At 27.6% G+C, this 60948-nt stretch overlaps 1 protein-coding gene across 1 annotated transcript; it reads left to right on the plus strand.

The window, feature by feature from the left end:
- The first annotated feature begins 10729 nt into the window (after positions 1-10729).
- LOC129976604 (neuropeptide F-like) lies at positions 10730-60568 on the plus strand. The gene is made up of 3 exons (XM_056090252.1): positions 10730-11032; positions 56994-57036; positions 60362-60568. The coding sequence occupies exons 1-3, from the start codon at positions 10854-10856 to the stop codon at positions 60404-60406; spliced, it is 267 nt and encodes an 88-aa protein (XP_055946227.1). The 5' UTR covers positions 10730-10853; the 3' UTR covers positions 60407-60568.
- The last annotated feature ends 380 nt before the right edge of the window (positions 60569-60948 follow it).

Raw genomic sequence — 60948 nt, forward strand, 5'->3', positions numbered from 1 at the left:
AATCAGATACTTCAATACTGATTAATTTATTTTTAATTTGTCCTTGAGCTTTTGATAGGATTTAAAGTTAAATATAAATCTCATTAAAGCATTTATACGTTTTTCAAGTGATAAATATAAAGCAATCTATGAATCTATGACAATCTATGAATCTGTGACAATTTATGAATCTATGACAATCTGAAACTTATAATCAAAATTTATTTTTTTTATAATTTTAAACAACTTTGATTATTGCAAATTTAGTATTACTAATGTACAATCATGTAAAACATATATTTGCAATGTTTTTAAACAGAGTAATTGTATATTATGACACAGTATAGAAAACAATAATTAAATTTTGAAACTAAACCTTTATCGTATTAAGGAGAAAAATCATATCTTTATTGTATATCTCCAGTACTCTCATACATTTCTTATTTTATACAACTTATATGTATCATATTACATTTAATTTGTTTTAATTCTTTAGCTGTCGTCTAACGTGCTTAGTGCCTGTGGGTTTTAAGTACAGCATTATGATGACAAGTTTTATAACAGAATCCATTGCATCTTTAAAAGAAGGGAGAATAACTTTTTCACCATTGCTTTAATTATCATCAAACAATTTATTTTCTAGTAATTCATCGATTACGAGCAAGTGGAAGTCTTGCTATTAATATCACAGTTCACGTTCTTCTTCTATATTCATCTCTGATATTTTTTAAATCTATGATCACTGTTTCGCTATCTATTTCGTCAACAATGTTTTCATCATGAGTATCTAGGTATATGTTGTTTTGTAGAAAAAGTTTACATTTTAAAAGGAACTGAGAATTAATGATTGAGACAAAAAATTTGTGAATTTTAGAAAGGATAGAATATACAACTGAAGCTTTATCTCCTTTGTGTAGTATAAACTAAATATTTTATCCGAATATAAATTCCGAAGTTGAGTCCTTGCAACCTATTACCGCATTACTTGCGGAAGAATCGTCACTGGAAATCTGAAATCAAACATACATTTCCAAATAAATCTTTATATCTTCTTTTATTTAATTGTCATCACTTACAGAGCGAATTTTTCAATTTATAAATATTTTACGTAAAATTAAAAAGATAATTTAGCTGCCATTGCTTTATCTGTTTTCGGAATTTTTTCTATAAGTGTAGCCGAATGATTCGCGAATCTCCACTACTTTTCAAAACAGCTCAAATGCCACTGAAAAACTATGAATATCATTATGTAGGCAAAGACGGATTACATTTTAGCGATGAAATCATCGTTACAATCAAATTGAGTGCCGAATTCTTTGCTTCTATACGAACGAAACACTATGTGGACCAATTTCCTTTGAAAATCCTGTAAAAATACACAAATATTGGAGTTAAATACAACCTCTATTTCAATTGCTATTTAGGTGCTGTAATGCCGTTTTTTCTGTGTCATGAAATTTTGATTCATGGACTTGGTGGGAAACCAACAACCCAATTCACAAATGTAATTGATACATGCTTGTAAAAAAGAGTTCAAAAATTCAAATCGTATTTTTTTTTCTCCAACCACCAACAACGCTTTCTCTGCAATTGATATGATTAAAATTTTAAATATGCTTAAATTTTAAGTATGCTTATTTAAGGGGAACTCTGAAACGTATTTTGACTTACAGAAATGATAAATAAATTATAGCTAAAAATAAAATCTACTATACAAAATATAATTTTGATTACGGATCTAAAGAGCAAGACTTAAGATGAAGTGAAGGAACACACTGAAGTAAATTTCAGAAAAATCAGAGTTAGAATTTCATTTGCCTGTCAAAAATTTCTAAGCCTAATTGATACCTTCAAGTTGAGAGACTTCATTCAGAAAAGACAATTGCAACATTATACAGATTTCATGAAAATAGATGAAGTTATTGTATAATGAATTACAGCTAAACTAAGGCGAACTTTTCTGAAATATATACTTATAAACATAGTAAATTTCACAAATCATTACAGAAAAAATTCTGATGCAATAATTTCATTCATTTAAAATTAATTATTGCATAGTAGGCATCCATTGCTTAAAAATTCAATTGGCAATTTCAAAATAATTCATATTTTAAAAAGTGAAATAAAGCTGTTGTTTACCCCCCTTGGATTGAAAACCAATTCAAACCACATCTAAGAGATCAGGGAAAGAGGGGCGCAGTAGCTTCAGAGGGTAAGGAACCCTAAGCACCATAGGGCAGAAATCTGACTTTAGCTCATATGAAAATGACACTCACATACTCATTCGCACAGCCCCTCTTTACAATAGAGGCTCTTTCACACACCTCACAGATAGAACACAGAGTAGATAACGTTCATGCCGGAATCAGGATTCGAATCCGGGACGCCCAGAAAACGGGGAAGACGCGCTACCCATAGGCCAAGACGCCGTGGTGAGATGAATTGCTGAACTAAGAATTGAAGTTGAAGACAAGTCTTCGGGAGTTCCTCTGAAATACTTATTTCGAAAAGTAGCTGATTTCACAAAACATTGCACAAGAGATTCTAATGCCGCAATTTCAATTTTTTGGAATTAATTATTGATGGTGAGTTATTATTTATTAGATTTTCTGTAATGTAATAAATTGGAGTAAGTTCGATTTAGTATGAGAAGGTACACAGCTGATATAAAGTATTTAGGAAATTTTATTCAACTTTTCTTATTTCATGTGTGTAAAAATGGAATTTTGTAATGGAATTTTTTTTCCACTCACTTCCCGATATTTTAGTTTTTCTAATACTTTTATTTATGCCCGATGACAGTATTCTGCAATATTAATATTTTCAGAAAATAATTTAATTTAATTTTTATTTGAGTGATTACGCCTAATGATTGATGTATTTGTGAAAAATTAATCATAAAAACTGAATAAAGAAATTGATTATAGCACTTCATTCTAATGCTAACAATTGCAATCTCAAAGTATATATTTCAAATAAATAACTCAAAATATTAGAACAGATTTCGTATTTGTTCCATTCTTTGACAACGAATTACTTAAAAAAATTATTCAATCAACTTATAGCTCACAGTTGTTAATGAAATGGACATATAGCATGAACAATTATTATAGAAAAATTGCATTTCTCTGACGCAATTTAGATAATTTTTTATATATAATATATAATTTTTGTATGCAATTGTAATTTTAATATAAATTAAAATGCATTAAATTTAAAATTTTATTACTTTTTCTATCCCAATAATTCATTATTGAAAAGAAATTTATAGGCAAGTCAGTTATTGAAGAAAGTACAAAGAAATCTTTTTTAATTTTAGCTTGTTTGGTTTCAATTACAAATATCAAGTTTATACATTTTCATTTAGACTTCTTTCCACACTTTTTGGCAAAATAAAATCTTTTATGTACATATCAATGGTATATTAATTTATTTTGAGTTTCTGACATTTCCAAAAAAAAGTATGTTGAAAATAAATATAGGGTAAGGCTTTTCCCGATATTAATGTTACAAAAAAAATTATGTCAAATTTAAAAATAAAATAATGTGGGGGAAGAAAGGAGTTAATCAAGCATAAATAATGTGCAAAGCATCATCGCTATACATTTAATATGGCTCTTTGCTTACATAGATAGAATTGCAATACAGAGATGAGGTTAACCGTCATTTTCTGTTAATCGATTCCTGTCAGTGGGACTTCACTAATTACGACACAAAATAGAATGCCGAATAATCAATAACAGGCAGGTACTAAGCGCACTAATCTGGAAATTAGAAGCATGCTCTAATCTCTATAGTGCACATGATGCTGTCATCTTCCAGAAATAATATAAATATTATCCAGAAAGTTATTCGGGGTAAAAATGTGAATCAGAGCCAGGATAATGCTTACCCCTATGTTTGCTGGCATACTAACATAATATTGAAATTTTTCCCATTATTGATTGGATTCAAAATTGAAATAAATCTATAATAATGACGTTAAGATCACATACTAAACTTCCATACCAATACCAATAAGTTATTACGTTTTTGAATTATCGTGTTCACACAGATGCGAATATACAGACCAATAGACGATCAACTATTGGACTGATTTGGTCCAAAATCTGACAGAAGTATACAATTCTGATAATGGAACCATGATTTAAGTTCTATTCTTCATGCTCTTTTCATTTTTATTGTGTTCATATGATTATGAGCGGACGGACAGACAGGTTTCTCGTAGATGGATTTCGCCAAAAGATTTTGAGGCATTTTTGCGTCCATTTTTGAGCTCTTTCGAAACGGAAACCGTTTTGAACTCTGTTCAAATACCAACATAAAAATGATTTGTTGATTCTAAAAATGATTTGTTTGAATTTAGAGATGCCTAAATGTCTAGACCCTTCAAAATCTCGAGGTAGAAGCTTTTGGCGATTCCATTCGTATACGAGTAGGAAAAAAATCCAAACCGATTTTACAAAATACTGATTCAAGCGACAGGGAGAAATAAAATTAGTACGTGCATTCTTACTTGCATAAGCCTTTAGACTCCTTCCCTGCTGAAATGGGAGGGAGTGAATTTAGAAAAGGAAACATATAATATGAACGAATCATAACTATAAAAGCGAAAATATTTCATAAAACGCATTGAAACAAATACAAGAAAAAGGAAAAAAACTTCGCCAGCAGAGTTAAAAATAGTTCCTTGATAAAATGTGAATAACAGTAAGTGTTCTGTCTATTGTATCAGAATAAATAAAAAAAATACAGTGTTTCAAAGTGCTAGATTTATATAAAAACGCGATTCAGAAGAATTCTTCTTTTTTCAAATAAATAATTCAACAGTTGTCTACATGTTCACTTCAGTGCTAAATATCCTATCAGGATACTGCCTAAGAATTTTCGACTAAAGAAAGGCCACAGTAGATGTAATAAAGTAATATTATTATTTTAGATATCAAATAAATAAATCTATAAAAAAATTCTATGAATAAAAATATTACCGAAATAATAACACATTGCCAAATATACCTTAACTGTTCCTATCTGTTTAGTATTTTCATTACGTTCACTTGTAAACTTCACTTGTGAAACATTGAACTTACACAAAAATTCCATCTTTACTATCTAAAACTTAAATACAGACTACTTAAAAAAGCATCTACGAATAGCACTACTCCACCTGCCGTCGGAACTTGCCATTTGAACTCTGGTAAGTCAACCAACTGATTCTCCGACCCGCCACGAAGGCACACGGATTTAAACCATAAGGCTGAATGACCGGACCGCCACAACAGTGACACTGGCGGGAACTGTGTGAGTCCTAAGGGCCATCACTGGCCACGGTACAACCCTCCCCAAAGGAAGTACGTCCCTTCATCAATAGGAGGAGTCAGATCCCCCACCTATTTGTATACCCTCCAGGGTGACGAGATCCAACCACCATGCCGGAAGCATCTCATCCTCATTTCAAGATGCCCCCCCCCCACCGAGGGTCTTTGAACTCTGGTAAGAATGATCATCTCCTGAAATTTAGAATAGGGGAGCACATGAATAAGCTTAACTTATCAATTCCTGGATATTCTGTATATCTTTCACAATGTTTTGCTCATTACTAACGCCAAATTTCCTGAGTACTGGACCTGTAATATACATAATTGTCTTCCACAACACCTGACCCGCGTTGATCGCCTCTACCTTTTATTTTCTAATATAGGAAGTGCACAAAGATGAAATATTATAATCGTCGAAAAATTCGAACAACAGATTTTGACAAATTGCCACGTTTCAAACTACCCCGAGTCTGAGAAAAGTATTTTTGGAATTCTGCTTGTCTGTGAACACGACGCTTTGAATAAGATGGATAAAATTTGGTTCATGATCTTTTCGCCAAACTTGTATATTTTTATGAAATTTAGAATAAAATCCATCCGTAGGAAGTTTGTCTGTCTATCCTAGTACAATTGAACAAGATAACTACAAACCGTAAAGAGATATGTACATAAAATTTAATACACAGTTTAATCATCGGCTGTGTAGTAAATGTTGGAAAAAAGACTGTCAAAAGATTGACTGTCTTTAGCTTATAGTTTCGGAAGCATGTAAACGCCATAACTAAAGAAGGAAAAAAAACAAAAAAAACAACGACTTAAAAAATAATTGATCGTTATTTTTTTTCAACTAAAATTTTAGTTTTGCGTGAAATTTTGATTTGAATCGCCAGAAAAATACTGTCCAAAATGCACACTCGTTTTTTGTACTATATGCTACAGCATAGAAATCTCGTGTGCGGAATAGTGAGAATAAAAATCGAAGCACTTGAGGCTATCATGACCTTGTCCAAGATCCGCAACTTTTATGCAGGTGGAAAACGTCTTTACTAAGGAACATGTGAGAAATATTAGAGAGATTATTTTCGGAAGTTTAACCAAGAACCCAAGAATTTGCAAACAAAGACATCCAAAGCATGAAAGACGGGAGCAAGTTATCCTATTTCAATGGTACGTCTTCAAATGTTAACTTGAGTGTGTGTATTGAAAGAAGCAAATGTTAAACGGTTTCGTGAGGAAGAGTTTTCAGAAATTAAGAATATTGAATAAAAATAATCAGATTTTTTGGCAAAAAAAATAAAAAATCAACTTTTTGACGCAGTCGTATAATTTTGTAAATAAATTTCTTAAAAACATCTCAGTACTTGAGTACTTCATGGATAAAAAAGATCAGAAATGTGAGAGAGGAAGTGCTTTAATAACTTTTAACCATTACTCTTGTCTAAGAAAAAATCACCTGAATTTCCCCATGTTAACGAGTTGATCATGAATAATATTTTGTATCAAATGGGCTAGAGCAAAAGGTGTGTAATAATAACAAGTAAATATGAAGATAAATTACCTGCCACGTCAACAACAATATTTCCAATTAAAAAAAATGACAATAAAAAGTATTCGAAAATCAGATGTAAGAATTTCAGTGAAATTTACTTTATTACTAAAATATTACTTGATTTTTGTAAAGATTTAAGTTGAGTTTTCCCTCTATGATTTGACAACTAATAATCAAACAGCTAATAATCTAAGACTTAATATTATATTCGAAATAAAGAAGGAATGCTGCTTAGAATTATATTAAAACAAGCTTCATTTGCTTATGAAATAACTTTTGCTGAAATTCATCAAAATGATGTTAGGGAATATTTGGTATATTGCTAATTATTGTTTTATAAACAAAGATTTTCTAGACTTGACTTCAGCATTCTTAGATGCTTCTTTAAGAAATTGTATAATAATATATAGTTGCATATTGCGAAAACTTTTTAATAAATGCAAACTAATATAATGAATTTAAAACTATGATATAAGTATAGGATTGTTTTTCCTCCAAAAAATACAATCTTTGTAAAAGAGTAATATATGAATATATAGTAAGTGACAGAGGTGGAAATGTTTGTATTTTAAAGATAATGCTTGATATAATCAAGAAATCTTTTTTATTATGTTTAATAACAGAAATTCGTTTTACATTTTTATGAAAATATAAAATAAATAGTAAATATAATCAGCCTTATAAATATAAGGCAGATATGTAAATTTCAAATTTTAAGTGCTCACGCGAAACTGGTCTCATTTCGTTTTCCAAAATTAAACTTGGAATTTCTCGACAAATGGAAATGATATCTATATAGTTCGATTATACTTTAAATTAAATCCTACACATCTCCATTTTGTAACTTTCGAATTCTAATTATACTATGATGACGCTTCTGTAAGGGGATTAAAATTTAAATGCAATTTTCTAACTCTCAAAATAGTATTATTTATAGCAGAGCATCTCAAGCTGTTGCGTGGGCTTGGCCTAATTATTAAGCAGAATTCGATAAAAATATGAAAAAAATGCCACATTTTTAAAAATATGATAACAATTTAACATCTTTTTTTTTACCTAAAATGTCAATTAGAAATTAAGTGAGTAAAAGCAAAGTGATTGTTCATCATTGGAAGAACAATCTGAGGGACATCATTAGATTGATTCTAATTCCTTTTTCCGAACAGTTTAATCAGCAATTTCAGGATACATAATAATATTATATGCATCAAAATAAATTTTAATAGATATCTAAAAGTAAAAAAATTTTAAAAGCATGATGCTGAAATAATCAAATTAATTGAAATCTTAATTATGCTTTTATTATAGTTTAATTATGTTTATATTATAATTTTATCTTTAATGAAATGCTAAACACTTTTATGATTTTTTCGTGGCTTACCTTCCTTAGAAGGTTCCAAGGACCCTTATTTTGTCATTTATTTTGATTCCCAGAGTTTTGGAGGAAAAAAAAACGTTATTTCTCACATTTTAGTGCACTTATAAGTTTTGTTTCAAAATTTTGCTATTTCCTCTGTTTTCTACTTTTTAACGATATTACTTAATTCCGTGTTATAACGAAGGAGTAGTATCAATAACCAAAAATACGATTGGGAAGGTTTGAAGCACCCACCATACAACAAGAACTTAGCACCATCAGAATTTGCTCTATTTGAATCCATAAGACTTTTCGGCATTCAGAAATTTGACTCTCGCATATGTTATAAAATTGTTCAGTTCAGTAACATGCTTTACAAGACTTTCCAGTTTTATTCAAATGAGCAACAATAGTACTTCAAACATATTACATATTCAAAAGTATATTTTATGCCAAAATGTAAATTTGCAAAAAATATAATTTGCGATACTGCTTAAAAAGAAACTTTTCATGCGGTTATCGAGATTAGACACTATTCGATTTAGACACTATTTGATCAAGACTTTGATGAATATTTTAAATAGATTTAAAATATATATTTAATCTTTCTGAAATTCGCTTTATGAAAAAAAAAAATGTATCAACAAGATTGTCTACACAAAGGCAACGATCAAAAAGGTAGCGAGAAAAAAAGGGGGGAGGAGGGGAAGATTATGTCTATCATCCTGAAATGTAATTTTTTTTTCTTCTTCTTGTTGATTTGCATACCTATTCGATGATACGAAATTAAACTTTTTTCCAAGCTCATAATAAAATACATTCGAAATCGATGTGCAATGTATACCTGCAACTACTGCTAAGAATAAAAAAATATGTAAACATTAAATGGCATATTCAAGGAAAGTTATAGATGAAACTTTTTTGGGTTTCCATAATTAACCCTTTAAAGGGCCATTTTTTCTAGTCATATTATGTTAAAATATTTTTAGACTTGAAATTAGAATAAGAAAAGGGATTCATTTAGCTTATTAGATAAATTTAATGTGATTAATTAATTAATTTGGTTAATTAATAATTAAGTAAAAAATCAAAACACGTCATTTTTTCTGAGATAAAGAGCTGAAGCATTTCTGACTTACTAAAAAAATTCGTCAGAACTTATGCCAACCTACATAATTTCATACAAAGATTGATAAATTTGGTGGGAAGCATACTTCCAACGGCCCTAGAAAGGGTTAAATTAGATAACCATATGTTACGATACTAAAAATAATCTTATTCAATAAACATCCCAAGTTATTTATTTTGTTAAAGTAAATTATCAAGAAGTGAACAATCGATAATCAATTCTGAAACGGATCCGTATACCAAATGTCATTCATGATGGAAAAACTCATTTAGCTTAGTTCAAATGCATTGGTATTCCATTTTGCTACCGGCTTTTTCAAAAGGGTCAACCTCATCGTTTGACCCGTAATCAGATAGTGAAGACGATAGTATAATCGGCTCCTCTCTCTCCAAACTTTTACACAAAATTATTTAAAAGCTCTTTGAGCATTGGAATAAAATTTAATGTGTTCCACATTAACATACACCTCTCAAATTTCATGGAATAGGGTTTTGAATCCGTTGTATTCTGAATCTGAGGTCGGGACCTTTACTCCAATATACCTCGAAACCATAAAAAGCTTAGAGAAATTTTTCACGACCAAAATAGTTTCAATAATGAAAGGCAGAAAAAAATAATTAAATTAATGGCAGGAAAAATAACTTATATGAATATGGATTCAAACTTACTTAATTAACAAATTTATACAGCATTCAGATATAAAATCATATCAACAATTAAAAACATTATTTTTAGCTCTTAATATCATCACTAGTTTCTTTTTGCTATCCGAGTTTCTCATTAAATGCAATTTTAGCAACGCTTTATTAATTCTATAAAAAAGCCGAAATTTTATATATTCAGTGTACTTTGTTATAAAATCTTCATAGTCTAAAATCTTATCTTTTCCGACATCTTTACAGCTATATTCTTTAAAACATATTTTGAGCTTACAACATCTCTAAGCTTGTCAAACATAGATCTTTACACTAAGGAACGAGGTTATGAACATCTTTTTTCCCCTCCACGCCTGACGTTGCTGTTTTTCATTTATCGATCCCGTTTCACTAAGAAAGAAAATAAAAAGCCCCTATTTTATTTTATGAAAGAGCGTCCACACAATATCTCCCTCTTAGGCTCGAATAAAAGCTTAAATACCTGTTTATGTAAATAATCCTCCGTCATTTTCCGAAACCACCTTGCCAGCATTCCGTCCCGCCTATGCATTTCTATTGATCTCGTCACGTTCCCCTTACTTTCGACCAATAAGAGCTCCCCCTCACTTACGTAGGCCTGTAAAGTCGGCTTACCATTGGCCGAGAGAGGGGCGCTTGCAATTTGGGTATACATTCCTTTTGTTTTATAGCCGCATGGCACATAAATATCACAGTTTCCTCTCCAATAATTCACTCCTTTAATCGGCTCCCCGCTGTCACCGTTTTCATCACGAGCTCGGCTTCCCATATCTCTGCTTTCACAGTCTTGCTTTAGTGCATTGCTGAGTAGCTAGCTTTACAGTCATCTCTCTCTCTCTCTCTCCAGATGATGGGAAAATTCAGTATTATTCTTTTCACGATCACGGTGGTCGCGATTTTGATCGTCGTCACACTGCCAGAGAGTGGAAAAGCCAATCCAAGTCTCGAGGACGGGATCAACGTAGCGGAGGCCATACGCTATCTGGAGAAACTTGACAAATATTACTCGCAGATTGCGAGACCAAGGTATGATATTTATTTCTATAAAAATTCCAATCTGAATCTTTTTTCCACTCGGGGCTCAACGAAAAAGTTCAGCCTATGCCTTTATTTGAAATTATTTTTAAATGTTCTTGTTTTAGAAGAATGATTATTTTGTTTCAAGTCCATTTAAAAATGTGTAAATTTGTATCATGTTTTGAAAATACAAAAAATTATCAAAGTAATAAATCTTTAAATACTTGAGTAACAGTTCCAATATTTTAGGTCTCTTTATATAAAACATGCTAAATTAAAAAATAACGAACAAATGTCATTATTATTATAACATTTGATACATTTTAAAAATTCCTTATTTGTGTATAAGATTCTATATGTTTAAAGAAATCTAAAATGCTCTAACTGAAGTGATAGAATAAGAATTAAATTACTAATCTATTAAAGATATGATCATTTAAACATGATATATTAGCCAAATATGTAGTCCAAAAATTTCAAAAATCCAGTTATTACGGTATATATTCTATGATTTTTATTTTTTTTTTATACTCTTCTTATACTTATTTAAATAATATGCACATTCAAAAGCTTGAAAAAATACAAAGGAAAAAAATCAAAAGTTATATATTTAAGATTTTGTGTTATTCCGTTGTAATGTGGGATTGTCCGTTTAATCGAAATATTAGTGGCATAGCATATGATTACTAAAGATAAAGTAATAAAGCTATTCTATAATAAAAGTTTTGAAAATGATTTCCTGAAAATATCTCAAACAAAATATTTCACTATGGTATATTCTAGAATACTACTCATCACATAACTGAATTTAATGTCTTGCAGATATTGCTGTCACAAGTAAATTGCCATTTTATTCAAAACTGTTTTCATAACGTTTCTTGTGAAGATTTATGAATTTTGTATATTTCCTTATGATATATTCTAGAAAATGATATGATCATTATGATATATTCTTTTCTTGGTTAAATTTATTTCAAAACTGAATGTCTCCATTATAAATACTCTTGCATATTTTCTCTCCTTTCATTCGTCCTTCTTTTTTTATATTTTCGATTGTATGAAGCGAATAAAGATAAAGTATTGTAATCCTTATAAAAACCTTCCTAAATCACGAAAAACACATTTTTAAATTGATATCTATCCGTCTGTCTGGAAAAATAGCTCTTTGAGCTAGACGAATGAAATTTGGTATATGGCCATTACAAATATTTAATATATGGACATAACAAATTTGTAATTTCTGTCAAAATTCGAACTAAATCCGTTAAGGGTTTGTCTGTCTATGGGTCTGTACTTCCGTATGCATGTAAGAAGGCATCCAAAATATATATTTGATTTTCTGTAACTTGGCAGTAACTGCTAGTGATTAATCGCTAAAAGAGTTGTAACACTTCGGATGCCATATTCACGCCAAAGATCGATATTTCGTAACTATTGCTGTCACACACCAGTGCCAACTCTCTTTTCTATATTGCTTAGTACATAACTCTCATATGTGAGATTCTAAAAATAAAAATATCCGCACTCGAAGTAATCACAACCTCAGCACAGGTCTATAATTTTGTCCATAGAGAATGAGATATATGGTCTTTAGTTGAGAGTACGCAATTACCATTTGATTGGCGCAGTATGGCCAAATGTGGCTTTTGCGCCAATAAACCACTCAAACCAACCAAACCTTGAGAGAATGCAAGAAAGCTTTGGGTACACCAATATCTCTGATTTCTTTGTATAAAACTTTCCAAAATTAAAGGTGGATTCATATTCTGTTAATATTATAAATTAAAATTTCTGGGAAACCGAACTTCACTCAGCATGTTTTTGTTGTTTTGTTTGTAAAATTGTGTTTTTTGGAGAAAATATTTCAATACGAATCACATAATGATTATATGTGAAATTTTTTCAATATTACCTAGACATGAACTGGTCATTTAAATAAAAAAAGAATGTACTTATTTTAACATGTTATTTGAAACAATCTGTTATATTACAATATTCATTTTACAGTTTATTATTACATTTTTGAACTTGCACTCAGTTTTAACATGGTGCAATAGGGTCCGGGATGACGCTATATGACATTGTCAGCATGATAGCAGACAGAAAAAGGCTCTAATAATTAGTTATAAAAAATGTGTAAAATTACATTTTGTCAGTAAAGACACCTATATATATATATATATATATATAAACTTAAAAAGCAAAAAGATTAAATATAAATTTATCAATAAAAAATAAAGCAAAGAGCGCAACTTGGATCGAGGACCCTTAACACGTGCGTCATTCATGTTATTCTAACCCTTATACAGCTATGCTCACACTTCGACGCTGAAGTTAAATATACTCATTCTGATAGTTAGTTATAAAAAAAATTGTTTTTTATGTCAAATCACATTTTTTCAGGTAAAACACTTTTATAAATAAGTTTAAAAAGAAAAGAAAAAGCCTTATCTAAATAGGAAATATGATCCAAATCGTTAAAGTCGTTTCCGAGATACACGAAATAAATAAATAAATTTATATATATATATATATATATACAAAAATTATTCGATTAGTTATAAGTATAATTCGATATTTTGATTTTCTATATTTTTATTTCAGCCACTTAAAATTAATATATGCAAAATAGTTGCCATTCTGGATACAAGAACCGGAGAAAAGTTTTAGTAAATCAGATGTCAATATTTTTATTTTGCCTAACTAGAAGCCATTATATGTTGCTTTTCTTTGATAAGTACTATTTACTGATGCGAACAAAGAAATGAAAAAAAAATAATAAATAATCCGCGTTTGTATAATTCCTTTTTTTTTCTAATACTCACCAATGGATTTAAAATGTGAAAATTGCACGTTTTAATTTGATGTATTTCATTTGAGATCAGAAGATTTTGAAAAGAAATTTCAAATTGCAATTTATACAAGGTATGAAAAACGATCAAAAGTTTAAAAAAAGGAAATAAAATAACAAAATATAAATATAATCAGTTACATGGAAACACTTTTGATTCGTTGATTTTTCTCGAAAGGGTGGAGGTGTCTTTCTCTTTCTCTCTCGATAAAAAAACATTTCGAGGCTTTCATCAGCACAAATCATTTTGTGAAAAATATGCTTGAAGAAACAGAAATTAATCGTTCATCTAACATTTGAAAGCTATAACTATTTAAATTTTTATTTTCTACAAATGAAATTAAAGGAAAAAAATCTAATTTTTATTAATTTTGAAACAGAAATAGATCATTTGAAACACTTTATTCATTTTGTTGGCACTACAATGCGATTGTGGTTACAATAATTTATTGCAAATGCATTAGAATAGTCTTTTTTATATACTTCCATATAACAATGCTTAATTCCTTCCATAATCTTTATTCAGAAAATGCAAATAAATTTTAAAATATCTTATCCAAAATCATATAACTTTGGAATTTACTGAGAGAATTAAGAACAAAAATCTATTAAAGTAGCATACAGCAAATGACCTTCCCATTATTTTGTTCGAAAAAGTGTAAAGTAAATAGATATGTAACTCCGCAAATATTAATTCGGTAAAGATATTTAAAAGCTTCATATCTTCCAATCCTACTACCTAGAAATTAATATTCAAACGTTGGCGAACATTTGATTTTTAAATAAGATGATAAATATACATTTCATGTGTAACAGAAAATTAAAATTTATTATTAATTTCATTGAAAGGGAATATGCAATATTAAGATTGTTTGGTTCACTTTTTGAAATAACTATCGCTTTGAGGGTTGTAAATTCCTTCTGGCTTTAGCTTTTGCACTGCTGCAAATCTCTGCGTTGTAAATATTCCTCATCTTTGAGGAAGGATGACTATAATAGAGTAAAAGACGCTTTTGTTGAAAATTACGCTTTGCTTTCAAACACAATCATTGTAATGAGGGGAAAAAAAAGCTAAAAATTGAAATAAACGTTTTATTATAGAGCTATGCAAAAATATCCATTAGTTTAAAAAAGATTGCAATTATATTTGCAAATTTTTATACATTATTTCGAATTTTTTCTTATATAAAGCTAGTCAACGTCTCTTTTTTAATTATTACAATTATAAGCATATAGTTCAAATCAAGAAAAATAAAGCTCGTATTTTTCTATATGAATAAAAAACAATAACTCCCTTTTGGCAGACGATTAAATAGTTTGACTTTAATGATTTTCCAATTTTTTTCAATGTAGAGAAATATTATGAAATCTTGAAATCAGGATTAGATATAATTTAATCAAATATTAAAATAATATATTGTCATTAATATCACTAAAATGCATAAAATTTCAAAATTCTAATTAGTTAAGAAATGAGTAAAAATTGATCATAAACATGCAGGTAATGAACATGAAACAAGTCAGGTTTTTTAAAAAAAATGCATTAAAACAAATGGATTCGTCGTCATCAAACGATAATCTAGAAAACAAATGAAAAATAAACGTTTCCATTTTAGCTAATGTATGTATCGTTTTATAACAAAATTATCCCAAATGTGCTTTTCTAATAGATATATGATAGAGTTAGCTTCCCATTAATCATAATTCAAATATGAACGATTTGATGTGATATGATATACTTTTAATAATAAAAGCCAAGAAATACTATTTTAATAATTCTATTTACTAAAAAAAATATCATTTTGAAAAATGCAAAAATATAATATAGTTCACATGAATATATTTTAAGAAATGAAAAATAATAATCAAGCTAACAGAAATGCATTTTTTTAGATTAGATGGAGGTTAATGCTAAATCCATAAATGAAGCTATAATTTACATAAAAAATTATAGTGTTTAAATGTTTTCAACAAAAGTATGTTTAATTTAGAATTTTCTCGGATATTTAATTATGAAGATTTATGTACACTAGTTAGTCTCTTAGAAGATAAGTGCGAGAGAAGAAAAAACTATTTGCGTAATAATTTCTCTTTTTTATTTCTTTTTTCTTTTTTGTTTCTTTATTATATGAAATAAGTGATAAAAAATATTTAATTCCATAATAACTTGTATAGCATATTTTTTTAATGTACTGATTCACATTTTTGGATTAAAAAAAAGATTATTTAGGCAGAGGATTTTTTAAAAAAAACATGTGTTTACATTTTTTTATCTAGTTCTAAAAATATTTAAACTTCCTTAGAGTTTAATAGATTACAAATTTAAAGAAAATCAATTATATCATATTTGTAATATTGTTATTAACATTCGTCACCATTTTTAATCAACAAATCAATACTGCGGGATCATAAGAACAAAGAAAATCCTTTACATCTTAATCATCTTTCTACTATTGTTCAGTTTCATTTCATATGATTAAAACCTCAAGACTTTTAATAGGTACGAATACTTACATCAACTATAGAATCTTATAACTTTAAACAAGCAATTCTTGAATATACAGGGTGTTGCCGCATTCGACCGACAAATTCAGAGGAGTGATAGTAGGCATCAAGAGTGTAAAAAAATTCCCACACAACATGGGGTCCCAAACGACGTTTAGTAGGGGAAAATCGTATAAATATAGGGAGTCGAAGAACTGTTGAAAACTGTAAAAAATTAATAAAAAAAATAACAAATGGTGTTTTAGCTATGAATTTCTTTTAAGTGAAAGCGCATTCTTAAAAGTTTTTGGTGGCAACATGCGGATTTGATGATCTAGGGGGGCGTAAATTACTGAAAACGAAAAAGTAGTTTAGAACCCATATTTGCAAAAATATTAAAACCTGAAGAAAAATAAAAGCTTGAAAATGTAAGAAATTTTATTTTCTATAATTTGATTAAGCGTGTAGCGTGAGAACTGCTGAGTTTTAAAGATATTCAAGAAAAACTAAATGGGAACCAGGAAACATCGCTGCAACATCAGTACCGATGTTCGCAGAGAGCGTTATCATGTTCGAAAGATAAATTCAGAACAAAGAAAATAGGCACTAAGCTGGTGAAAAATTACAAGAAAACATAGGGTCGCAGGTAACGTTTATTCATTGAAAATCGCAAAAACAGACGTCGAAAAGACATGAGCCTGGCGAAAAGAATGGCCCTATAAATGCGAGGTAATCGAGAAGAAACCTTCTCGTATGCAAATTTTTCATGCTTTTGAGTAAAATAAATGCAGAGAGCAAGTATTATTTAATGAGCATTGCAGAATTTATGGTCTTTAAACTTCATTCGCAAACAAGTCAGATTTCACAAATGCAACTAAAATGTGCTGGTGCTCCATGATGCATTAACGAAATGTTCTGGTATGCAATTGTCGGTGTTCCCTGCAGTAAATCAAGAACGTGCTGCAAGCAAACAAGCTGCATTGTACCGCTGAGGCGTTCGGGCAGAAGATAAGGTCCCCATAGATGATTCTGCCCAGATGTTAATATCAATTTGTGTGTACGTTCGACGAGATAATGATGTGTTGATTCACGAATGACCAAATATTCGCATTGTGCGTGTTGAAGACACCTTCTCTCGTAAAGCAGGCTTCATCTGAGAATAAAACTCTAGCAGAAAAGTATGCATCTTTTTGTGTGGCATCAAGCGTGTAAATTCCAGCCGATTTGCGTTTTTAATTGAAAAAAAACAAAAAAAAACATTACCTGTGGCCCTGTTTTCTGGTAATTTTTCAACTACTTAATACCTATTTTCCTTGCACGGGATTTATCTTAAACGACGCACGGAATTTATTTGACGACGCTCTCTGCAAACATCGGTACTGATGTTGCAGCGATGTTTTCTGATTCCCATTTTAGTTTTTCTTGAATATCTTTAAAACTCTCCAGTTTTTAAACTACAAGCTTATATCAAATTATAGAATATAAAATTCCTTACATTTTTAAGCTTTTATTTTTCTTCAAGTTTTAATATTTTTTGCAAATATGGGTTCTAAACTATTTTTTTTGTTTTCAGTAATTTACGACCCCCTAGATCATCAAATCCGCATGTTTCAACATGAAAAAAAAACTTTTAAGAATGTTCTTTCACTATAAAAAAATTCATCATTGAAACACCATTTATTATTTTTTTATTAATTTTTTTTTACAGTTTCCAACAGTTCTCCGATTCCCTATATTTTTGCGATTTTCCCTTACTAAACATCGTTTGCATCCCATTTTGTATGGAGATTCCTTATCCTCTTGATGCTTACTATCACCTCTCTGAATTTGTCGGTCGAATTCGGCAACACCCTGTATATAAATTTATTTCCTGTATCTCGGAGACTGCTCTAACGGTTTAGATCAAATGTTATAATTAGATAAGGGTTTGCTTTTTAAGTTTATCTATATAGATGTCTTTCATGAAGAAACGCGATTTTACACACAAAAAAATTATATCTAAATATTTACATGTTATATATTATAAATGAGCTGCATAATTGTATCACCGATGGAGTAGTGATTAGGTCTTCGGACTCCTATGCATTTTTCTCTTGTTCGTTCCTGCATTTCTAATTCATTTAGATTCCGCTTATAACTTTAAGCGAACCATAAAATCAAATTTTACAAAAAAGAAAAAAAAAAGACAGACTGCTGAGCGAAGCTCGGTCTCCCAGGTACTTATACTTTAACAACAAACTGAATATTTAATTATAAATATGAAAGTCAACTACGTTATTATATTTTGGGTTGAATGTTCTTTGCAAATACACTAACTCAAAAACTTTAATAGGTTAGGACACTTATATCCATAGAAATGAATTATTAATACCCACTGGAGAGTTGGCTAAAAACGTAAAGGAAGTCTTAAATATCGCCATACGTTTGATGTTACGATAGGGTTTCATTTCTTACGCATACAAACTCCAATATCTTTAATAGATGAGAACGCTTACATTCGCAGAAGAAAATTTTAGTCCTACACTAAATATTTCATTACAAATAAGGATAAAGTTAAATATGTCGCTATAAATTTGCTTTTACGGTTTCGATATCATTTCCCATGCAAACAAATTCTAGGTCGTTAACAGAAGACACGTATATCTGTACACCATAACCACAAAAATGTAATAAATGGACGGAACATTTTTACGTTCTGCTTAGCTATTAGTAAAAGCAATAAGAGAAGTCTTGCATTTATGTCCAACATTGATTATCAGACCGTAAGCAAACAACTCTGGAGGAAACAGTTTTTTTTTAGTTCATCCTGCTATTAAGGTTCTATTATAAGCAAATGAAGCTTATTTGCAGGGCATCTTCTAAGTGATAATATTTTATCACATTTTCACAAACTGTGTAATAGAATAGGTTTGATAGCTTCGCTTTAATTATAAAAAATCTTATATAATAATTTAGTTACCTAAGTGTTTGAAAAAATCTAAATTTGTCGTAATAGTTCCATCCGAAATATTAAAAATAAAAATAAGTTTTTAAACACACGTTTATACTAAAAAATTGTTAAGAATTATTAATTTAAAGCATGGAGGTGTAAAATTATACAATCGTGAAACGCCCATAGAATTATTCTAAGTACATGAAAAAATATCAATCAAATTTATACCATCTTTTTTAATTTTTATTTATTGCTTAGGAATTATTTTCTTGTATTATTGAAGGCCGTATTTCCTTATCGAATCATTTACAATACCAGGCACGTTTACAGTCTTTGTTTAGTATTAATGTTTTCCCCAATTTCACCATAAGATGGCGCCTCTCATGCGGAATCAAAATTTTGGTAAAACTTATAAATAAATGCAAAATCAGGTGCTAAAAATATTAAAATATTGTATTGTAAATGGAAATATACCAGTGCAAAATTTTGAAAACGAATTACAAAATTGCATGTTTATAAATAAGGAAGAAATTAAATCAAATAAAAGAATTTGAAAATAGCAATGGATAGATTGAGTGTTTTATCAGTTAGATGAGTTAAAAATATTAAAATATAAAATATAATTAAAAAAATATAAAAATATTAAATTCACGGTTAAAAATATTCTTAAAATCAAAGCTTCATCTCGCTTCCGAAAATTTTTTTGTCATTTAACACCAAAATTCAACAATAATTTTCAAAGAGTAATAATAGCTACTTTAACAGTCATGGGCTTTTGTTCCTTTTCGTCTTAGCAATAGGACCGTAGTTCAGATGAGAGAAATAAGAATTTTTTGGAGAGTAATGCGCTATTTCCCTTGCGACTTGGATATATACATACGGAAGTGATGTTTAAACAGTTCCTTAACTTCAGGAACTTCAACAGTTCCTTGAAAATTTAATTTCATTATTATTATTATAGTAGTTTCACCTTATTGAAGTGGTTTGCATGTTTTAAAAAATTAACAGTGGCAATTACTATAAAATAAAAGAAATGACTGCGGACTATAAGAGTTTTACTGATACCGCTCTTTTCTGTAGTTTTCTATAATGAATCCAACAACGTTCATTCCAGTCGGTATTAAAATCTCACCGATAAAAGAAAAGAAACAAAAAAAGTTAATCTGACAGCAACTCGGAGCATTGTCGAACAAATGGTCTGATGACCAAATCATAAAATAGTGAAGCATTTGAGTCCGCCAAATAAATATAGTAAATGCTTTTTTTGTATATTGTTCTTCTTAAAATAAATAAAAATCTTAGCTTGGAAATCCGTCACATTGACGGCACTTGAACGAAAAAGGAGAATTTGAGGCTTTGATAAGCTGACGTACGACTTTCTTCTTGTTGGAACTTTATAATAATTCATCATGAATTGTATAAATTGTGCAGAGAGAGAAGCAGGTTAAAATAATCTATATAATAAAATTTACTGATGTTTCTGCCTCTTCTAAGTCCTCAAAAGTCACGAGGAGTGCAAATATTAAGTAATAGCCGCTTTTGACAATGAGTCAATTAATGATCTCTAAAATGCTCAATTTTATATCGGTTGTTCTTATTAGCCCTGTTAACAAAAGTTTTTATATTTCAGATTTTGAAAGTAAATTTTTCATACTATTTTAGAAAACATTTTCTGCTGATTTTACTATCCATTTCCCTTAGTTTCTTTCAATTTACCTAAAAATCATGGAAGGTCTATACACACTGCTATTTCTAGCTTTTTAAAAATGTGAAGGAATTTCTAACTGGCATAGGGATAGCGCATCTTCACCGTGATCTGGGCGTCCCGCGTTCGAATCCCGGTTCGGGCATGGTTGTTCTTCATCTGTGTTCTATCTGTGAGGTGTGCGAATGTGCCCCCCTGTAAAAAGGGGTTGTGCAAGCGAATGTGTGTGTGTCATCTTCATATGAGCTAGAAGTCAGATTTCTGCCTTCGGGTGCTCAGGGGTCTTTACCCTCAGACGCTACTGCACCCCCTTTCCGTGGTAATGCGAACACGACATCATCATCTAAAAACAGTCTAAAATTTGGCGTTTTTCTTTATTTTAACAGAATTTCAAACATAAATTTAAATCTTTTAGAGATTCTTCTAGGAAGTAAGTAAATATATCGCTGGTTTTCCAGAAATCTGTTTTGCCAGAAATAATTTGTGTTACAGATAAATCATCGCTGCCATCATTAATACCAATCATTAATGCCATCGTGTTTCATACTTCATTATTTTTTCTGTTAATTTTCATGGTAATTTAGATTGTAAAAAAAAACCGAAAAAAATATCTACAACTTTAATAGTGACTTTTATTAATAACATTGACGTTCTTCCAGAATTCTTACGTTTTTTTTAATAGTATTCGTGATACATTTTACATTCGCTCAGAATGCTTACATATATTTATATTCCATTCGGAAAATATGCTTAAAATATGATCGTTAAAAGACCTTTTTATGACTTTTTAAAAATTGATTAAATATGGAAAAATATTTATGCGGCAAAAATTGGAATGATTAAAAAGCTAATTTTTGGAATTTTAAAATCATGTAAAAATTATTTTTTTTTACTGTAATAATTTCAAAATTTATTGCAGATAAGCCCAACATTTTGCTTAACTTTTAATTGGAATTCTAATTAAAATTCTGAAAAATTCGCTACCTAGATTCTCATTTCCACTTTCCCTTTATGTATGTCATAAGTTTGGTACTTTAAGTCAAACATTCTATTAGAGTGCCAACACATAAAAACAAATATTCGTCTTTATCATAAATAAATATAAAGATAAAAGATACGCAACAAACTTTAAATTCATAATAATGAAGATAAGAGATCCAAAACACCAACGCGTTTAGCCCATTGAAGGAAAAAAAAAGCGCATCATATTGTGAAAGGATACGAAACAGTCGACATAGATATTCACAATGGTTTAACTAGAATATAACGCACAAACCCATTATAGTAAAATGATAATGCATTATAATATTCTAATCAAGTTTCTTAGCTGTGATTATATTGTTGATGAATAAAAATGTGTGTAGCAAATTCAAACCATTTTCTGAAATATAAATATTTATGGCAAGAGAAATAAATCATAGTTTTAACTCCATTCACTTTCTAAATAATATATATATATCACCAGCTCAGTGTTGCTAAAAGTGAAAAATATTACCATATTTTTTGCTAATGAAATTTTAACTATCTTATTCATTGTTACAAATTTTCATCACTTTCTATCAATTTCATATACTTCAGTATTTGCGAGTAAAATTTGACGTAACAATACCATAAAGAATATTTACAGCAAAATTTAAAGTTATCACATAGCAAATTAGTATATATAGATATATAATATTTATAATGTAAAAGATATTCTTTTATATAAATATTGCAATATACAGAACATTTCTGTCATTGGCAATTTTATTTTAATGATGAAATGAAATATAAATAAGAAAAATCTGTCTATAATTCTCGAAAAATTACATATTGTTCCAAATGATTTTTAAAAAACACAAAAAGATACTTTACTCATAAATTATTAATTAACCAAAGTATAAGTAAGCTTTAAATATATTTGTGACAATTAATTAATTTGGTAATTTTTCATTAGTAAAAACATGAATATATATAATCTCTAGCAAAACTGAGTATATCAGCTACTTAATGATAAAATAAAGACAGCAATTATCATTACAATTTTCTATTTAAGCGTTCTCAACATATTTATTATGGAAAGCTTTTTTTTAATTATTATCATTTGAAAAATAAATCTAAAGAATAAAGTTCACGAATCTCGTTTTAGTGAAATAATATTAATTAAGAAATAATTGTAACTGAAAGTTAAATCTTTATTATTGTGACAAGAAAGAAATTATTAACATTCAATTTTCTCTCTGTTTTTGTCTCAGAGGAAAATCGGTTGCAATTGTAAGGGGAAAATATGATTAAATTGAATTTACATTCTAACTAAAATCTATTTTTATGAACAATAAAAATTATAAAAGCAAGTGAATTTGCAAAGAAGATAAATTTATTTTAATTATTTTTTCCTTTAATATAAAAGGCTCATAATAAAATGAGAATTTTTAACAAATATAATAAGTATCTGCAACAGAAATATTGCGAACAGCTACCTTAAAACTGTTAAGTGAAATGATTTAAAATTTTCTAAATTCAGTTCTAAATTTCTTTATAGATTATTCTAGAAGATTAAATTATAATTTTTTTTTAAAATTTCAGAATGAAAAAAATCGATTTAATATAATAAGTAAACAACGTGCAGATTACTTTTTAATGCAAACAAACACTGTTCTTTCAAAACTAGTATGAAACAGTTGTTCCGTGATTAAAATAAAATAAAAAAGCAAATTTGGAGATGAATTCGATTTTTTTTCCTAGAACGTACTGCTAGAAGTACCAGTGTCAAAAGGGCATATTTCTTGGTGACAATGTTTCCTTCATATTTGTTTAAAAATATCAAATTTTAAATGAAGGCTCCAAAGAAAACATTGATGAAATTGAAGGCTTCTCTTATTTTTTTTTTTTTTTTTTCTTTTTTGGTTTTGGAATAAGAGAGGATTGAGAAGGAAAATTTTAAGATAACTTTTATATTTCTAATGAAGAAACTATTTACTGCAAAATAAATTTCCAGACATCAAGAAAAGAAAACGTATCAATTTATTTCCTTATTATAAATTTTGTGAATGAAAACGAAGTAATTGTGAATTACAAATAAGCATAGAGCAAACACGGACATACAAAAGAAATCTTTTTAACATTCTAATGTGTTCGTTTTCCTGTCAAAAGTATATATCAGACATGACGCAATCTCTAAGAAAGCACGCAACTTGCAAGTGTCATATTTTAGTCATTTCGACGACTGATGAACCATTTCAACTACACTGATACATAAAATAGGGCTTAATATACGTTAAAAAGACTTGAAATTTTTTTAAACTAAATTTTATCATGTAACAGATGCTATGTGTATACCGTAACTAAATTAATCAGGCTTCACAGTCAGACTTCTGCTGATTATTATAGGGTAGCAAAATGGAATTAAAGTGGTGAACATTTCGGTGGACATCGTTGGAATTTAGAAATTTGACAAGTAGTTATCAGATGTGTGGCCATGGATACCAACTAGAAACGACAGGAAATTACCAGATGTACCCACTCGGATTATTAGAGTCGGAATAGTGCTTAAGTATGTTCCCTTAATCTCTCGTGATTTTGTCGAGATCACTGTCATTCCAAATTTTGGATGTAGCGTTAGATTATACATACAATATTTACCTCGTACTTTCGTCGGCCCAAGATAGTTTAATGGCTTCTTACATTTTCACATAAGAAGTGGATTTTGTGGATTTTCACATAAGAAGTATACAAAGAGAAAATTATTATGATCTTAAAAACTAAAAATTGAACATACTAAAAAAAAAAAAAAGAACTACAGGCATAAAATTTGGCTTGTGACCTTTTATAATAAATATATATATTTCTGCAAATAATGGGAGAAATTCATTAAGAGAAATCTGTCTGTTCATCCACTCCTGTTTTATGAACTATGAACATGATAAAAATGTTGATAACGAGATAAATGAAATATATATATGTGTGTGTGTGTGTGTGTGTGTGTGTGTGTGTGTGTGTGTGTGTGTGTGTGTGTGTGTGTGTGTGTGTGTGTGTGTGTGTGTGTGTGTGTGTGTGTGTGTTATTAGAATTAGATATTTGCCATATATTTAGATACTTGTTATTAAGATTATAGGTCTATATCATTTGAGTTCAAAAAATCTAAAGAATCGTCAAAGGATTTGTCGTCTGCATATTTACGGATAAATGAAAAGAATAGCTAAAAAAAATCACGCAACAATTCAGACAGATGAAATACGGTATTATTATTAACAATGTAAATTTGTGTCAAATTTTGTATCCCATCGGTGGGAAAGAAAATACTAAAAATCCATAATCAGTTACTATTTTTTTTTCTTTATACTGTGAAACAAAAAAATGCATATTATGTTAGTATATGAAAAGAAAGCTATTTAAACATTGAGAAAATCATTCAACAGAAAATAAAAATCAAGTTGTGATGGTTTAATCTCACTTGGTCCAGAAAATATAACCATCCTTTCTATTTTTCTTAGTCATGAGTCTTTGACTCGGCAGAAGGGATAATTATAGCATTTTTTATTACCAAAGTGAACTTAGAGGACCTTCGTAGCACCTATGAAAGAAGTCTAATTATTTGGGTTAGATTGATTTTCTATAAAATTTTGAAATAAAGTGGTTCACATTTGTGTTCCATTAGGATGGCAACCTCCTTCAAACAGCCTGGCCTCAGCAAGTAATTCGTTGCTAAAGGCATATATGCTTTCTTACTCTGATTTACCGTGAAAGAAATTCTAATGGCAATTGAAGAAGTAATATCCTTTAATGAACTCTTAACATAAGAATTTGAAAATATCTTTACAAACGAAGAGAAAGAGTTTCTTTCAGTTAATCTATATTTAATAAACGCCATAATATAATCTATTCATATATTTATAAATCTGTGAATTTCAGGAGGTAAATCAGAATAACAATTTTCTTTCATGAAAAAATTACTAACAATCAAAATTTATTAAAAATTATTTTTAGCACCAGTTAATAAAAGGCCGTCAATTCCTTTTTGAAATATGTCGAGAATACACAATTTAGAATAGCTGTGTATTCTAAACTGTGCACTCTCTACCTCTATTGTAATGAGGACAATAAGAAAGTATAAATCTTCATTTAAAAATTACTTTTCTCATAATTTTAGTGATTATATTTCAATAAGATCAAAATTTATAGCATGCCCTACTTTAAAATATAAAAATCATATTAAATTCATCTTTAAAATAAAAATATACTCATAGCAGCAAAAATCACTTACTCTTCCTAGTTCTACTTTTATAACATTTTTTATTTGCCTTTTTTTAATTAATTGCAGTCTATAATGTAAAATTATATGACTGGAAGACTGAAATAAAATTTTTAACTATCTTCTTAATATTTGATAACTAGTGTTTTCCAGTAGCGCGAAGTATTGGCTCTCTAATTGAACACCTTTTGAACATGTAGTGTCACATAACACCTTTCGTGTACATTCTATCTGCACGAATGGACAGACTAATAACTGAATTAAGATAATATCTTCTAAAATGAATCAAGAACGGAACGACGAGCCCAATAGTTTCTTATAAGCGATTCAATCTAAGTCACAAAAATCGGTTTCACCCGTGAAAGTTTATTCCTGTAAAAATTTGAAGCTTTCAACTTTTTGTGCGATTATTTGAAAAAGTAAAAAGTAACATTCTGGAAATTCTATTCTGGCCTTTCTCACATAATTTCTCAATATGGCACACTTTATGTTAAGCTTTCTTAATTAATTTAATGAGAATAATTCTATTCGTAATTTATATTAATGCTTCGTTTGGAAGCTGCGCGAGGATTATTTTAGAATGGACCTCGTCATTTTGAACCCAGATGTGATGATAAGGACGACATCTGAATGGACCTCCTTCTCCAAACTTCCACATTATATCAAGGGGAGTATGTTTGGTCACTAATGTTAAATTTAACGTCCACCAGGTTGCATAAGCCATGGGTCGGTAATGGAATTGGTTTTCAAGCGTACGTCACCGTTACCCATATATGAGTATAGAGTATACATTATGAATGCCTTACTTTGGATAGATTTGAATTAAAATATGATACAGATTTACAATTTTGACACCAATACTACATACAAAAGTACATTTATTTAACTCTTTACTTTTTTTTTAATTATTGTGCTCACATACACAAGAATAGATAGAGAGACAGACAGTCAATCAGATGATGAATTTGATTCAAATTATTAGTAAGACCTTTAATTTTGATGATTAAGACACACACCCAAATTCATCGATCTACTTCGATGCATTTTTGAGTTATTATGGTTATATGCAATTAGATGAACAGAGCAACAGATTTGCGTTTGATAGATTTATCCTAAATATTAGAAGAAATCCACAATTTTAGTATCAAACCTTACACCAAATACAATTTGATTAGCTTATTCCATTTCCAGTCTTAGAAAAGGAATTCGACAAAGTTCTCATGATTTACGTTCTGACAATTATAATAATTTCGCGTTCTATACTTCGTATAAGAGAAAGGGAAAATGTGTATTGTAGAATGGTGCAGACATCCTCGTTCAAACATTTATGTTTGAACCAGCATTTATGCTTTTTCTTAATTACTCAAATCAATTTCTGTGATTTTGATGCACTTCGTTTTATTCAATGCCCGAAATTATTTGTAAGATCCAAATAGGCTTATTAAAAACAGATCAGAGATTTCTGCAGTTTGGAAGTTTTATATGGTTGAAATATATCGAGGAATTTAAAATTTTTTTATAGATATTTTTATACTGATTTTTTTTTTTGTTGAGTTCCTGAAAAGTTTTGAAAAGTGAAATTCTTCACAAACAAAGAGGTTATATATACAAATAAATCTCTGTTATTATTGATTTAAATAAATCGATGACACTCTACACACCCTATATTAAATTTTGAGTTATCTTACACCACATACATCATTCGCGTCTTCTCTATAATTTAAAACCTAAGATTGCATTGGAAAACTAAACTTGGAATTTTTCTAGATCATATTGCATTCTGGTCAAAAGCAAATATCTTATTCATGAAATACAGTAATATATTTGCCTCTATTTCTTAGATTTTATTTTTCAAAACAAGTCTTTTTTTATAGTATTTTTGATATATCTCAATGCTAGAAGAAAGGCAAAGAGTTCAATCCATATATATATATCAATGATTTTTATCATTTAATATCAATGATTTATATAAACCAAAAGTAATTTTTAAGATTATTGTTCGTATTCATTTTCCAGAAAATGAAAAGGAAGAATGTACTCTAATTCTAATTTCCAAGAAGTAGTTTACAAAGTTTAAAGATTTCGAGCATGCAGAAACAAGTCATTTTCAGAATAAAATATGGAATCGGAGACGCTGAGGGAAAATATTATAAGGTTTTCTATCTTAGTAAATTAAATATTTAAAAGTACATCTTGTTTTATTTTTCATGGAATTTCAATAAACCTTCTTAAAGAAATCAGTTAAATATCCATCACACTATATTTTAAATCTTTCACAAACTTTATTATTTTTATAAATAATTTAAATTTTTCAAAATATTGCTTTATATTACAAAGAAGCCATTAAGAATTTGCTTCCATTATCGTTAATTATAATCATATAAGCGCTTTCAATTTTTCCAAATTTCAATAATAATTATGTTTATTGCGTCATTTATATACTCTTTTTTATTTAAAATAATGACTAAAACTAGTACTTAAACAACAAGTGAACAGTCTAGCTTAATTAAATCAAAGTTTCATTTTTAAACCACACCAATGCATTTTTGGCAATTGACATGGTTATATGAAATTGTTTTGTCTTAATTAATAGAAATTACTTTTCAAGTGGAATTTAGAGTAACCTTCTTTTTAATTGTCTGTCTTTTTCTTAAGAAGTAACTTTTATCACAAATTACAAAAACATTTTTATAAAAGTAGATATTATAAAAATATTTATATACCAGAAATGAATTTCTTAGACTTCTTTGATCTAGTCACGAACATTCCTGAATTCACAATAGAATATTTGATTTTAAGAAGACTTCCGGGTTGAAGAAACACTTTCAGAATTCAGATAAACATTCTAATATTTAAAAAAATACTTTCCAAATTGATTACAGCATATACATTTTGTTTCATTGTTTATTGGTAAAGGATATCTTATGTTTAGTGTCTGAACTAATTTAATTTCCGTCGGTTCTTTTTTTTTTTTTTTATTCTCTTCTGCTGCACTTTTTAAAAATTTGTACATTTAGATATTATTAGCATTTATTTATAAATATTAATATTTAAGTATTTTAATATTCATATGCTTTTTAAATTATTTTGAAAGAATTGATCATATAATTTTATCGAAAGTAGACTTAAAATTAGTTTAATTATTATAAAAAAGTATAATTAGTACAATTATTATAAAGAATGAAGATGTCTATCAGCATATTGTTCTGATTAAAAAGAGTAACAAATACTTTAATTAAAGTTATATGCAATATATATACATATTGTTACGAAATTTCCGGATTCGTTTGGATAGTGGAAGTTATATGGTGTGGAGAACGCTCAATCAGCAGGCGGCAGTAGAAAATAAAACAACGACGTTTATTTACACGAAGACTCACAGGACAGCACAAGGACGACAACTATATACAGCATAGAGAAGACAATTATCTTCAGCCGAGACGTGCACACAACGAGATTCTACTGCAGACAGTAGCGCACAGCTTAGTTCAGCACTAACTTGACTCCGTCGCTGCTCTGCTAATCTCTGGAAGACTCGTTCTTCACCGTCGATTCCGATTACCCTTGGCAGCTGCAGACTGCCTCCTTTTATAGGTCTCAGGAGGCGGGGCTAGAAGCCTCTCAAAAAATCATGAACTTTCAAGGTATATCTCGGTTTCCAATGGATGGAGCGGGAAAATTCTCGATGTTTCGGGTATAATCTATTTTGGCGCCAAAGTCACCAAATTTGTCGCCAAGCTCTGGGACCTCCGACCCGACACCCGGACTCCGTCCAATACCTATGACTGTAAAACAGTCTTTCTGATGATGGAAACAACTATGCTGGGAGGCAGCATCACAGATTCGTAACAATATATTGCATTTATATATATTGCATATGTTTGAATACATATGTTTCCCATTAGTAAAATGTTCGAATATTTGCCAAAATTTTATTCGGCATTTTCTATAAGAAGTAAGCGTACATGAGATAAGAAAAAGATATTAAATAATGGATATTAAATATAATTCTTTTGTAATTTAATTTAATTATAGACTATTAAAATACACGATTCGTTTTTTAGCATTATTTTTTCAACAGTTTTAGAAATTACGGAATGGAATCAACCTTTATAATTTTATAAAAGAATGCGAATTATAAGCTAATATCTTATATAATTTAAAACTTTTTCATTATAACTGATAAATTAAATTTTAATTTTTAAATTAGTTTTTATTTATAATCTTAATACATTTAGTAAGGCACTGTATAAAGAATTAAACACTCGAAACTTAATAACAATATTAATTTTATAGGAGATTAATAACAATATTAATTTTATAGGAGCCTTGACTCAAGAATCTTGAACAATTTTGCACTTTAGATCATCGCTTTTATTATTAAAATTCAAATTTAATACTAAGAAAATAATAAAATGTTATCAAAATATGCATATTCTGAATAGAAAAAGCTGCTTAGTATATAATTCCTTTTGTTTATTCAATATATTTTAACATTAAATTTAATTCCATTTAAAAAAGTTTCTCATCTTTTGTGCGTTTTCTTGGAAGATATTTTAAGTGTATTCTTATAATACAAGGAATGATTTGTTAGGCAAACAGCCACATTAAAAGATATTTTGAAAGGACCGCATAAATTTGAATGACTGCGGATAATGATGGCAATATATGATGTAACATTATGACCTTCAAACTTTCACGAGCTATCAAAATGCGAACAAATGACTCATCACAAGATTTTGCGGGTGCTAGGATCATATATATTGCTACATACACGGATCTTAAATCCGATCCAGAGCTATGATTATACGTTTCTAAATTCAGATTGGGCAGTAGAAATGAAGATTGTTTAATTGTCTAGATATAATGGATGAATAAGTAAAGAAGACTTGTTTAAATGAATATATATGTATAAATTTTCAATATAATTTTTCAGAAAAAATAAAAATGGTTTTCAACATATTTTTATAAGCGTACTAAATAACGGAAAATATTTTTTTTTTTCAAAAACTAGAAGCTGAAAATAATATAAAACAATTTGTTTATCAGTAATTTAGATGTGAAAGATGAAAAGTAAAAAAAAAAGAAACTGATTGCAATCAATACTTCAGCTTAAACGGAATTTTAATTAAATTCATATGAATTAATTTTTAAGGCAATTTTAGAAATTTTATTTCTTATATTTGAAGTAGCTTTATTTTCTCATAGAATTGTTCTCAGGAACTTAAGTTTTTATGTTTTTGTTTTGACTGACAGATTTTTGATTTCAAAAAATTATTATTGTTGTTTGACAATGGATTTTAAAACAATCTAACGCATTTTTTTTTTTTTTTTTTTTTTTGCGTATTCGTTAGGATGTGTTTAATTCGTCAAAATAGGGATGAGAGGAAAGATGAAATGAGGAGATGTTTACATTTAGCAATAACATAAATTCGGATTACTCGCAGACTGAATTAAAATAATACGATCAGAAAAGACACGGTATTCATATACACGTGGAAAAAAAAAGTATCTAATAGGGCGAAAATCAAGGTCAAAGAGTGGCGAAGAATTCCAGAAATGTTCTCATACTTCTGCGTCTCTCCCCTTAATGAGATAGAATCGTCGAAAAGTGGTCGTTTCAGAAAACTAAAACGAAAGTATATACCTTGAGGTACACAAATGAAAAAAGTGAATTAAAAAATCTTTTTATCAATAATTATTTTCTGCTTTTTAACCTTTAATATAATTTAAAAATTATTATTATAATTATTATGGAAATTATAATAATTATTACATACTTTTCTAAAATTCAATGCTATGTGTATCTATTGAAATCGAATCAAAATTGTATTGATAAGATAAATAATAGGTTCTCAAAATATTTAAATATTGTTTTATCATAAGGAATGCAAAACTGTAAAAAATTTTAGAATGTTAGTACATCAGAAGCTTTGTGAAACTACATTTTTACAATTCCACATTCTCAAATGTAAAAGAAATTAAATTAATCAAAGAAAAACATGTAAACAAAGAAAAAAATGATGTTCATTTTCATTTTTTTTTATTATTCTTCTAAACAACGAATGAATGCTTGAGTAACTGAATAACATGCGGCATTTAGCTATTAATCACTGTCATCTGATTGATGACATACAATTAACAGTGTATATTCGTTTTATACGCTTGAGGAGATATCGCTTGAATTCTTTAACTAGTTTAATCAGTTTAACAATTTGATTGCGCCACGCATGGACACGTTTACATCAACAATTTCAAAAATATGAAAAAAAGAGGAGAGAAATGTTTGATAGAAGTGTATTAGTTATTCGCTTGGCTCTTACTAAAATTTCACAGCTCAAAATGACGCTTCTACATCTGTCTTGCACAGTTAGTTATTGTCAACAGAGCGATTCCGTTCTCCCCTCTGGACATCTGGTCTTGTGGCATTTTTTAAGAAACTAAGGGTTGAGTTGTTGAATTGTCGGTGCTGCAGTGCCACCTTTCACTTTCTGAAGAATAGTATCTTTACTAGTCTTATGCAGAAAAGAATGAAATCGCAAGAAAAATCTAAGAGTAGTAATATTTTTAGGTAGACAATTGGTTGTTTAAAATAACATACTAGTGCTAAAAAAAAAATTTTAAGTATCAGAATTAGTATTTTAATTGTTATTTTTAAATCGATTGCTAAGTTCTTATAGAGCTGAGATTGTACTCGCGTTTGTCTTAAATTGGACCTTGATAGTTAATTGAAACTGAATATTCCTGTTTTATTTTTAGAGAAGCAGAAAAAAGAGCATAATCAGAAGTGAAGAATATATCAATCTGATAGAAAATTAAAATAAAATACAAGAAAATAAAAGTATAAACGCAAAATAAAAAATAGCAGCTCCTTGTAATGTTTTTAAAATATAGCCTATACGTGTGTTTATTGCTCTAATTTATATCAAAAACAACCTTGAAAGTATATTTTTTCCTATATTATATTAATTAAGTAATTTATTATGCAGTCTATATTCAGAAAAACTAATGTGAATTGCTATTAAGGTAATTTAAAATTTTTCATTTATGTAACTAGATAGAGAAAAACAAAGGTTGGATTTTTAAAAAAACTTATTTTATTGTTTAATTATGACTAGTCACCAGAATATTTACAACAACTTATCAATGTTTCTAGTAATTATAGAAACCTGATCAAAACATATTGAATAATAATTAAACCTCGTAGAATTTTTCTATAAAAAAATTAAAAGACCTTCAAAATAAAAAAAAATCATAGAAATAATAAAAAATGATATAATCAAACCGTAACGTATAGTAAAATGTGAATTTTTTTAATAATAAAAATCACAGTCAAAGTTTTGAAAACATTCTTTAAAAACCTAATGTTATTTGAAAAGTTAAAAGCATCTTTAAATGCCTCAAACAGCATATTATAACGTTTTTCATCCAACATCCTACGAATTATTTTTTTTTCTAAAATAAGAATCATTTTACATAATATTTAATAGTTCTTTAAATTTAAAATAACTTTTCAAATCAACTCAATTTTTGACACAACATATAATTTTTCAAATCAACCCATCGTTTAACACAACATATAAAATAAGAAAATAAAAAGCTTGGGATCTGTAGTTATATCTAAAGAAACGATAAATAAACATTTTAAATATTTAAAAAATTGTAACATCAACTATAAAATATTCTGATAACGATGACGAGGGTTTCAAAAGACTCTGTTTCATTAGAATTTTTTTTTCTTACCATTCATGTTATATGTAAATGTCTTTCAGCTTCTGTATTCGACCGTAGAAAAAAAAAGAAACCTCAAAAGTGATAACTTGAAAAATTATAATCAAATTAATTATTCACTAATTTGACATGAAACATATTTAATTGACAATCTGAGAATCGTGGGTTTGAAAATTCGTGCCATAGATAGCACAAAATATCTACTTTTAACGTTATCGACAATATTAGATTTATCGCACATAGTACGTTTAATTCTTAACCGAATTTCATCATCTAATTTCAAATGAAGGCAATTTTTTATTTGAATTTTGATATTTAATCACGAAAGAAATTCTTAATACAAAACATGTTTTCATTTACTTCTAAAACTTCTTAGTGTATTATTAACTTATTTTTTTACAAATATTATTCAAAAATATCAAATCCACGTGAAGTAATAGCAAACATTCGTAAAATATATTCTCCCATGTTTTCGTTTCAAATGTAATAACAAATTGATAGGAGGCTTTTAACTTACTGAATATTTAATAAGTACATTCCAAAACATTTTTAAATTTTAGGTGTAGGGATATCAAGATTTTTTTTCCAGCTATTTCTTTTCTCTCTTTATTAAATTTGGAATTTTTGGCAATAAATTTTTTATAAAATACGATAAAAATAGTCGGAGCCCTTTCAAAAAACATCTTAAAAAATTCCAATTTTATCGCTAAAAGAGAAAATAAAGTTTTAGAAGCTTTAAATGAATTAATCTCATGACAGTTTATAGCAGAGCTTTAATAACTTAAGCTTAAAAAATATTTTTTAAAAATGTTAATAAATCTATTTTTTCCTACGCAATTCTTAACATTTAAAATTTTTCGTCGTTTAAGACTATGAATAAATAACAAATTAAAAACAAACTTTAATACACAAGTTTCATAAATTTCACTTGCTATGAATTATGGATTCGAACATAAAATATCTTTAATTTTAAGAAAACTGTAACCATTTATATGATCTTGTTACATTTTTAGTAGAATCTTCCTTTAATTTCGATAGAAAGAATTTATCACAATAGCCCTGCCCTTTATTAGCTACATATATCAATTTATTCCTTTTGTGCCAGAAAAATACAAACCAAACCCAAACCAAATCCTTTCTTATAAGAAGTAGAATTTTTTTCTTTACTTTTTTATAAACAGTAGCTTACGCTCTTTAACATTCTATGCTTAAGCAAAACTGGGAGTTTGACAAAATAAGCATCTGCCTTTTAATGTCAGTTCTTTATTAATGTTAAAAGCTAAACTGATACGAAACTTTTTATTAAATGCTTATGTTTAATTAACCTTAATAACATTATTTAATTATTATTTATTTGTATTTAAATATGCAAATAAAAGCATTCGTTTCAAATAGTTTATTTAGAAATCTTTTAACATTCCTAACAATTAACTTCAAGTAAAGATAACTTATTAACGATCGAAATGAAAACTTTGATATAGGAAAGCATTAAAGGAATGACATATTACATTTACATATTCTGAGAGACTCCCTAAATTTTTTTACCTTGGCTAACTCTGGTTATTTTGAATCTAAAAAATTTTTGTCTAAAAAATTTTATATAGACATTTTTTATTATTCCAAATCATTTAAAAAAGCGAAAAATTGAAGGTTGCGATTAGAAAATTTGAAGATTCATCCAAAATAAATATGTAGAAAGCCACTAATACAAAAACAGCCTAAACATTTTTACAGAAAAAAATTCTTCCAAATTCAATCACATATTTTCCTTGAATTTAGCTTTTGTAGATTTCGAACAATATGAAGTGATTGCATATTTTTTGACCAACTTTACAGTTATATTCTAAAGTATCGTTTAACGTCAGTTTTTTTAATGACTTATTTATTGGAATTACCTTTTTTAATTCTTGATTTTTTAATTAAATATATTATTATGTTACTTATTAAAATTACTTATCGTTTGATTATTAAATGTGTATTTATTGAAATTTATAAAGTATGTTATCTGCTGTGCAAACAGATGGCGCTCGCTGTTTTACTCGGAAACTGACGTGCTGATGTTATGGACTTGCTGAATGCGAATGAAATAACGATTGATCATTCGAATCAGGAAAATGCTGATTTCTTAGAATTGTTATATTATGTAAATCGACTCAATTAATTTTAATTAAATTTAATTGATACGCAATGTTTAGTATTTTTTAAGTCGAATCAAATAATTTAGTTTTAGAAGTGATTATCAGTTTGTACAATTTGGTAAATATAACTAAATTTAATGAGGTTGAAATTTTTAAAGGAAAACATCGCAACATGAAAATGTTAAAGTTTTGATTCGATTATCTTTATTTTATTTTTTAAATATTCTCTTAATTGTAACAGCGATAACGGCTAAAGAAAAATATATTTTATATCTTTAAAAAGCGCATCAATATAAGTCCAGTACCTAAATTAAAAAAATATTGTTATAAAATAGCTTTAAAATATTTTTAGAACTTATAAAATTTAATGGAAAAAATTATATTGTACTGAACTTAATATATATGAAACACTTCTTTTAAACGCATAAGAGGATCATAGTCATATCACTGAATCTCCGACCCGCCCGAAAGCACACGGATAAAGAAAATTGAATGACCGGACCGCCGCAACGGCAACACTGGCGGGAATTGTGGTTGAGTCCTAAGGACCATCACCGGTCACGGTACAACCCATCTCGAAGGAAGTACGTCCCGTCATCGATGGGAGGAGCCAGATCCCCCACCTTTTTGTGTACCCTCCAGGGTGGTAAGATCACCATACCGGAAGCATCTCTTCCTCTTTTCGAGGTGCCCCCCAGGGGGTTAATGCATAAGGGGATATAAAAATGTTTTGTGTTATAACGTAATCCGAAATTTTTGAGAAAAAATATTAAGATCTTGATTAACATTTAATTAAAAGTCTAATCAAAAGGCCCTTCCTTAGTCAACATTTAGTATTAAACAAGATGTAACTATCTGCTGAATTTGGCAGCTCTACATTGTAGAGCGTTTTAAAAGATTTTTGTATCATGTCCCAATTTACAGATAGTAAATTAATTAATGAACATTATAAAAGTTAATATAAAATCAATAAATCCCTATCCATTATTAGTGTTATTTTAGCAAAAAGGAAAATTAATATATGCCTATGTCTAATATTTTAAAAATTAGCTTCTATACCATGACCAGAGTAGATACATTTTTACTGTTACACGAATTTTGTACTGAATCGATACATTTAAGGAATAAATAAAATTGAATTTATAAAATTAATTGACGGAGATCTTTAGATGGAATAATCTTGGCTATGTGATCTGTGAACTGTAAGGTCAATACTCGATTCTTTCGAAAACTTACGGTACGTATTAAGTGCAAGTTTATTAATCAGTTTTGTAACAATACGAGAGCTATTTGGAAACAAATCCCGAAATTTTGAATAGTGTTCAAATTAAGATACGGCACGAGAGCAGGCAGCCCTTCTTTACCAGGTTTGCATCCACAGCAGATATTTCGCAATGACGAGTTACAAACTTGGAATCTTTCCCTACACCATCAAGACCTCTCCTTATCCCTTTCTTATTACTAAGGCATCGCATCCCACCGTATCTGTGAGCCTAATGTACGTTAAATTAGTCATCTGGAAATCTGTTTATTGGAACTTCGACATGCTGGTGTTGTGTAGAAATTTTGAACAAAGGATGCTACTTCTTATATCGTCTTTGTGAATGAATCATCCTCGGATATATTCGTCATTTAGTTTTAATTCTTTATTAGTCTAACATTTAAATTCATTTTAAATCAATATTGCAGCACATGTATAACAATTCTTTCAATTTTAATTCATTTTCTGAAATCGCTAATTGCTAACATTAGGTGGTAATAAACTGATGATCTAAAGCATACTTTCATGATGATTATTTCATTGGCAAAACAAAAATAATATTTCAGGGTGGGTTCAATCCAGTAAAACTCCTATTTTCTTTGTCATAAGTTTATTATTTACTCTCTTTTCAACTTCACATTTCGTAATTTTGGCATAAAAAGTAAATTATTGTTTGTAAAATTATATTTTATTTTATAATTTAGCTTTTGAAAATGAAAAAATACGTGCTTTATTATTTCCAAAAAGTTATCAAACACCTAATATTTTGTATTTTAGAAATTTTGTTATAAAGATCAAAAATTAGCGGGACCACTTGATTTTGTGATATAACACTATATGATGTTCTTTTTATTTATTTAGTAAGTTAGTTAGTTTTACAACACAATGAAGAAAATTATGTAAGCATTTTAGGCTACTTCATGCTGAGTCATTTGGTTAAAAAAAGTGATACTGGTCTACAAGTTTGGTACCAATACCAAATTTCCATTATCTATATATTTATGTTTTTGAACCAATGTATCCGTAAAGAAACAAATGAACGTATTGACAGAAGGTAAAATTTTTCACAGATTCTGTCCAGAATTTGCAATTCTAATAAAAAACCATTTGTCAAATTTTAATTAGTCCGTACATTGAGTTTTTGAGTTATTGTAATAACATATACAAAAATAGAAAAACTCCTTGTAAATAGTTTTTGTCCAAAATTTGACCAATATCTACGATTACGTTCATCTCTCAGGTTTTTAGTGTTTTAAAGTATTTTTAGTGAATTAATGTTTATAATGAGACCAAAATAAGAATAAAATTCTAAAAATATCATTTGCTATAAGGAGAAGTATAATCCCGCGGTTGATTTTTTTTTAATTATTACTTTGCTTTCGTTTTTGTAAGGCTTCGTATACGAGAAAACGAAACGCTTGAACGTTAATTTAACAACTAAAAAGAAAGATTTTCTCACAAAGGCTGTTTAGGATTATTAATATCAAGTAATTATATTAAAAATCTTGACTGAAGTACGACAGTAATACTATTCAATTAAATAAAACAAAGAAATGCATTTCGACCCATTAAAATTATTCATAATACAAAGTAATTAAAACACTAATGCATGGCAGATTTTTAATACTGGAAATCATTTTAAATTTCCGGAAGAGAAAGGAAGTGGGGTCTTTGTCCTTCTTCCATTAAGTCTCACGTGAGGAAAGAAATCATCAGAAAAGGAAAACTCACGGCTATTCCAGGAAAAATAACTTCCGTTTGAAGTCATTCAGCACCATATTTCCTGATGCGTAAATCGGGAATAATAGACGCGATCTACTTTTGGTGCCGTTTACTGTGAGAAACACTCGTAAAACGAAGAGTACGTGAGCTTTTTTCGCATCATTATCAAAAGTGGTTTTTACAGATAGCCCATAGAAAATTTTTTATTGTGCATTAGAAATTGTGCGTTTCAGGTCGCAGTGAAGCGTCAATTTCGTTTTTATTGGGAAAAATAAACATGACAACTATAATGAAAGCGAAGAGGCATACAATAATGTGCTGCATTAAAAGAAAAATATTCAAGACGTTCACTCATACGTTTCTTCAATGAAACTATTAACTTGGAGTAGCATTTTCTACGCAAAATACCATGCTGTTGAAGGGGGGACTTTTTCAAGTTAATTTCAAAAGTTATTATTATTAATGGTGATATTTATCTTCTAGTATCCAACTTAATACATATCTAAAACTTGTACCTGTAACACCACATTAATAATCAGGTATTTAATTATGTTACTTTATAAGAGTTTTTGTTCAAGTTCATAAGATTCAAGTAAAAGTTAACTTGATTCACGTTTTCATTAGCATTTAGATGTCGTATAGTAATAAAAAAAAAGTAAAAGTTGAAATAAAGTGAAATTTGTGTCTTTGTTCAAGATAAGCAATTTCTTATAATCTAATTAAATTAAATTAGATAGAAAGAAGTCGTTTTTTTTAATTTTCAACAATCATTAAAAGATACAAAAATAGATCAAAATGTATTTCACTCTCACTTACAAATAATTTTTCTTTTTCCACGCTTTTATTTAATCTGACTTGTTTCATACATGTGCAGAGGGAATTTTTTTGGTCTATTTTTCTTTTCTTTATGTGATACAGTTTTGAAATCCAGAATAGTTATGTTTCCTGACATTAATGTGGTATTTTAGTATTTTCAGAACTCAATTTTATTGAACTACTTGTATTTATAATTTTGATTCAACACGGGGGAGTCTATCTGGTAGTGAATATCATAAAAACTCGATATAATTTTTATATTAATTAAAATAATGATTTCAGAAACGCATTAAAGATTCAAAAAGAGAAAATAATAAAATAGAAAAGACTTTGAAAAAAAATTTTTAGTAATATTCCAGAATAAAGAAAATAATTATTTTATAAAAAGAATTAGGAGATCGAATAAAAATTGCAAATGCAGAAAAAGTAGAAAGTAATAGGATAAAGAAATTAAATTTTAATGAATATAAAAAATACTTACACATTTTTCTAAGAATTAAAATTCCAACTGTCTCCGAATATTTATATCAGAACTTCAAAGCTGTACGATTTTTTTAATCGAAAAAGCTATACTCGTCATTTTAGTATACTTAGAAAAACGAACTTTCTAAAAAAATTAGTTTGTAATTTAACAATTCCGATTTCAACCAGTCTTCTGCTTGCTTTTTAATTCCAATCATACTTATTGTATGATAAAATAAACAACAAACCATAGAAAGGTAACTTCACATAGCCTTCAGGATACCAATAAATTCAGAAGCCAGAAATCCAATGTTTGCACGAGATAAATTAAAAGTTTGCTATGGCCAGCTTTAGAATCTTTTTTTCTTAATTTGAATTTCTTTCCCTATCATTTCAATTAGGTTCTCTTACATTAAAATTCTGGTTTCTTGCAAATCTTCATAACAGAATACTTGAAACTAGTTCTTTAGTTTTTCTTAGGAGCAAGATGATAAATTTTAATAAAGACCTTCCTTATTTGTCATGTCTGCATAGCTTAGGGGGATGCCTGTCCTTTCTTTTTACACCATATTGTGTCGTTTAAACGAAGATAAAGTAAAAAATTGGCTTTTCTTAACTTCTGAAAACTGTAATGAAGAAAAGTTCAATTAAAAGAACTCTGTAAAAAAATTGCAAAAGAAATATTTATTTGTTCCACAAAGTGTATTTAAAGTATATTTTAAACAATTATTGATTTTATTTTAAATTCTTTCATTATTCCAAATATTTCGGTTTAAAAAAGGTTGCTTTATATTTCTTTATATATTTTAACTAAAAATGCCTCCTGAAGGTTAGATGCCTCTTAGATTTATTGTTTTTTAATCATTTTCTTTTCATCAAATAAATAATGACCTGCTTGGAAAATAAAAACTATTTTTTGATTTGACAACTTACTTTAGTGCAAGAAGCGATACAAATATTATCTCTTATAAAAATTACGAATATACTTTCATTAATTAAACCAAATTTTCTTTGCTCTTTCTAAGGTTTTAATAAATATAATTATTAAATTTTTCTGTCTTTAAATCTTTATATTAAAACATTAAAGCCATAAAAAGCAATTAAAAGTGCTTTAATTGCATGATGTGATTTTAACAATCAATCAATCAATTACTTTTTAATAAATTAATCACTATCAATTAATTATTTTGTTTAGTAATGTGCCATTATCTAATGCTGAACAGAAAGCTGAAGCAAGTGCAAGACAAATTTTTTAATGAAACTTAATGAATTTTCTTAATTTGCAAAGTGATCATATATCACTTAATGATTAAACTAATTAATCGTATTAATTAATAAATAAAATTGCTTTTATTTAATAACCTAATTAATTTTTTGTAAACTAATTTTAGTTTCAAAAATATTTTATATCCCACTGCTAGAAAAATAGCGCTTTTTAGAGAATTAAGATATAAAATATGCGTCTCTCTCTCCCTGAAACCGGTGAATAATTTCTCTAAAATTCAAATCATACTTTAATAAAAATTCAGATGAATAGTGATAAAATTAAAGTAATTTGCTTTAAGTGTATCATGAAATATAGTTTTCTCTTTCAATGCAACATTTCTTTTCTATTTTCTGCAGTTGAAATAAAAAAAATTTAAAAAAAGATCTAAGGCTTTACAAAATTCTTAACTATGTAGCATCCTTCAACTGAAATTAATCAGTAAAACAATTCAACTTTGAAAGCACTTTAAGCAAATCTGACAAAACTGTATATCATTGCGTACGATGTTAAAATATTGAATTCAAAACTCATTTAAGATACTCAACAACAATCGGGGATCTTTAAAATATTGTTAATTGAAGCCTTTGTTTATTTGTTTTTCGTTTCGAACTTACATTTCAGTAAAAACTAAATATTTTATACACAAATACTTTATAAGTTAAATATTTTTAAATATTTGATAATAAATATTAAATATTCAAGAAAAAAATATGATTTGAATAATTTTTAAAATATTTGAATTTTTTTCTGCTGAACTCGACCCTTTTTTAAAACATTCTCAATCAAAAATAGTCGACCTTCAGTATGTATAATCATTGAAGTATTGTTTATTGGCTTACAAATCTTGAGAGCTTTAGTCTAAAATAATTTTCTTCTAATTTTGACCTTTGTTCAAATTTAAAAACTGCTTAACTTGTCAGTGACCCAACATTGCACCTATATTTAAGTTCATTTTATTGTCAGTATTATAAAGAAAGTGCATGACAGATTTCAGACAAATTTTCTTAAAATTATTTTAGTAATCGTATTTGAGAAATGAAATTTTTGAAAGAGTTACATTCAAGAAAAATAAATTTAAAGTTTTGGTTTTTAAACAACTTGAAAATACATGTTGACTAAATTGGAAATACTTTTCTTCATTTAATTTTTGCTATAAGCTCCATTTTAATACTTTTCACCCATTTATTTTCAAAAATAGCTTTATCAGTGGAAAATCATTTTACTTTGGTGATTCAGAATTCACTAAATTTGTTACAAAACCACGAAAAACATAGAAAATCCTACTGAAAAAGTTTCAAAATAATATCTAATATATGGTAAGAAAAATGAAAATATATATAGAGAGAGAAACTCAGAAGAAGAATAGACTGGTCAAGAGACAGTAGTTGAGCGAAGTCTCTCTTTGGAATGTTGCTCTCAGCAACTCTCTCTAAACTGCTCTTTCTGCTGTTGCTGCTGTTGGCTGTTTTTGTGCTATTGTTTATTTCATATACGCTTCGACTGTGTTCTGCTACAATGTATTGGTGTAAAATACAGTGCCACTACCCATTACTGGGTCTGTTAAACTTTTGACAGACGATTTTTTTTTTTTTTTTTTTTTTTTTTTTTTACATAACAATATATTTAGTAATGCAGTAAGCACATATTTCAGTGCTGTTACATAGAATTTTTCTATTGCTTCTGTTAATTTAATATTGCATAAGCGTCTATCTTTGAATAAGCAAAACTGAAAATAACAATTTTTGCTGTGTTCAAATGAATGAAAGAAATTATTTTTAAAAAATTATTACTTATTTCCATCCTGTTATAATACATATTTATATATTTATATTCTTAAAATATAGTTAAATTGTAGTTCAGTGTGAAGAACGATGAATTTCAGATAAAACTTTAGAATGTAAATATTCAGTTCATGATATTTTATCAAAAAGCAAATTTCTTCTTACATTTTATGCCTTAATAAAAAAATGTCAATAAATTCTTAATTTGATCACTGCGATCAGATGAGAGGATTAATAAGCTTCAAGTTTTCTCTTTCATATAAACTCCTAAAACTTCATCTGAATTTGATTAACTTTTACTTATGTACTTTTAAACACTTTTACTTATGTACTAAAAAAATATAAAAATAATTTAAAAAAACAAAATCTTAAACGCTTATCGGGAATGTAATGACTTCTGTAATGTATTTACATTTTAATAAATGTTTAGGAATCTTTTTTTATTAAGACATTTATTGCGATATAAATTCCTAACACTGCTTATTTCAGAGCCTTTTGTTTTAAAGTAAAATAAATATTAAGGAATTAATTAAAAATTACTATCACAAACTTTTTTATTATAATTATTTTTATGCCTCATATAGTTCACATTTAATTAAGTTTAACATATTAATTGATAGTTTAATTCCTTAATTTAATTTTAAATTTAATTAAGTTTAATAATACAAATTGATATTTTAATTCCCTAACTCATTATATTGGCAACAATAATCCAAACTGTGCGTCATTTCGCAACTTATATGCATCAAATCAAAACGATTCTGAATTTGAGTTTTCTTAAAATGAGCTTTTCATTTGATGTTTTTCAAAAATATCTGAATGAAATTTTTTTCGTTCTGTAACAAAGTATAAAGAAATGAATTTATGAATTATAAATTACAAACACTACTATTTATATAATTATTAAAACAAAATATTCTTAAGTTAATTAATAGTAAACTATTTAGCAAATACATGTTCCCGAGGTAAATAATGCAATCACAATGTATTTTGGTCTCAATAATGCTTCCAAGATATACATTATAAGTTTTAAATTAAGGAAACTTTGTATTTAGAAAATTTAGCAACAAATGTTATTCAAACAGTTAATTTCAACTTTCAACTGCATTATTTAATTTAACAGATTATCAAGCAATATGATACGTAAAAGGTTATGAATGCTTAGCACTTAGCAAAAGAGAATAAACCAATGAATTCCATTAACCCTTAATATTTGCGAAATGGTTATAATATGACAGCACAAAGCTGCCGAATAAACATTCATTCAAAGGGAAATGAATTTTATGAAAACAATAATGGCTTTACAGATATAACTTATTTTAAAATAAATGACAAAGCTTGATTCAAGGAAATTTCGAATTAATATAATAAATAGATTTTAAAGCAGTTATGGTATTATCACTTAAGTTATCAGTTTAATTTACCAATAAGTTGATATTGAATGACTTCAAGAATATTAGTTTCAAATTTTTCAAACTCTTTTTCTCTTTGAAGACCTCTGGCTTTGTCTTTTTTGTAACTGACGAAATGGTAAATATTTGATTTCTACGATCAAAATGCTTTTAAACTCTTCGATAATTAAATCAGCAATTTCAATAATTAAATTTTATTTCTTTTATCCAACAAAACCTTTAATTTCTAAAAGACCTTTACAATTACATCATGTATTTCCTGGTAAATTTCTTTTTCAAATAATCTTTAAATTTAGCTAAGCCTCAAAATTAATTCTATTTAATCTCAAATTATTTAAGAATTCTCAACTGTTTCTTTTCAACTGTCACTTTGGTTTTGTATTTCCAGATGGTAATCTAACACGAACATCTTAAATAACATGTCAGAGAATGATTTCTATAATCGTATTATCATTTGAACATCGTTAAAAACCACTGAATATCCTCAAGTGTCAACTAATAGTATAGTTTAGAAAGCAATCGGAACAATCAGAACTCTATTCCGATTTTCAAAGAAATGTCTGCTTCTTTCTTTTCTTACAGAATTTTTTTTCCCTTTAGAATTTTTTTAAAGCACAATAGAATAGAATTGCTATTCAAGGAGATAATTTTAACTCCATTCGATGAATGGTCTCTTTAAAAATCGTTTCTAAGATTTTTCTGAAATAAAGTTAACTTCCTCATTACCTTGGACGAAAATGTTCTTATTTACACTTTATATAGACTTCCGCCATTACTTCCCCAATGAATGATTTGAATTGACAAGTTCGGTATCTTGATACCTTTTTGAAGAAGACAAACAGTTATTATGAAAAGAACACCTTCTTTCCTTCCTCTTTAGATCATCTGTGAGACAATAAGGGCTATATTTCGCCTCCTTTTGTAAAGCAATGGTTTCTTTTTTTTTTCTGCAGATGCGAGCATAACAATACGAAGTAGATAAACTTTGATCTATTAACAAAAACTGACTGTATTGTAGAGAATGCCTACTCATCTTTTAATGACTAAGATCGGAGATTAATTGTTTTTGTTGTTCTATGACAAACTTATCGATGAAAAAAATAAATCACTGAGCAAATTTCTGAATGAAACACAGTTCTTGAAGAGATGTATTCTCTTTAGTATTACAATTTTTGCTTAATGTTGATATCATTCCAAATTAAGCATATTTAAATCACTTCAAATTAGACCTAAAAAATATTTCAACATTTTGTAAAATAAATTTTAAAGGATTTTCTCTGTAGGAATATAATTTTATTTGTATTTCGTTTTCATATTCAATGACATGATATTGAAGATTTACAAATCTTTATTTCAGACTTTAGACATTTCTGAATCCTAAATATAGATTTTTTTTATGTCTGCCCATCCCCTTTCTATTATTTATTATTGAACATTATAAATAACACCGGGTTAAGGTTCAGTACCCTTTCCCTTCTAACTTCCAAAATTTCTTTTTTATCGATAGTAATTTAATATTTTTATCACTAGTTTTAAGTATCAATTATTGATAAAGTGGAAGAGCAAAAAATTTAAATAAATATCAATTTCAAAAAAGTTGATTTTTAATACACTGCGTATAAAAATTGCAAAATTAAAATTTCTAAAAAATTTAAAATCGTAGTAAATTATAGTAAATTTTCAACGCAATCTAAGTAATATTCAATTATAAGAAAGAATGTATTTTTAAAATTACAGACCACTATAATTTTTTGAGAATTATAAAATAACGCATAGAGTACTTTCTTGTGATAATTAATGGAGAATATTGTTAGATTACTGTTCTAAAATCTAAGCAAGAATTAATTTAAATAAAAGTTTGATTGCATGGCTTTCATAATTAAAAAAACACAAAAATCGAACTTCGAATCGAAAACACAAACTTAGAAAATACAACAAAAAAAATCTATATATCGGGGCCGTAAATCTTATGTGGCACCGAGGAAAAAGCCCATTTAATAATCTGACCTTGAGTTTAAACCGAAAATGAAACAAGCTGAACCTCAGCTCAAGCTAACTCAAGCAAAACCAAGAAACAAAGAAGCAAAAATCATACTCAGTTCTATTTACTATATTGCGAAACTAAATATAAAATACGTCAAAAGAGATAAACGAGGGAGAAGCATTTAAGGCTTTTTTTATATTTTGAAAGATTAAAGTAGTGATAGCTTCACTGTTTTATGGAAAGACAACACAATTTTTTTTAGAAAATTTTTCGAACAGGATTCCATTAGAAATATTTCGATCAAAATGTTTTTCAGATCTATGATTTTGGTTCATGGCTGGAAATGAAATTTCATCCATCAAAATCACTGCGTTTTATGAATTGAGTCTGTTGCAAATATATCGACAAACAGAAGGCATAACTCCAAAAATTCCATTCACTCGGGGTGTTCTAAAAATGGAGATTCATCAAAATTCCGAGACCGAAATTCTTAATAACTTCTATACTTCCTCTTGTGTACTACTGCATGTAGAGGAAATAATAAAAATGATATTAAAATTTATATTTTGGTATAAAAATCCCATACTGATTTTTTTTCTTCCTTTTTTAGGTTTTTTTTTTTTTTTTTTTTTTTTTCGATCTTATATCATATGCACGAACGAATAGACTTCCCTTTCAAGGAATTCTTCCAAAACTTGACAGCAATCTATCATTCTTTTTTATTTAAAGACAATAAAGCAAATTTCATTTTTCTGGCTTTTTCATTTTAATATAATCATTCTCACAATCTGATAGACATAATTTCGAAAAAAGTTTTTTCGAATTCGATTGAGATAGAATGTGAAGCCTCAATAAAATTATCATATTCAATTTTCTTGATGATTACAGTACTTAGAATATGCTTCGTATACGAAAACAAAAATTTTTATAACTTTTTAGATATACTTCTGAATGATTTTTCGTATTGTTCACTTTTTTGGTAAATATATGCCGACAATGGTAACAGGAAATCATATATCTGCAGCAAATGAAAATAATTCTTAAAGCAAAGTATAAAGAATTGAATAATATCTAACAGTTAAAAAATATGCTTTATCACCTAGTATAATGTATTTCATTACAATGCTCAAATTAGACAGTTGACCTCTCATATATCGAGCTTTAATATATCTCACAATATTAAAAATTTTAGTCTTCAAAGCCCAAACAATTTCCGTACATTAAATAAAATTTCTATATATCAAACAAAAGCATCTGATAAAATATACACACAGAGTAAGTTAAACATTTATGACACATAACATATTAAGTCAAATCGATATCCATGGATTTTTAAAAAAGAAATATATATTTAATATAAAAATTAAAAAAAAAAACGCTTCATCGATTTTTATTGTAATAGAAATTTATGGGGGAATTGGGATTTGGTACTATAAAACAAATAGTTACTGACGAATTATATATTATTCTTAACTTCTGCACTTCGAGTCTCTTCCTTAAATAGGGGTAAGATTTGTAATTAATGCTCTCAAGTTTTAAACTTCTAATAGTGACTAACAGCCTAAAGTAAAATTTTCACATGTGAAATAAAAATTTAGTTTCAAAAAAGACGTAGAAAACACGATGAAAAATAAAGGTAAAAAAACAATTAAGTACCAACATTTTTCTAAAAAAGCCGCAATACCGTTATAAAAACATTTGAAAAGTTTTTTAGGAAATCGAAACGATTTAAATTTTTATGAAGCAGTGTTGAAACGGTTAAAACCTATTCTTAGATAAGAACATGTCAGTGTCTGGTTTGCTCAATAAAGATAAAGCGATTGAATATGTTTTTAAATTTGAGAATTTCCAAGAAAATTCCGGATGGCTTGATAAATTCAAGAAGTCTTATTCAAGATAATGTTCAAGATAATTCATTCAAGATAATATAATATTCAAGATATATATTCAAGATAATATAATATCGGATGAAAAGAATGAAAAATATTCGATTTGAAGTTCTATTTAAAGAATTATTCCTCCAAATATTTGAATTCGATATATAGAGATTAGATCATAAATATCATCGATATAAATTAAAAGCTTTTGATCCCCATTCATCAGTATAATTTTTATAAATATAGCTTAATAATTTTGTGAAAAAGATGACATCTTAATATCATATATAATGTAGAGCCTTTAAGTTTAATATTGTGCAACAAATCTTTTTTAAGAAAAAAATTGCTTATCTAATTTTAGTAAAAAAAGGAAAATCCAGGACTTTCAAATAATCCTTTGTTTAATTTATAGAATACTTCATAATATCTTTTAATAAGATACTTATTTACATTTTTCTCTTTTTAATTCAGTATACAAATTTATACATAAAAATCTTTCAAACTCTAAAATTTAATTATTTTACTTGCTTAAAAATATAAAAAATTAAATTTTTTAAGATTTATAATATGAAAATATAAAGTATGATATGTATAAAAGATTAAAATATTAATTAATTAATTTACCTCAATTACCATCTTTTCATTTCATTTCATAAAAGCAAAAGAAAATTATTTAAATTATATTATCTAGAATATTTTAGAAATGACTAAGAATTTAAAAAACAAACTTTAATCATTTATGAAGATATAATGCATACAAATAAAATAATTTTTAAGTAGAATATAGATTAACAGAAACATTGTATCTCAGAATACTGCAAATTATTATTGAAATTCAGAAATATTTAAATATTAAGGAATATAATTTTTCTAATAATCAAGAAATCAAATATATTGCTTCAATATTCTTAATGATATTTATTTAATGAAATAATTAAAAAGAAACAATTCTCAAAATTATTTCTTTTAATTTTCAAAGAATTTGCAATTAAAGAGCCTTACTATTAATTTAGTTCATCTCCCGCAATAGCTAAGGATTTTCCAAAAATTTAGTATCAAATATTTTAAGAAAGTATTGCAAATTTTTTTCATTAATATCATATAAAAATTCTCAGAATACAATTTAATAAAAATTCTAATTCTTTTCTTCTGATTCTATTTTTTGTAAAGGCTACTTTCAAAAATAAAATATTTCTAATATTATTACTATTTTCGTGAGTTTTCAAATATACTACATTCTGTATGAAAGCAAGATAGAAATAATCACTGAGACCTTTCACATTTGAATATTATGACATTTAAACACTTAAGCTAATAACATTACTTACCTCAGTATAATTTCGAAGCTATCATAACACAAGCATGCTTCACTTTAATTCCATCCATTCATTTTTTCTATCTCTGTAAAAGTAAAAAGGAAAGACTGTATTACTCTTGAAAAAATATAATATTTCCACATTTATACAAATAAAAAAATTTCCGCTTTCTTTTTAAATCTCATTAGTATTAGTAAATCATTTTTTTAAAATATGAGAAAAAGGAAAATGTATTTGGAAAAAGGATTAATTTAAAATCTGATACTTTCTTCTGAAACATTTGCATTTCTCTTTAGTGCGATTTTGGTACTATTATCTATAAAATGCATTAAATCCAATTCCTTCTCTTTTTTCAATTAAATATATGTTTCTTCCGAGATCTTATTTCAATTCTTTTAACAATTTTTCATTATTAAGTTGAAAGATTATAAATTAAAATATCACCTTTGTATTTCATCAATACTTAAAAATACTATTAAAAATTAAACTATCATACCAGTATTTAAATATCTCAAGTCCGTTTTAATTGTATTTGACGATTTCAAAGGTGTAGATATTGACTATCGTATTATTTTAAATTAACAGGAATCAGAAAAGGATGAATGTCTCAAAAATAAATAAAAATTAATGGAACAAGAAATAATATTTTTGATAAAAAAATGTTTAAAATTTAAAAAAAGAAAATTTATGTAAATTCGCATCAATAGTAATTTTGGAAACTATTTCTTATCTTAGAGATGGTATAGATAAATAGAGGCGGAATAAATTACAGTAAACATGCTTTTATTCTTTTGCTTTAACTATTGAATAAATTATTTTAAAATTCGTTATATCCAGTTCTATAAATATATATATATATATATCATCAATATACACATTTTTTAAATTTTTTTGCAAATGATAATAAATAAGAATTTCTTCTACTTTAATCTTATTTATTCATTACACTTTCAGAATGTTACAGCAATTCTTTTTATATAACGTTGCTGTAACAACATGGAGTCAAATCGCAATAGACATCTCGGAGCTTTTAATCGCTATAAACAGTTTTACTGCTTTTATAGTGAACAAAGTATTTCTTTGGAGAGTACATAAAACGTTCTTTCTTTTCTTCCAGAAACATTTTTCAGTGTTATAAAGTAGACTCTATGCATTAAATAGTAGATTTTATATGCTTCTATGGTTAATACTTTACTATGACAACTATTTTGTATATTTATTTTATGTATTTATTTGTATATTACTTCCCATGTTTATAGAATTTTAAATGATTTTATGTATCTTTTCATTAAAAATGTATTGCATTCTCAAAATTATCCGTCTATAAACGTCTCATAATAAAACTGTATTATCCGTTTTACAAGTCTCATAATAAAACTGCATTATCCATTTCATAAGTCTCACAATAAAACTCACTGCTTTGCGCAATTTATTCCCTTGTCTAATTGGTATATATACACAAATATTAGAATGCATCACGAACTAGAATATATACAGTCATCATTTTAAATGTAATATATTAATGGATGTTATCATTCTCTATTAGAAAGAAGAATGAATGCATTAATAAAATTCTTGAAGAATACTAAAAGAAAAATATATAAGCAAACGATTCTCAATTTCCATCAGGAACACATATTTTAAAACCGTGTTTCACCGGAAAAATGCAAATCAGAACAGATTAAGTTTATAAATTCGAGAAAAAAAATGTAGTTTAAAAAGAAATATAATCATTTAATGCATCAGTAAATTAAGCCTTCTTGCAAATTTACTAATTTGCATGTTAAACTGCCTGTGGATTTACATTATTTGCTCATATTCATCACAATAAGATATAATTCATTTTAAATAATAAAAAAAACTTGATGAAAAGTGATGAATCAGCAGTTCGTCCTGACTTACACCAAATAAATATATGTTCAATACGGAATTCGCCATTCATATTTCTGTCAAATGCCACTCAACTGCTGCTCCAAATCAGATATAACGTAAATTTTAACTCAATTTTATAACTATGCACACCTTATAAAGTACTTATGCTGATAATATATTTTTCAGCTATTGTTCCAACCTACAATTATGATTATTTGAATTCTGGCAATCGCATCTTAAAGGATGAATGATAGAGACATACGCACAAATCAAATGGAATACGTTAGGAGTGATGAAAGTCCATTCAGTGGGTATAATAGATCATTTGAATAAAGATTCTTCCGTAATGCTATCTTCCAATTCTTAAACAGAGAAAGTGTAAGAGTCAATTTTTTTAAGGATTTTCCTTCAGCTTGTGGAATTCAAATGAATGATAAGAGTCTGTCTCTTGAATGGGATTGGTATCAAGAAATCTTCAGGTGTAGGGTCGCAACTTTTTTTTATTCACTTTTATCATCTGCAATCATACACAATAGAAGTGTGAAAGAACTTGATTTTGCTTTCAGTACTTGAACGTGTAAGCAGTTCAGTATGAGTAAGCAGTATCGGATTGTTTTATTTATTGCATAGAATAATCGAGAATTTTCTGAAGTAAGAAATAGGAAAGATTAAAATATGGATGATGATATGTTACAAGAATAAATATTTTGCATCTTTAACCCAAGTTTTATTTTTTAATATTTTGCATCTTTAACTGTAGTTTTATTTTTTAATTTTTCAGAAGTATAAATATGGTATATCAAGTAAAAATTTTAATACTTATTTTAAAATTTTTTAGTAAATTTCGTAAATAAACGAGAATAAGCAGGATTTATATTTTTAGTGTTAATATATTTGATAGCTTATTGATACTGCTGGAAAATAGAACATTTGGTTTTACAAATTATTTTTCTAAAAATAATTTGTAATTTCTTGTTTATGATAAATATAAATATTTATCATAAACAAATAATTTGGATCGAAGAATTTCCTCCTAAATATCATCAATATTTATTTTATCCTTTTTTAATATTTTTCCGGATTAGATTAGAGAAAGAAAAAATGTTTTAATCTTCAAAAATCTTTATTTATAAATCTTGATAAATGTTTTCGTTTACATCTCTGAATTTGAAATGTACTGTTTTTGGAAATGTATTCTTGTGAACACGAGAATTCAGAAGCAGAATGAAACAGACAAATGAAATTTGTAAAATATGATCATTACACAAAAATTATCAAATAATAAATTATCCATTTACCTATGAATGCGATAACACAAAAAAGCACCGAGCTAGATCAGTAACCTTAGGTGAAGGATCTTTATGCGAAGTTAGTAAGAAAATTAATTTTAATCAATAAACGTTTATTTTGGATACATGCAGATTAATTCTGGGAACAAATCTTTAAATAGAAAGAAGAGCAAAATGAATACTCCATTCTAAAGCTAACCAAAAACACATAATATGCACATAAATAATAAGAAAACTCTCTGCCTTGTTGTTGTTTTTTTCGGCATTATAATCTATACTTGTATAAAGCTCAATGTGTCTGTGTGCGTGTGCGCGCGCGTGTGTGTGTGTGTGTGTGTGTTGGCGCTCTACAGGCCAGATCGTTCGACCTACAGCTACCAAATTTAGCACATGCATACCTTGGAGGTCGAGAATGTGCACCTGGGATCCCTTTTTTTAAATTGTTAATTAGAATTTTAATTACTAATTAAAAACTAACTTTCCCACCAAAAAATCTTTTCATTTCCTCACCGCCAAATGAATAAAGATTCAGTTTTTTTCCCCGCGCTAACGAGGACAGACTTAACATATTTTCGGCCGATTATTTCAAATGATTAGGTTTATTTTCTTAGTGTTTGATGCATTTTAAATTAAACATTGTTAATGAATCGATCTTTCAGATTCTTTCTGAAGTACTTTTCAATTAAAATTAAAACAGAATAAAAGAAATCAAAAATTTCTAATCTGCGTTGCGTTACCCTAACTGGCGTCGAAAATTCACGCATTTGCGTTACCATAATTGGCGTTGAAAATTCACGCATGCGCATAGTGTTCTGATTGTTGACAACTCTATTTTCAACGGATACGGACTTGGTTTTGAAGGCTTAACATGTTTCCTATTCTGTTTATTTTCACGATTCTGTTCATTTTCTTAGAGTTTCATGCATTTAAAACTAAACTTTGTTAATTAATTGATATTTTCATGATGAATCTGAGAAAATTTTATAGAAAACTTCTTGAGATATTACATAAATTAAGAAAGATATTCTTTAGTGTCCATAAGGTTTAAATGCTCAGTGACTTTGTTTTAAGTAATCATATTATTAAAAAAATACTTGTTTCAGTAAAAAATATTATTATATTAATTGCAGATTAATCCTTTCCACTTTAATTTAAAGCATAAATTCTATGGGAGCTAACAGAAAATTAGAGAGATACATATTACGTTATGGCTGAAGACCTTTATAATATTATGAATGAATTATATGGATTATCAAAATTTGAAGCCTTAAAATATTTTGATGAAGAAGCTATTAAAATACGTAAGTTACGTAAATTATTTAATTATTAAAATTTTAACGAGAATTAAGATTGGCAAACCAGCTGGTAGCCAAAGGCGGCTAGTTGTTTCTATATTTTCAGCTGCATTACCAAGACAGCAATATTAAAAGACGACATTTGAAAATATTGTTGAAAATCGCTTCAAGTTAAATTTTCAGTCGATTCTATTTTCCAAACAGCTCATCCTATCTTAAGAAAATATAATTCTGGTTCTCGTGAAGGATTTTAAATTTAATTCTTGAAAATATTCTTAAATTAGGGGTAAATTCTTAAAAAAGAGGTAAAAAATTATCAACTCTTTCATCACAGTTGCACTGACTCAAATGAATATTTAAGTCAAGTAATGTTGTATCATATTAGAATTACCTATCCCGTCATTGAAGCGGAAGCAACTCGATTTTATATTACGCTTTACTCACTACAGAAGCGAGAGCCAGCTTACTTGTACATCAGTCTAACTTTCACATACTCACGGTGCCTCATGGGAAAAAAGAAAAATTATGTAGAATGATTTTAAAATCATGGGGTAATCTTTAAGAATGACCAAGTACACAGAAACAAATCCTTTTGACTATGACTTTTACAATTTGTTTTTACAATATACAGTAATATATCATTTAGACAATTTTTCAATGCGGAGAGTTCATAGCTTCGTATGGCAAATCCTTTGAGTACTTACTTTTATTCTGAAGATTTATAGCTTATATTAATCACGTATCTGCATACAACTTGTGATTTATTATTTATGCGCTTATTTCATTGTGCATTTATTACTTTTTATTTTATTTACATTTATCGTGTGTATCCGTTTCCAATATTTATTTCAAAATCAAAGAGTTCCCAGTAACTTTCTCTTTTTATGTTTGTAATCCCATGTTTAACTGCAAAATCTGTTTCTGCATGCCCCAGATGATTTTAGAATCGCCCAGTATATAGATACAATTTTTATTATGCATTACATGAAGTTTTTCCCTTGCAATTTATAAATGTTGTTCAAGATATACTGCATGAGAAATTCATTTTAAACTAATCCATTCGTTGAATGATTCATCCTTTTAAGTTCAATAAATTTCTAAACAATTTTTACTTCAAATATTGTTTTCTCATGTCCTTTCACATCGCTTTATTTAATTAAATATTATATAGCCAGCACGTCAATAAAAAACTCGCAAAATAAAACTTTACTGAAATAATCAAGTCTGAATTTTTTTCATATTTTTACTTTTTTTTTAATTGATTATGAGGCCTCTTTTTATGTTTGGTTTACAGATTTTATCTGTTATACATGTTTATTTTCATTTATACTATTTTATGTCCCTTTGTTTATGCTATTAATTTTTTATGCTTCCATGTATATATATTTTGTTATATACATTAATACATATAATTCAACTTAAATTCCTTCTACCAAAGATGAATGTAAAATGTATCCAAATATTTGTCTTCCAACCGACTATTATCAACGTTTGCACCTTTAGGGTAAGCCAATAGCAATAGTAACACTTCAGAGCAATTGTAGCTCAAAATCTTTTTCAGATATAAAAAGCCTTTTATCGCTACATTGTTAGAGTCAAGTCTATGAAAAGTCTTTGTATACTGAGTTTAGATCTACCCTTTAGCCAGCAAACAAAACTTAAACTTCTCATTTCTTACCCATCCCCCGCTCTTTTTTTAATTCCAATTTTTTAACTGAACTCCTTGTTTGTTTAAAAAATATGAGTCAACAGGATGCATATTTATTTTAAACCCCATTCACGTTACCGTGTTCACTTGTATTTGTTTCCATTTTTAATTTCATTTTGGGATCTAAGCGTCCGAAGTTGTACAACAAACTCATCTTCAACAAAATCTTCTGTTTTGCATTTAGAAGTGAAAATGTGTCAGTCCAATGATAATAAATTCATATTCTAAATGCTAATTGAATTTTTTTTGTTTTAAAATTCTAAAGTATGAAAAAAATTCCTGGTTTTTATCTGCTTGTTGAAGTTGATAAAATAACTTCCTTGCTAATTTAAATAATTTTACAATTACGAAAAAAAAAACCTTTAAAAAAGTAATCAGCATGAAGTAATTCTTTACACGTACAAATGGGAAGTAGAATGGAAACTTTATAGAATGAAAATTTCCATGACTTGTTGAAAATAAATTTGACACCTCTATATGAATTGAGATTAGACTTTTTTTTGTTACTGTTGCATTTGTTATCACTGATTGTTTAATAGTTAACCAAGAAATAAAAGAATTTTTTTTAAAATGGCCTTATAATCTTCGATTATTTTTAGATGATTTTTTTTTGTATATTACTTTCTCAAAGGTTAGATAAAAATTTAATCAATGTCTTTTAGTAATATAATTTGGTAATATTTTTAGGCCATTTGTTCATTTCTAAAATATAACTGAAAAACATAACATCAAGAAAAAAATAATTTTTTATCTCATTTTGTTTATAATCTTGTTTTTAAAAAGAAGCTGATTTGCGAATATCCTATTTTATTTAATATTTATAATTTTATTTTTCAGGTATGGCAGGAGCACAGACTTCCACAAGAGAAGTGCACTAAACGTAAGAAATTCTTATTTATTTTTATAAGATTTATCCTGTAATTAGTCAAACCTTAACTATTGCTATATAATTTGATGTAAAACTGATTACTGAATTTGCTTTTAAATCGATCATAAAAAGCAACTGAATAAAAAAATGAATTATCGAGAAAAATTAAAGTTTAAAAGGATTAAACTTTCAAAGGTTTAAAAACAATAAGTTGAAGAACAAAACTTAAATATCGTTTTAAAAACATGTAATCCACCGTATATAAAATAGTATATTTTAATAATGAGAACCTACTGATTAAATGCTTCACGATTGTGAGTCTAAAATATAAATTTTCCTTTTCTTTGCTACTTTAAAGAATATTTCTTATATATGTTATGTATAAAATGCCTTCACAAAAGGTGTATGTCTGTCATTGTGAATATATTTAAAACTCCACAACAAAGTATTTTTAGTTACTATTTAGGTAAAACGCTTGCGATTAGCTTCAAATACTTTTACAACATAGGATATTTCTGTTTATAATAATACTATAATAGGGTTATATAATTTAATGCTATAATAGATTAATATAATTCAATTTAATCAGTTTACATTAATGAAGCTCGCGAAATTTTATAGAATAATTAAATTTAACTTCAATGCTTACTTTTTCTTCTATGCTTAAATTTTGTACTGAATTGTTTTTATCCGACAATATTCGAATGAAAAATTTGCATAAAATTATTTGATTTTCTGCAGTTTTCAATTTTAAAAAATCTACTTTTAAAGATATTATAATGTAGATAAAAAAAAGTGTACTTAAATATTTTAACATCACAAAAATATGTTTCAATTGGTTTTTGTTATTTTCCACATATTTTAATATTTACTAAAAAAATCGGCAATTGATCCAAAATATTAAAAATATAAATGCTTAAAAATTTTTTGTTTAAACTTAGATGTAGAATAAAATTTACGAGTAAAGATTGAGAACTTTTACAAATTACAATTTTTTTAATTATTTTTTTTAATTTAATAAACCATTAGTATTTCTTAAAAAGGACGAAACACGTATTACATGCATTTAATTTTCGAAACAGAAATAAATTGTAACTTCGATTATATAGTAATTCGAGTAAAAGTAAGTAGTTTAAACAATTAGAGGTAAAATTGATGAGAGATTGAGTTTTAATGAAATGTGGTAAATTCATCATATCAATCAATGCTCTGAAATGTAAAAAAATTTCTGAACAAATAAGTAATTCTTATTTTTTAATCGAACAATCGTATTTTAAATATAAACAGAACCTAGTAATATAAACAGAATTATTCAAACAATAAAGTATTTCTACACAAATGTTTCGTTAGAACACAAGTATAACGATTATTTAAAAAAATAACATCCTTCTAAATTTTTTTTGTTTTGATTTTTCAGTGTTAAAGCTTACATGAAATAAAAACTATTTTTCATGAATCGCCTGCATCCTTTAATGATTCAAGAAGAATATTGATTCGTTTTGTTAGGATTCTTTTCGTTGTCGTTATTTCTATTGTTCCTCTTTCGCCTGTTTTTGTTAATTGTTCATCATCTGAAGCATCATTCAGGAAGGAAATAGAAATTTGTTTTTTAAATTTAGAACAAGATTGGAACATGCTATAGCAGTTCTTGCTTAGATTTTAAATGAATTGGGTATTTTATACTTATTAAACTAACTACAATTAAGAATCATAAACTCAATATTTATCTTATGTATTAAATAAGTACTTTTTTGAAATGTGTATAAAATAAATCTTTTAATTAAGATATTTATAGCTTATATTCTATTGTATCAAAAATTCATTCGTCTATATATATGAAACGATGAAACAAATACTCATAAAACTATTCTGTATTTATAAATATTTGATCTAGGCTTCTTTTTATAGTTTCTATCTTAAAACATATTAACAAGGTGCAAATTCTCAAGTATACTTTTCTATGCTAGAACTGAAACAAAGATGGCAAGTCAAATTTAACAATTTTAGAAATAATTGCTCTAAGTAAAATATTAACAATAAACTATATTTTTGATTCCTCTCTACATAGCTTCATCGTATGATGTCAATACTTTTCGTAAACAATCAAAAGAATTTTAAATTAAAAAAAAAAGATATCTCAAGAAAAATGCTGGTTGTGAACATTTAAAATCCTTTGATAAGGAATAGAATATATTTAAAGCATTCGTTTGATTTGTTTATGAAGGAAAAATGAAAATAGAATTATGATTCAATAAAATTTGAAAGCGACCATTAGATTTTTATCATTATTATTTATTAACCTCTTGGCTTTATTCTTATTTTAAAGTGGCATACCTTTTTTTTATATATTTCGTACATGCTTCTTCACGTTTTTTAAAGTAAGATTATTCATTCTAATGTTTATTATTCATATTGATACCTAAAGTAAAGAGAAAAAAAAGAGAAGATGTGTTTTTACTTCATCTTATTCTCATACACTTTAATCATAAGAATAGATTCACATAATTAAATTTTTATTATATTCCTGAATTTTCAGAAAAAAAAAAGCTGAAGGAAGAGAAAATGTGAATTTCAGTTCTTGAATGTATTTTCATTATGTGTATGTAGTTGCATAGCTACTTTTACGAAATAATTCACAGGAAATTCGGTTAATAAATGTGTCTCGTATTTCACTTAATTCTCATTATTTATTTATTTATTTTTACATTTTTCTAATTTAGATTAATTGCCGAAGTTCATTCCTATAATTTAAATTGAAATCCGAATTAAATGAACGAAAAAAATTCGACATTCATTAATTCTTATCTTAAATACCTTGTAAAAGCCTAGCTTGTCAAAACATCAGTTAATAACTTCCGACAGTGTGCTGGTGAAATGAATACTGCATAACTAATGAAGCTGCCTTTTGTAGAATTCAAAACATTCGCTGTCAACTTATTTATTTCTTATCAATTAATAACAAATCATATTAGTAAAACAGATATAAAAGAACAATGTATATAACACACAGTTGTCAACGCCGGTTACATTAACCTAAATTCGTCCATTGTCCTGTCTGATTGAAATTCAAGAAGTCGTTTCAGCCCAAACTAGAGCAGAATGATATCCAGAGCTGCCAATGAATATTTTAAAGAAACATAACGCCTAATAAAGTTATAGTCAAAAGAGCGTTTATAGAAAAGATTAGAACAGATTAAAAAGCAATCAGTCCGAGATATCACCTCGATGTTCTATTGTTTCTTGCAGTTTTATTAGTAAATAAATCGAAGCCTAGGTTCATGTTATAAACCATAAGAGGTGCTTCGAAAACAATTGAATTCTACGTTATCTTTTGCAGGCCGTACGCTCCAAAAACCCTGCAGTGGCTGTTGGACGGAGGTGAACTTCTTTGCAGCTGGTATAACAGAGGCTCCGGAGAATGGAATTTGCCGTAAGGTGTCAGATGGAATTTTTTGAGTATTTGGATGGAAAATTTCTCATTTGATAATGTCACCTATTATTCATTCCAGTTTTTGTATCCTCTTAATGTTTGATTAAAATCATCGCTGAGGTCTTTTTTTGATTTCTGTCTTTTAGTGTTCTCAATAAAATTGAAAAATGGTATACACTGAAAAAGAATACCGACCTGTACATACTAATTTTAATTTTAATGATTTAGTTCGCCTTATTCCTAATGTTTTTCTTCCAATAATAATCAAGAGAAAACTCTATTCACATTAACATTATGCATGTAGCATATGTTAAATTTGTAAATTTCTTATGATATAAAATATAGCAAAGAAATTTCTGGAATAATCTAACTAAACATGAAATAATTATCAAAGAATATGTCTAGTTTAATATGTTACCCAGTAAACATTGAAAATCCTTGCCAGTTTTCATATTCAATTATTCTCAAAGGATCACACATTTGCTGTCTGATCC

This window comes from Argiope bruennichi, chromosome 1, assembly GCF_947563725.1.
Source record: "Argiope bruennichi chromosome 1, qqArgBrue1.1, whole genome shotgun sequence".
Classification (NCBI taxonomy): domain Eukaryota; kingdom Metazoa; phylum Arthropoda; class Arachnida; order Araneae; family Araneidae; genus Argiope; species Argiope bruennichi.

Excerpts from the sequence above, each read along its gene's own strand:
- LOC129976604 (XM_056090252.1), top strand. The coding sequence starts at position 10,854 with ATGATGGGAAAATTCAGTATTATTCTTTTCACGATCACGGTGGTCGCG. Across the intron at positions 11,033-56,993 it reads TCGCAGATTGCGAGACCAAG|GTATGGCAGGAGCACAGACT; the intron begins GTATGATATTTA and ends TTTATTTTTCAG. Across the intron at positions 57,037-60,361 it reads ACAAGAGAAGTGCACTAAAC|GCCGTACGCTCCAAAAACCC; the intron begins GTAAGAAATTCT and ends TATCTTTTGCAG.